The 72,089-nt window shown below is 34.4% G+C and overlaps 1 protein-coding gene across 1 annotated transcript; it reads right to left on the reverse strand.

The window, feature by feature from the left end:
• Positions 1-25,068: 25,068 nt before the first annotated feature.
• LOC132698020 (neurogenic differentiation factor 1-like) lies at positions 25,069-32,288 on the reverse strand. The gene is made up of 2 exons (XM_060663850.1): positions 32,161-32,288; positions 25,069-25,522 (listed from the first exon to the last, which is right to left on the reverse strand). Exons 1-2 carry the CDS (start codon positions 32,235-32,237, stop codon positions 25,069-25,071), a joined length of 531 nt encoding a protein of 176 aa, XP_060519833.1. The 5' UTR covers positions 32,238-32,288.
• Between the last annotated feature and the right edge of the window lie 39,801 nt (positions 32,289-72,089).

The following is a 72,089-nucleotide window of genomic DNA, read 5'->3' on the forward strand; positions in this document are numbered from 1 at the left end:
ATATCGATTTTGCATTTATTTAATTATTGAAGATAAGCCAACTAACAGAAAACTACTTAGTTCGGGGATTGAAGGGTAAATAAAATATCAATAACAACTAAAAGTTTTGGAAATGTAGATCAAAAAGTAGCAAAAAGGGAAAATGACGATCTTAGTTATGGTAAAGTAGCTTTGGTGGGTTGTGGAAATAATGGTAAAATTAGCTAAAAAATATGTAAAATCTGTAACATTCAGATTAAGAACATCTCTAACGGCGAAAAAACTACAAGCTTATTCGTATTAAAGAAAGTAAAATTGACTTGACATATTTTTGACGCGGCACAAAATCGTCTACATAATGAAACGTACAATTATTTGGATAAGGGTAGCTTGTTTAAGTTTGCATATTTAAAAAACTGGCCACGCTAAATTTAATAAAAGCAGCTTTATTAGTTTTTTTTTAGTATGCGCGAATTGTCCAATGATAGCCTATTTAAACACTTACTAGTATATGCTGTACCAAGCAAGCAAAATTTGGGAATATTTCACTACAGTTAAATTAAAAGAAGAAGGCTGAGATCAAAGAACACTGCAATAAAAAGAAAATTCTTGACAAAATGTCTGATCCTGTTGATGAAAATTCTGTAAGTATAGAAGCAACAGTTTTAATAAAAATATGTTTTTCAAATTCCAATTTAAATTTAACTTCAAAATTTTCAAAAACATTCGTCTAAAAGAACAGAAACTGCATGCAAAATATTGTGTGTGCAGTAGGTAACTTAATAGCCACGCTTAAATTCTAAGACACATGATTTTTATTTCTATTAAATGTTTAATTAATATTAAATTACTAATAGTTCTATTAATAACGTTTCAAAGTAACTTCCATAGGCTACTGTTATACTTTTTATAAAACTTCTGTAGTCGAACTAGCTAAGCTTTCGCCAATTATCCTGTTGGCTTCTTCAGAGCTTGACCGAAACTGAAAAAAACATATTTCTACTATCCGGTAAAAATCAAAAGTTTAACTTAACTTACTTACGTTTAAGTTTCTTTTGGAATGCGAGGAAATGCTTCATCCATGAGAATAAAACATACTCACAAATTATGTTATTGACATTTTTGAAAAATCCTATTAATGTTTCTTTTTTTATTTCAAAATAAAAGTCTCAACAGTATTTGTAATGGTTTCTTTATTGTAAAATTTAATTTGAGTAATCAGGCACTCGAGCAGTGATACCGCAAGTACTTGGGTAAGCTACTAAATCTATCAAGGCAAAATAATGTTATTCATTTTTAAGTGAATTTCTATATATTATTTGTAGGAAATTGCGGTGGTCTATGAAATCCAGATATGTTTACCATTAAAAAAAATTGCTCAAATTAAAAATTTTAATCAGCATAATTAGAAAAAATAAGTTATCGTTGAGTGATTTACGTTTCGAAACATGCTGCATCAGACACTCAAGCAGTGATACCGACCGTGGTACCTCAAGTGCTTTGTCAATCTCCAAAATAACCTAAAAAAAGCGAAATAATATTATACCTTTTATAATTTATTGTGAAACCTATAGAGTCGCAAGTTCCAGATTCCAGTCGGAGTTCGACAAACAAACAATTACATATATATATATATATATATATATATATATATATATATATATATATATATATATATATATATATATATATATATATATATATATATATATATATTTATTTATTTATCTTACTATCCTTATGGCGTCTATCTATTATGAAATTACATTCACTAGAGCGTCAGTGTGCAAGGAGCGACAGTATATTGACGCTCTAAGCTTTAGCGATGTTTTAACATTGCCAACGCAACTGCTACACCAGGAGAAGCCGATTGAACGAATAATCCGAAGACGCCATATTTATCACTGAATAAACGTGAAAAGTATAATTTAGTTCCTAGCGTAGACCGTGAGCGGCGCTACCGAAGATTATGTGTATATTTACATTGAGTATATTGTATGGATACTTGTTCGCGTCTAGAGCGTCACACATCTTGCCATCAATGTTAAGGGTAAAATATATACAAATCTGTTTTAATCATATACTTATTCGCGTATGAAGCGTCATTATTAACTTATATTATTATTTCGGTTATTTTCGCCAGTTCTGGTGTGCGTTGAGTGTAGCAAGCGTCAAATATAAAGACGAATAGGTAGGTACGCATAATTTTCTTCCAGTAGGGGGATTTTTCAAATTGTCGTGATTTTTTGGCATTTTTCTGTTCTATTTCTATATTATTTCAGAACGAATAGGAGTAGCAAAATTATAATGCTTGCTCGTAATAAGGTTGATAGTGATTGTTTAGACATTTTACAAATGCGTAAATATCAATCACAAGACACCGATAGAAACGAACAAGAACGATTTCTAAGTAAATGGTCTGGTAAATACACAACTATTTATGTGTGTGTGTGTGTGTGTGTGTGTGTGTCTTCGCCTTGCTATACTTGTGACAACTTGTGTGTGAATATTCCTGTACTCTGACACCTCCTAAAATTGTGACGACTTACACGCGTTGCCACAATTTCAAATGAAGTTTTCTATGCCTCCAATTGGATTGGGTTGTTCTCTGGTTGATCAAACACCTTATCCTTGTTAGTAGCGACCTCTAACCCATCTGTTTTGGACCTTATATTAGAGCTTTTACAGATTCCTGAGAATAAATAAAACTGTGTGAAGGAAGTCACAATTGAGTTATATTCACATTGTACACACATTAATAATTATAACAACCCCGTTTGGGACTAGAGAGTGGCGCCCTCTACGTTCGCGCACAATGTTGCCATTTAATTATACCATTCAGGGTCTAATAAAACGGATTTTATTGTAAATGCTATGCGGGTAACTTATTTGGTGTTCGCCGCGCTATGCTTGTTACAGCTTGTGTGATTTAGTTATTAGTTCCTGGATAGGATAAGTAAGGTATGTATTTTACTCGTTTGTAGATTTTATTATTATAGTTATTATTATTAACGCAATAATGTGAAAACAAATGTGAGGTTATATTATGTTGCGATTTTGAGTTTAGGGTCTAAAATTCTGTATTTTTTATACATTTTCGGGGTTCAAACCGGTGGATATCAATCAGATTTCGACTAAAACGCAATTAAAACAGATTCATGTTTATTTTTTTTTAATTTGATAAACACTTTCTCTAATTGGAATGGACTATTAATATGCTATAAAAACGGTTGTTTTCCATTCCCATTTGTTTTTTTAAAGGTTTAGAGATATTTTCAAATAGAATTTCACACTTAGCTACGTGTATAGTAAGTAAGTATAGTAAGTCTTTATCCACCTATATTTTCGTATAAATATTTTATTTTTAGCTTCATTAAAATGGAGACGCGCTCTAGAAGAATTTTAAACCTATTAAATATACCTACTTAGGACACCACAAAGGGCTTGGAAGATGATTTAAAAGAAAAAGGCATACGACTAATGAACGGTATACAAAATTTTTCTCATTTTCGCATGTTTACAATTTACAATGTCGAGGGTTTCCCGATTTGTTTAGCATAGCAACTTTCCAATACTTTCGCAGTTACTATCAACTATTAATAATGATGTCCAGTTGATAACTTTTTGATAATTTTATATGATATTGACTCGGAGACGAAACATTCGGTCTGAAATTGAATTGCATCATTTTGTAGAGGCAAAAAAGTGGCTGTAATAATGTAAAATTTATTTTAAAATATCCTTTCAAATGGACTGAAAAACAAATGGAAACAAATTTTCAAAATTTCGTTTTTTTTTTTCATATTATCGAAATTATTCGGAATTTGCCGCAATTTAATATTTTCGATATTTTAGAACAAAATTTTTTTGAGGAAAAAACTTTGTCCACCCACATGTCCACCCACAGTGACTTCTCAGAAGATAAAACAAGCGGAAGTGAATATTTACCATCAGAAGATGATTCTGTTAAATCATGTAATCAATCTAACAAAACAGATTTTAAGAATGTCACTATACGCATCAAGTCAAAAACTCGTAAAACTGTTAAGCGTAACAGAGTAAACAAAAAGATGGTCCTCCAGAAAAATAATAATACCGCAGACTTCGATCAAAATGCAATACCAGATTCCATAACATCGCCAGGTGCAAATGATATAGCTTTGTCCCCTCCATCTAGTTTTGATAATTATTCTAACGAGGTTGGTAGTCAGCAAACGTCTTCAACTTCTTATGTAAGAAAACGAGCATCTGCTATTGGTGCTCATGCACCTAAAATTATTGCAGCCACTAAGGAAAATGGAAAACTGGTTCGCAATAAAGCGTACGCTTACTATTTTTGTCAACGAATAGTCCAAAACGCGGCCAGACATTTTGAACTATTACATAACAAAGAAAGAAACCGATGTTGCTAAAATACTAGCGAAACCAAAACATTCAAAAGAGAGAAAAGATGGATTTAGAAACCTTATTAGAGTGGGCAATTTTTACCACAATACCGAAGTACTGGCTACGAACAGGGGCCATCTAATATTAGTTCGACGTCCAACTGAAAATGAATTAAAATTTTTGACCCCAGCAGACTATGGACCTTGCCCGTATTGTTTGGGGTTCATGTTAAAAAAACTTTTATGGCATCACATAAAAAACAGTTGTACTGCTAAATCTCAAAAGGACGATCAGGATAATGGTCGACATATTATTGCTGAGAGTTCTCAACAGACTATGTTACAAACATAGTGTGCAAATTACGAAATGATGACATAGGAACATATTGCAATGAAGATGTATTAATTCAAAGGTTTGGTTCCATGTTGTTTGAAAAATATGGAACTACACAATGTGAACTAATAAGGCAATCGATGAGACAACTGGCACGCTTAACTTTAAAGTTACGTGAAATTGACAATTCAAAAAAGCAATTGACAGATTTTCTTATACCTCAAATGTTTGACCTAATAATTCAAGCAACAAAATCTCTATGTGTAACACATCAAAATGTCGCACTAAGACCTGAATTTGAGTTACCGTCACTAGCATTGAAAATTGGTTATGCATTCAAAAAATGTGCTGAAATAAAATGTGGTAGTTGCTTACGAGGTGGAAATTTATCTGCTTTATCTGTTATGCTTTTTAAGTCTAATGGATTTGGAATGGAGTACCAGAGTCTCATCAAATGCGCTTGCTACTATGTATAATAGAAAAATGAACGCTGCTGAATTGTTGCCATTGACAAGTGATTTGATCAAACTTAGTAGTTATTTAAATGAGGAAATGACCAAAGAACAAATTTCTCTATCAAATTGTGCAACAATTAAGACGTGGAGTCGACTAGCTTCCCTAACTCTTAGTAAGATAATTCTTTTTAATAAAAGAAGATCAGGGGAATCCGCACGAATGACAATTGTTGCCCATTCTTTAAGACCTAATTGGTTCAGTCAGTCTACAGAAGAGCTAAAAAAATATCTTACCAACTTTGAGAGAAAATTAGCCGACAAGCTTACATTAGTAGAAATTATCGATAAGCGGGGGGAAAAGTACCTCTACTTCTGACTGAGGATGTAAAATCTTCAGTGGATAAATTTATACACACCAGAGGTGATGTGAATATTTCAGTAAAAAATCCTTTTATTTTTGCACGAACGGGTGAATCTTTTCTAAGCTTGAGAGGTCATGACTGCCTTAGAAAAGCCTGCATTGATGCTAGTTTGGCAAGTCCAGATAATATAACAAGCACCAAACTGCGCAAATATACAGCTACAGTATGTCAAGTATTCAATTTATCGGAGACTGATTATGATTGGATTGCGCGACATCAGGGTGCACCGTGAATTTTACAGGCTACATGAAAGTGAATTGAGTTAACCAAAGTTAGCCGCATATTGTTCGCAGTTGAAAAAGGTCAAGTAAATAAATTCGCTGGAAAGTCATTGGATGAAATTAATCAGAAAGTCGAACCATCCTATTATGAATTACTCTTCTTATATCAATTTCGAGGCAATAGATACCGCGGGGACAGGCATTATTTTTTCTACTAAAATTACTTTGTTATACGTTTTTATGTTTAGTCAGAAAAATTAAGAGAGGAGATAAAAGGGAAATTGAAAATTATAGAAAATAAAAAAGGTAAATAGTAAATACATTTTTGACTTCTCCCTATCCCTCTCTTAACGGAGAAGCGCGAGGGGGCTAAAAGATGTTGCATTTAATTTTATGAATTCCTGGTTCTGGTACTATTTCTTTGATAACATCTGATGTTGAATAATTATTTTTGAGATGGTGCGGAAGTAGGTATTGATTCCATTAGCAGGGAATTCATACTTACACCTTTTAAGACAATTTTTAATTTTTTTTACCGATATTACAGTTCCCCATCACCGTGAAGGTTATTATATACATATTTGTTTTCATAATATCCAGGTACGATTAAGAAAGCAAAGATCGTTTCAGAGTTTGTTAAATCGTCTGTCGTCCAGGTTGCACAGAGTAAGTGTATGAAAACTAAAGTTGATTAACCAATTTGTAAAGTTATATTATATACGAATAATGTATTACGATTTTTAGAAGAGGCAGTAGCTAAGTCAAAAAGCAGTGCGCGAAGCCCTTGGTCTTCCGACGAAAAGCAGTTCGTTTTAAAATTCTTCATAAGTTCAATCAAACGAGGCACTGTTCCTGGAAAATCGGATTGTACGAAATGTATAAAACAAAGTAATGGCATATTGGCTCTCAGGTCCTGGACTGACGTAAAATTTTGTGTCAAAAATCACTTGGATAAATTGATAAAACAAAAGTCAAAGATATTATGGTTTTTGATTTGTTTCATTTTTCTAACATGTACTTTATATTGGAAAGTTGATCCGTACTTTTTTATTTTAATCTTGTAGGTACAGGGTTATTCATTACATTTTGACTCGTACCTACAGCCTTGATTAGAGTTAATAAAAAAAACTTTAAATACAATAGTTGTAGGGTTTGTTGTGTTTCAGTGGTATCAACACAAAACATTTGTATTTAGAAATTGTAAAAAAATTTGTATGACCTGACTAAAACAGAATTTTTTACAATTTTTAAAAACAAATATTATCTTTTGATATCTCTAAAATATAATACATAGAAAACTCTACAAAGTTTATATTTGTCTTTCTTTCACTTGTAATTAATGCTGTAGGTATGGTTAAAATTATTAATAACCCTGTACAAAAAGCATGTTCTGGTAATTTTCGAAATTAAAATAAAGGTTTCGTTTGTGTTTTCCAAATTCCATTATGCAGTATACCCACGGCCCAAGATTTTTACTCCTTTTAAAAGATTTGGTTTTTCAAAAAATACGGTCTATGTATATATATATATATATATATATATATATATATATATATATATATATATATATATATATATATATATATATATATATATATATATATATATATATATGTTCGAAGTGTTTTCGGAGCGCGAGCATTGAAGATGCCAAGTGAGATTTTGGCGAAACGTCTGCAGGATTCCAGTCGGATGCAGGATTTGCAGGATTCCAGTCGGAGTTCAACGAGCGAACGGATGATATCCCGGAATATAGTGTCATCACATTTTTCCATCCGTGAATCAATACGTGAGAATATATATATATATATATATATATATATATATATATATATATATATATATATATATATATATATATATATATATATATATATATATATATATATATATATATATATATATATATATATATATATATATATATATATATATATACATCTCAATATAATTAGAGCGTCTTGGACAGGTAACATGCTTTGAGCGTCACCTTCGTATGTCCTTCCCAAAGCCCGCCATATAGCGCCAGTACACTTGATAAACATTAGGGCGTCACTGGTATACGTTTTTCCATATACTTATTCGCTTTTAAAGCGTCACCAGCGTTGCCGCATTTGTTCTTGCAATAAGTGCCTAAATTTTTTAGATATTCTCGACGTTCAACTTGTAACGTATTTATATGAGTTCCAGTTGAAAAATTCCTCCGCATAACATTGTGGATCAGAGTTTTTCGAGTCCGTAGGATATTTTCATTTTTTTGTTTGGAAGCATTTCAATTGTTTTTTACGAATTTTTCTAATCTATCTGTCAAAAGGAAAGAGTTGAATTTTAAGATCAAAAATGGTATAAAATTCTTAGAATGTTTGAATGTTTTAGAACCACAGAGTGTTGAAAATGAAATTTAGCAAAAATAAATAATTTTTCAAAGAAAATTCCACAAACTACAACATCCTATTGACTTCTTCCGAGTTTAACTGAAACTGAAAATATATTGTTTGAGGGGTGGGGGAATTGAGGGAAGGGTATGAACAAACGTAATTTGGTCTTTGACTGATAAAAGAGATTTTTGGACATGTGGTAAATCTAGTTTTGACTTTATGTTTCTTAAAAACTTTTGATATGTTATCAGTAATTTTTTAAATGTGAGAGTCCGAAAGCAAGCCTACACTTGCCATTGTTGTCGGGATATCATCCGTTCGTTTGTTGAACTCCGACTGGAATCCTGCAGACGTTTCGCCAAAATTTCATCTGGAATCTTCAAAGCTCGCGCTCCGAAAACACTTCCGAGTGTTCGAATAAATAATTTTTGTCGTATTACAAATCTTTCATACTAATGTTTATGACATTATATATTGGATGCTTGATGAATTGCCCTTGTTACTTTTAATGGCATAATGACGATGTATAGAATTTTGTGTCCTGGTGTTTTTTGAATGTATATTTCTGCTGTGAAATAATTTTACGTTTGTTTTCGAGCTTACATTTTTCTAAGCGCAATACTTTATCCAGCTTCTGGATTCCTAAATTTATGTATAGATCCTCCGAGTTAATCGGTTATAGTTAAATAAAATCTTTCATATTTCGTTCCTCAAAAACTTGCATAGCATTTAAGTTTAAGGAATCAAATATCTGATGTGCGTTAAAGAGAAGGAATATATTAATTTTATCATTATAATAATTCATCGATAAGAGGAATGAGCACCAGTAGTTGAGAGATTTTACCCGATTTGAGCAAAATCCATTCACAGAAAGCAATGGGTGGCGGAAAATTCGCAGAATGAAGTACTACAACAAGTTGGATATAACAACAATTGTCCTAGAGAACTCGCCAATTAGTTTCACTACTTACGTTCAATACCTCAGAAATTTTTGGAGTAGAAAGACCTGAATCTTCTTCAATCATGTTCAGCACATCGTCTTCCAGCTCTACCGTAGACATATTGTTGTTATTGTGCCTATTTTTAAGTAAATTCAACAAGCGAAATCAGACTGCTTTACACATTATTAAAGGAAATCTAACAATAAAGAACCAAAAAGTGTTAAGAGAAAAAATTAAAAATAGGTAATGACTTAAAATTAAATATGCAATATTTTTTTTCTGATAGGAATCTCTCTTTTACTAGCAAAGCGGATACGAAAACTTCTAGCATCGTCCTTTTGTGTCGCGATCGAAGTGTGTAATCCGCTTTCGTTGTATAACCAGTCGCCGACGGGGTGTGCTTAATTGAAAAACGCAAACGGGGGTTTCGTTTAATTTACCCTTCATCCTTCACAAACACGATTAAAACAATAATTAATTACACGCTTTTGATCGATTCGTGAAAGCCAGCAATTTCTAAAACCGCCGCCGCATTATTTGATGCCAGTCCGCCCCCTGTTTGCCGGCTCGTAATGAATCCTTAAATTATTAAGTTTCGCCTGGTAAATATTATTTTCAGCTACGATTTTTTTCTCAAGGGCGACGGGAATTTTGTGGGAGTATCGGGAAAAACTCCCGCAACTTTTGAACGAAAGGGGATATTGATTTCTAGTAAGAAGTCTTCTTAATGAGATCTTTATAAACTCACCATTTTGAATTGGGAAGTAGCATGTAAAGCCCCTGTCGAAAGATATTTTGGGTCTCTGTCTCACTGTTTAAATTTTTAGGATTGGTTTGGTTTTCTAGGAGATATGCGCTAAATCCCTTGATGGGTCTTGACTGACTGCACAACTGTCTTCCAATTTCCGAGCCATTTTAACAACTCTTCCATCGTGGAGCCTTTTTTCACAAAGATTTACATATGTTGATTTTTTATTTAATTGATTTGTTTTATTGATTGATTTTAATTTGTCTCATATGATAAAAAGAATTAAAAGCAGAAATTTTATTTTAAAACAAACCGGTAAGGTGCTACTACCAGTAAAGTTCTTAAACTGTAATAATTACACTTCAGAGAAATGCAGTTTTAATTTTTATTGATTATGGAGACAAAACTAGAAGAAGTTTGTAAGGTGTTCGATGCAAAATTTACAAAAAACCCCAAAAAAGTCATTACAAGATGCACAATGTGTAAAATTCAAGAAAATTCAGATTTTTCAAAGAAACTTCCACAGGCTACTGTAATATTTAGTAACAAAACTTCTGCGTACGGGTTGGGGAGCAATCGGATGTTTTCGGAGATTTCGCTACACGGCTTGAATTTTGTTAATTCTGACGGTTATGTCAGTGAATGTATGCGTGTTGTTTTGCAAAAATGTGCCCAAAAACTAACGGTTGTGGAAAAAGTACAGTATGCAACACACTTGGTAAAATTTTTAAGTCATACGTTCATAAAGCACTCGTTCTTCAAACTCGTGACTCAAATTCACATTTGCTGCATAATATACTATTTTAATAATATACTATTTTCACAATATACTATTTTAAGTAACTACAATAGTTAAAAAAAAGTTTTCCACAAAAGCGCCACATCATGAAATATTAAATAATGCTATTTTTTATACATATTTATTTTATATACAGGTATTTAAATGACAAAATATAATTTGTGAAGAATACTGGTAAACGGAATGTTATTTTATGATAAACAGTGTCCAATTTCAAAATGATACGTCCTTTAAGAATTAATGAAAGACAAAATTGATTAGGAATAGTGACGTTTTTTAAAAAGTGACTTTTATAAAATGGCATATTTGGAAATGATACCCCATAATTAAAATTAATTACTTTTTATTGACACACCCTTATCAACTAAACAGCCCAAACAATAAATACGCAATTTAAGAACCACAGAAATGTTATGCCACATCCTCTGCAATCGATTCTTAACTGAAAATGCCGCCATCTCGCGGAAAATGTTGATATTTAAGTTTTGTCGTTTTTTTCCAGAAAACACATATTTTTTTTGTGTGCCTCTTCTGACCGGAAGGCGAAATGGTGTCCTTTGAGTAAGCTTTCCGTGTTACGTCTGTGGAACGACATTGTGATTCGAAATATTATTTTATTACTTTTCCCATTTCTCCGGCGGAATATTAAACTTTTCGGGTTTTTTGATTCCACGCGGAGTTTAGGCATTAGGGTAGTTTTGTATGCCGAGCTTGTCTGCGCTTGTTGTTTTATGTATGCCAGGTTTTCCGATACATTTCTTGTCGATAGAGAGGGTTTAGCAAGCTTCCATTTTACGATGAAAATTAAAATTTTTTGGAATCCAAAAATAAAAAACAAAATTTTCACGTACTGTAAGGAGTCTGGATCATGATTCGCTCACCGTATTGGTATTAACCAATTTCGAATAAATGTGAGATTTTTTCTGAATTTTGTCCGCTGAGGATCGCGAAAACTTAGAGATAATCTTCTAATTTTTACTTTTGTACGTACTTTCATTACAGACCACTCTATAGTCTATTCTTTACCGTAGCTGTCGCTCATCGCAAAAGTGAATACAGTTTATCGAATTTGACAATTGGAAAGAAGGCGTAATTTGCACAATCATCAGCTATGCAGCACTATCGACACAAAAAGATCTGTTTCTCCTCCATATTTACAACCTGTAGGTATAGAATGGATTAATGGAAATCCTTTATAATGTGCATTGTATATCCGACCTTTACTTTTATTTGTATATTGTCAACTACATACATTCAAACAGGTTTGATCTGATTTGAAATAATAAATGAATGCATTAACAGACAATTATTAAAATTATAAAAACGATTTATGTTATTTTTGTATTCTATAAAACCACTTGAAATTAATCGTATAAAAAGTGATACATTACAGGGTGTGTAACAATACATTTCAATAAAGTAGTTTCACAAGTTATGAGAAAATGGTAAACAAAAAACAAAATAGTAATTTTTCATAAACAGCATGGGGGGCGGGGAGGAACAAATTAGATTCATTAGATGCGTTTTAAGCCTGCCTCGCTCGTATCTTACAATTGAAAGTTATGAGCTTGTTAAACTTAGCAGTGTAGCCTCTGTCCCTTGTTGAATCACCTCAGGAATTCCTCAAGGATCTCACCTTGATTTAATCTTTTCTTCGCTCATGCTACATGATATAAAGCTTTACTGCCAACACTGTGAAGTACAGAGTGAACGATAGAGTAAAGTTCATTATCTCACTGGGCTCAAAAAAGCGTTATGTATACTTTAAAATAATTTCAAATTGTACATGCTAACAATCTTTACAACTTTTGTAAGGGGTGTTTTTTTTCGATGTATAGAACTTTAAGTTGCAATAAAACAACGATGGATTATTCGATTGACATGAATTTTATTTATCCGAAAGATAATCTTGTGGCATTACATTTTAAATATGATTACTGGCATATGACCGCCACGGCTGGCGCGGATGTAGTCCAATCTGGACATCTAATTTTGGATGACTTTTTCCAACATTTGTGGTCGTATATCGGCAATAGCACGGCGAATGTTGTCTTCCAAATGGTCAAGCGTTTGTGGCTTATCCACATAGACCAATGAATTTACATAGCCCCACAGAAAGTAGTTTAGCGGTGTTAAATCACAAGATCTTGGAGGCCAATTTACAGGTCCAAAACGTGAAATTAGGCGGTCACCAAACGTGTATTTCAATAAATCGATTGTGGCACGAGCTGTGTGACCTGTTGCGCCGTCTTGTTGAAACCACATCTCCTGGACATCATGGTTATTCAATTCAGGAATGAAAGAGTTAATAATCATAGCTCTATACCGATCACCATTGACTGTAATGTTCTGGCCATCATCGTTTTTGAAGAAGTACGGGCCAATGATTCCACCAGCCCATAAAGCGCACCAAACAGTCAGTTTTTCTGGATGTAACGGTGTTTCGACATGCACTTGGGGATTAGCTTCGCTCCAAATGCGCCAGTTTTGTTTGTTGACGTAGCCATTCAACCAGAAGTGCGCTTCGTCGCTAAACAGAATTCGCTTATGAAAATCGGGAACAACGGCAATCTCGTTTTGGGCCCATTCGGCGAATCTTACTTGATGATCGTTTGGCTTCAATTCTTGCACGAGTTGGATTTTGTAAGCATGAAAACCAAGATCTTTCCGCAGAATCTTGCATAAAGTGGATGGACACAGATCCAATTCCTGTGCTCGATGGCGGATGGACTCATTCGGGTCTTCCTCAATGCTACGCTCTACAGCAGCAATAGCTTCTTCTGTACGCACCGTACTGCGTCTCTGGGGATACGAGTTATCAATAAGAGTAAAAAAAAAACGTTCCGTGGCTAATCGAATTAACTGCTCTGATGTACGATTTTGTCGACGATAAAATGGACGTAGTGCGCGATACGTATTCCGCACAGAACCATTATTTTCGAAATAAAATTGCACTATTTGCAAGCGTTGTTCAGGCGCGAGTCTATTCATGATGAATTTCCAAACCAAACTGAGAATAAATCATTGGATAGCTGTTAAATCGGTCGCCATCTTGCACAGTAATGCCAACTTAAAGTTCTATACATTGAAAAAAAAACTTCCATTATTTACCATTTTCTCATAACTTTTGAAACCAATGAGATAAAGAACTTTACTCTATCGTTGACTTATCCTGTAGACAAGGTGATTCAATCTAACTCTGATTGCTGGGAACTTCAAACAGATGTAAATAGTTTTACCGAATACTGTGAAAGAAACAAATTAAAGTTGAATACCAATAAGTGCTTTCAAAAAACCCTTTCTATGCTCAAAAATAAAATAATAAATAAATCTGCAGTATTGTCTGACACGCGTGTTTGGAATTAAATAAAATCTATATTGAAATCATAAACAGAATAGAAAATATTCCAAAAAAGTTTATATGCTATTTTGTGTTTAAATTCTAGCCAAACTTAAATTACTTTCAGTACGAAAGAAGACTTCAATTAATTAAATTGAGCTTCAGAAGATCGGTTTCATATATTCACGAGGTATTCTCTAAGTCTTAGTTCTACTAGAAAGATGGCTATTGATGATTTTTTATTATCCTCTATTGCTTTGTTATGAGAGTTTGATCTCCTTTTTTTCTTCTTTTCAGGATTGGTTAATCAGTTTATTAAATTGAGTACCGAAAAAAAACAAATGCGTTAATTAATTGTGATTTTCATAGCACATACTGTTGAGATTTAAAATATCGATTTTCAGAAGAGCGGTTTAACCGAAATACAACATCAATTCATGAAGAATTTTATGCTAAATTTAATTGGTTACAAATAGTTGCTAAAAAAGAGGAACTTTAAGTAATATTTCCGAAACAACATATCTTAGAAAAGAATTCGTTCAAAAAAAAATCTTGCAGTAATATCTACACGTCAGCTACATTTTTTGTTGCTGAATATATTTACTATTTTTCAGGTTAGCAATTATTGAAGAAAAATTTGTAAAGCATTTTTCTTCTCCAAATCAGCAATTAGCCCTAATTCCTCGATGGTGTCAAATTGGAGGAAAGTAACTTATTAAGTGATATTAAGTTTGTTTTTGTTTTCGTACAAAAAACGTTTTTAAAATATTTTTTCATATAGGGTAATATACTTCTCAAATATGGAACAAATTCATTTAAAAATCAGGCATTGGATTTCAACAACCTCTCATTCTGCGCATTTTTTAAATCCATTTTCGAATTCTGCGTCAAACTTCACGCATAGCTCATGTAGCTTACTCTCTGTACCTATTTCTTACTTTTTATGAGGGAAAGAACAGAAATTTAGTTTAGCTATTAGTGCCAGCAGAATTCCTAAATTGTTACAATTACTTCTATGTCAGTAAAAACAGGGAATATGGCGCATCACAATGAAGCGCAGAGAATTGAAATTTTAATTTTTATAAACTGAAACTAAATCTGAGAGAATTATAAAAAATAAGGCATGTAATAGGCAAGGTCGTTCAAAAATTAATGATAACATCATATTAAAAATTTAATTTGAAATTGAGGATAACAAACAACAAACCTTTATAGTTGTTACTAGGTTTTTTCTTACAGGGAGGTCAAGAATCATTCCCCAACCAACCTACAACTGTGCAAGTTCTAAATGATCCATCATAGACAAGTAAATCATACCGTACATACGCGACACCCCGTTATACTGAAAGAAGAGCTGTTCAACTTCAACATAGCCTCAATTTAAAATTTTAAATTAAAGACGCCAAAGATTTCTTGCTGGGAAACTTGCTGCTTCGTGTAGGACAGGAGTCGGACTTATGGAGTCACTAGTCGCTAGTTTCAAACTTTTGTTCGGCTGTAACATTAGTTTCCCTAATACATATATTCACTAAGTTCGCGGGTACACGAATTTAAACGATACACATAGCCATGAGATTTTTAAAATGCTCGTTATAATCTCCCGTCCCGAGTGTGGGGCAACACTTTAGTCACGACTTTGACTCTTGCTAGGGCATCCACGTTTCAGTGTTCATAACAAAACGTACAGCAGGCAGTTTGTGGACCATACTCTATGATCATCGTCCGTCAAGGTAGCAAGCTGTGTTTTCCAGTCGTGGTTTTTCATTTCTACCGGGTTGGCAGGTGGATGAAATGATCCTAAACATTCTGCTACATGGTGCATCACACAGAAATTGGGAACCATTGTCGCTTATCACTCTTGTCAGGCAACGGCGGTTGCAGCTTTGAGTGAGAATAGTTCCGTCCATCTACTGGCTACATCTTCGATGATGAGTTGCTGGCAGGGGACCGAGAAGGTCGATGGCGAGGACTTCGAATCTTTGCGTCTGCATTGGTGCTTGTAGGAATCCAGTAGGCTTTAGATGAGATACTTTATATTTTTGACACTTTAAGGACTTGCTGACGTAATCGGCAATGTTTTTGCGCATACAAAGCCAGTAATATCGGGAGGCGACACGCTGGTGTATGTTTTCTCGATGTCATAGTGACCGGCGGTGTCCGTATCGTGACATTGGGACAGTACGGGTTCTGGTCAATATGATTTGCGGTTTATGCTGTTCTAATTCTGGGTTGTATCTGTACAGAATGCCACTATTCATAATATAACCGCGTTCTGTCCATTTATTGAAGTGGACCCTGATATCATTGTCAAGATCGGATAGTTGTTCGGTTCTAATGTCTGAAGCACTTAAAGTTGGAAAGTCTATTTCGATGAAGTCAATTTCGTACGACTCTTCGACCTCTTCGAATGGAGGTCGGAAATAACATTCTTTTTGCCTAGAATGTAGTCGATTCTAATGTCATAAGGCATTAGTTCTAAGGTCCAACGAGTTAGTCTGCCACTTGGCGATTTTAAGGTCATAAGATACTTCAAAGCTTGATGATGACTTTGTACGTAAGTTGTAGAACCTTCAAGATATCCTCTGAATTTCTGAATCACCCAAATCTCGGCAAGCCGTTCTCGTTCTTTTGTGTTATAATTTTGCTCGGCTGGGGTAAGAAGGCCGGAAACAAACTCAACTGACAGTTCGTTTTTACCCTGGAGTAAACATGCTCCGAGTGCGTAATTACTAGCATAGGTTCTTAATACGTATGGCAGGCAACTGTCAGCCTTCCGGAATTTTGAAGATGAGCAAGGGTATAAATGCTTCGTTTTGCTCGGAACTCCATTTCCATTTAACGTTTTTCTTTGAGAGGTTTGTAAAAGATTTTGCTCAACGTTGTTCAGGTGTGCCATGTTTATGATGGCTGCTATCTGTTTATGATCTGGTTGAATCTCTTCTTTGGAAAGAATGTGGCCTAGGTAACGAACAGATTCGCACGCAAAGGAGCATTTTTTGTTCTGTTTAGTGTTAATTTTTACTGCACCAGGCGGTTAAACACTTTTCTAAGTCTTTGTAGGTGCTCTATAAAAGTATCCAGATATATATATATATATATATATATATATATATATATATATATATATATATATATATATATATATATATATATATATATATATATATATATCCTGTTTGTTTAGCGGTGTGAGGTCTTTTTGCAAGGAAGTACTTTGAATTAAGCGTTTTTCAAATAGTACGGTGTGGTGCGCCCAATACTTTGTCCCAGTTGTGTTTATGGTAAAGTGTATTGTCAGAAGTTAAGAAGAAGAAGACGAGTGAGAACGGCGACATGGATAACTATGGTGGTGGTGAGAAAACGGTAGCGGGATGCGCTACGCGCCAATTTTGAGAGAATTATTTTGTTTTGTTCATTTTTTTTGTAAAATTACCAGATGTGTAAGCGTGTAATTTAGTTTAAAAAGGAAAATAGATAAATAAATAAATTGGCGCATCAACGAGGGCTCGAACTGTAGAAAATACGACCTGAGGAGGAACCGACTGAGTTTTCTGGATTCAGAATCGTTATTTACGAGTTTATGGTGGTATATTGTCCTGTCCAGAAATGAACAAGAAAGATAAAAAGTGTATTAGTGTGGATAAGAATTTGGATGGAATTATTAGTCCCAGTATGAGGTTAAGGGATTTGGTTGAGTCATTGGCTGATAATGTGGCAAAATTAACAACCGAAGTGGCTAAAAATAAGGAAATGCTAGCTGCTGTTCGAGGTGAAGGAAAGGATATGAATCAAGTAGCGACGCAAAACAAGCAGATAGGGCATGAGGAGCATTTTTTTCAGGCAAAGAAACAAATTCTCACCTGTCGTCTTGGAAGGATATAGTCTTTTCACCGGACGGCCCTGTGCACCCCATATATAGTTTGAGAAGAAACTGCGACGTTTGATAAATGAAGCAATGATACCTGAGCATTTACAAGTAAATTTAGCAATAGATTGTTTACGTGGGTCAGCAGCAGATTGGGTGGCAACAAAGGAAGGACATTTTAGTAATTTAGATGAGTTTTTGTTGGTCCTTCGAAAAGGTTATTGAGGGGTTACTGAGGAAATGGAATTGTTCTATGAACTCAAGTGTGATCAGTATAGAAGGGGCAGCAGAGCTGATTATGTATTAAAATTGGCTGGTATTTAGCTGAAAAAATTAGTGAGTCTATTTTAGTCGAATGGTTAGCACAACATTTTCCTTGCGAAATCCAGAGGGGAATTTTTATAACGGGAATCAAAACAGTGGACGAACTAGAGCATTTAAAAAAAATTGATGAAACGGAACCTGGAGACAGAGGTCCCTGGAGACAACATAATTTGGACAGTAATGATAATAGACAGAGGAGAGCTGGTGCTAGTAATAGGGAAAGTAATCAGACACGTAGTTACGGAAATAGAGGTGGGAATAGTAATAATAATCGGTCGACGAGGGTTATTACTAAATTTGACTATCGTGATTTTATCAGATAGCGAAGGAGATGAGCCAGTGGAACATTTCTGTTCATCTGTAATCTCAGGTAAAATTCATGAAAAAAGATATGAAATTTTATTAGATACGGGTAGCCAAGTTTCTGCAGTTTCTGAAGAATTTGCAAATTTATTAAAATGTCGGCGTATAAACTTACCCCAGTTGCTGCAGGTGCAAAGAAACAAAAAGTGTCTGAACAAATATTATTGCCTATTGAAGTGGGGGGTAAAAAGTTTAATATTATTTGTATTATTATTCCAAAACTAAACAAAAATATTATATTGGGTGCTGACTGGCTGATAAATGAGAAAGTTTTAATAGATTTTGCAAATCTATCTTTATTGATAGGAGATGAAGGTAATATTTCAAAAGTTAGGTTAGAACTAGAAAGTGCAAATGAAAAATCTATCACGATAAATTTTATTGATTATACGGTTACTGCTGCTAAACGTCATGAATATACAGAAAGAGTGAATAGGGAAATTGGAAGGCTCTTTAGAGCGTTTTGTTTTAATGAACATACAAAGTGGGCATGTCTTCTTGATACTATTGAAAATTGTAGTAACAATACTATACATTTTAGTACGAGTTTTACTCCAAACCTTCTGCATCTTGGCAAGGAGAATGAAAATAACATTCATAAATTAATCAAGTATCCACGCGCTGGAAATATTGAAGATACGAATTTAGAGCAAATTTGGCTTCATTTAGCCCATTTAAAAATGTTAATGAAGAGTGAAAAACGTAAATTGAACCATGATAACTCTGTTGTCCCGATACAGTTTAATGTTGGTAACGCGGTGTTGGTCAAACAGCATCCATTATCTTCCGCGGAAAATTCGGAAATTCGTAAGTTCTTTTTGCTGTTTGAAGGACCATATTATATTTTGAGATCTGTAGGCTCTAATTCTTATAATATAGGAAACGAAAATGGCGACTTCATTAATAATTAATAATAACAAAATGTTATTAACCTTAAACCATATCGCTCCTTGAGATAGCTATATTTTGTGCTACCATTTGTGTTGTTCTGAAAATGATTTTATTATTTATTATTTAAATTTATTTTCCGGCATTGGGATATTATATGGAAGAGTATTAAATTACCCATTCTGCACTTATGATAATAGTTTTAAGTTACAGTGTTTAAGTTATTACGTTTGAACGTATAATTTAATGGGGGGGTATTTTCGTGCGCCCAATACCTTGTCCCAGTTGTGTATATTTTAAAGTGTATTGTCAGAAGTTAAGAAGAAGAAGAGTGGGAACGGCGAAATCGATAACTATGGTGGTGGTGAGAAGACGGTAGCGGGATGCGCTACGCGCCAATTTTGCGAGTATTATTTTGTTTTGTTCATTTTTTTTGTAAAATTACCAAATGTGTAAACGTGTAATTCAGTTTAAAAAAGAAAATAGAAGGTACGACACCAGTTGTTGTTTATTTCCGATTGGCTAGCCGAGGCAACACAACGGTATGTCCCAAATTAGAGGACCACCATTGGGATCTCGTTGGTAATTGGGGAGAGCGAAAAGGTTGGGGAAAGTTTTAGACAGTATAATTGGTAAACTAATCGATTTTAGATAAATTTGTGAAATTTTTGTTTTATGATATATTAAAAAACTGAAAACAAGCATCTTTTTATTCATAGTTTATTTTTCAATTTCTCTTTTCAGATTTAACTTAGAACGTTTTGGTTTTTTTGGAACAATTACCAACTTGGTTTTTAAGTACTGACCCAGATTTTATATCTCAGATATTGAGAGAGAAAAATGCTTTAATTCGTTTGATGGTATTGAAAAAGACTGGGGAAAAGTTGTATTGCTGACATCCGAAAATTCAAAAAAGTGCAAAGCTCGTTGGGATTTTTTTTTGACAGTATTTTTAAAGACATTAAGTATCAAAAGTAGAAAATAGTAATGACAGTTCAAAATAAATTTTCTCGTTTTTACTTGTAAATTCCTATATGAAAATTTAAGCTTCATGTTAGCGGAAATTGGTCCGCTCAAGGTCATTCGATCCCACCCTCACCCTCAACTTCCAACTTTCACCCCCAACCCTCAACCCCCAACCCCTTTTTTCGCTACCGAGGATCGAACCCGGGAACCGTCCGCTGTCGAGCTCCGACTTTAACGCCGATCTAACGGACATATTAAAAAGGGTAATTGTGTGTTAGATATTGAGAATGATGACTCATCTTTTTACCGAGGGCCGAACCCGGGACTCTAGAATATGGCCGCACTGTAGTCTTTTATCTGCGGTTGCGAGGCAGTGGCACTGCAAATTTTTTTGAGATAATGATGAATATATTAAAAAATTGAATCCAATAGCACATTTAATTTTTAAATAAATCCCTTTTAGATTGATAAACACTTTTTCAAAATAGGCATTTGTAAATCTGTCGTCGGTTCGCTGTTAACGGTAGCCACGTACTATAGGTACCGGTTAGACGACGCTTAATTTTATCGAAAGTGTCTTAATAGGCTCATTACGGACATCGGATGTTTTTGAAACGCAAATCATGAAATTTAAAATAGAAATTCATTTGGTTAGCGTAAATGAATTTTGTGTAAGTGTCTTTTTGGTTGATTTACATTAAAGAATCTGTTTTTAGCTTCGTGCCACTCGACTCTACAACACAATACCGTTCAGTGCCACGTCCGTCCGAAGTTTACCTTATAGGTGACATAAATCGGAATTTTCAGTTGTGCACTGGATTTTAGAGTTAGATATAGGTTATAGTTAAGTGAAAAGAAAATGTCTTTGGTCGAAGCGCTTATTGGAGCCAATAGAGCTTTGTTCACTGTTGTACTGGCTACCCCCAAAGATGATGATGACGCTGAGGGTACGAAAGAATGTACCCGAGCGATAAGAAGAATCCAAAAGGAAATGCGTGCTACAAAAACGGTGGGAAAAAAACGACGTCAGATAGCCCAAGTTAAATCGTTTCGGAGTCAATTTAAAGGAATGTTGAAGAGAGGTTCTGGAAGTCGACCAGTGACTGCGAGAGATCGCGTTCACTGGGATGACGTTAATTCAACATTTGAATAGCGCATATCTAACCTTCAACACAAGGACGTGCAGAGTTTTCTGCAAGATGGTTTCGCACTATTTCGACGACGTGTCAATAACGCGCTGAAAACGGACCAGTCCGTTAAGATAAACGCTGTCTTTGGGGGAGAATTCCAAATCAAAAAGGCTGATCAAATCCAAACGGAAATTAAATATTTTAAAACTTCGAAAACAGCAATCTACAAAGATACTAATTTACAACGATGGTTTGAGAGAAATGTTGTATTGCCAATTAAAACCCAATTAGAGGAGATCCAAGAAAAAAGATTCCGGACGGGTTTTGAAAAAAATCCTAAATTTAATGGTCAATATCAACAAGTTTAATCTACCTCACGCCGGAAGTTACCTGAAGTTACCGGAGTCCATAGCAAGAAAGCACGTCTGTATTAATGTGCAAAATTTTGATGAAATGTGCTTTGCCTGGGCCGTGGTCTCTGCTCTATTTCCTACCGGATCAAACTGTGGAAAGACTTCCTCTTATCCCTCTCCCCAGTCTGTTTTAGTCTTAAAGGTGTCCAGTTTCCAATGACATTGCGGCAAATTCCCAGATTCGAAGGTCAAAATAATGTATCGGTGAATGTCTACACGCTGTGGAAAAAATCGCCAAGTAGGTTTCAAATTGTTCTTGCTTATCTGACTAAAGATAAAAAGGTCAAGCAAGTTAACCTTCTACAGGTACAAAGTCAGTATTTTACCGAAAAGGACCCCATCGATTTTAAGCCCATTATGTACCATTATGTATGGATCTCAAACTTCGAAACATGATAGTAGAATATATTTTTGCGAGCCTTGCTTGCATTATTTTGATTCCGAGGAGAAATTAGCGAAGCACGCCAAGGATTGTGAGAAGAGAAACAACAATTTTGAAATTGCCAGGGTTTCTGAATAAGGCAAGATTTTTGAGCAATTCAAGGACTTTAAGGACAAAGAGAAGATTCCCTTTATTGTTTATTCCGACACGGAATGTTTATCAGCGCCATGTTCCGTACTCTCTGGCCTATTATTTTAAATGTTAATTTGAAAATTGTAATCTCCAACTTACGGACACCCACACCGTTCCTGTAGTGCTGCATAATCTTTCCTCGTATCGATCGACTTGCTACCTGTAAGAAAGGAAAAGTATATTTTCTTTACGTGGCACCAAAAAGACTACCTTGTGAAATTCCGATCCATCGACATTTTCGCTTTATGGCGAGCGGCCTGGATAAGTTGGCGACCAATTTGACGGAATACCGTATACTGGAGTTCGAATTTAGTGAATTGTCGGAGGAGCAAGCAAATATGTTGAAACGAAAAGGTGTCTTCCCTTACGGTCTTGACTTGCCTCTTATATCGGCATTCTATAACATATTGCAGGATAAACCGTTGACTAAAATAGATTACAAAGATGCTCATGAAGTCTGGGAGAAGCTTGGATGTCGAAATTTGCAGGATTATTCTGAACTTTATATGAAGACGGATATCTTGCTCTTGGCAAACGTTTCTGAGAAGTTTCGAGAAACAATACATAAGACTAAGCAAAAACCGACGCAGGAGGAATTCAGAAGTTTTGTACAAAGCATTACATAAGACCTATGGCCTTGATCCTGCACATGCGTATACACTGCCGGGATACTTGGGGAGCTGCATGTTGTATAAATTAAAGCAAAAATTCGATCTACCCTCCGACGTCCACATGATTTTGTTTATCGAAAAAGGAATGCGAGGAGGCCTTATTTAGTGCTCCAAATGATATGCGGAAGCCAGCAACAAATATATGCATTCCTCCAATCCCTCCAAAGATAACAAATACTTAATGCATTTCGACGTCAATAACCAATACGGGTGGGCAATATCTCACTACCTACCGTACGGAGGTTTTAATTGATTGGATGAACAGCAAATCGAAAATCGTGATATTGTAAATATATCCCACGAATCGGAAGTCGGCTCCATCTTGAAGGTCGATTTTGGAAATTGCGGATTTAACTCTATGTCTCGAATATCGCTGTCCTCCAGGATCCGAAAATCAAGAATTAATGACCATCTTTTACGATAAGCAGGAGTATGTCATTCACTATCGTAATCTAAAACAGGCCCTACAACTGGGAGCTAAGTTAAGAATAGTACATCGAGCCATCTCGTTTAACCATCCGCCTTGGTTAAAAGCCTATATCGACCTAAACATTGCACTACGCCGGTCTGCCAAAAACGACTTTGAAAAGTTTAAATTGATGATCGGGAAAACAAAGAAAAACATACGGAATCATTCCAACGTTAAGCTTGTGAAGAACTTGGAAGGCCACTACGGTGCGGAAGCTCTGATTGCCCTACCAGAATTTAAAGGTGCAACTAAGATTAATAAAAATCTAGTTCTTATCGAATTTAAAACAATTGACATATATTTTAATAAGCCTACCTGCTGGGATGTCAATTATGGAGATGTTATCCATAGACCCGTATGAGATTTTAAAAAAGGATTGGTTTGGTTATTTTTTTGCGAGATTTTAAAAAAGGATCCGTACGATATACCCACAGTCAATAAAAAGGATTTGGGGTTGATGAAGAATCAAAATAATGGACGAATCATGTCTCATTTTATCGGACTTAAAACTAAGATGTACCCCACAAAGCTATATATAAGCAAGAATTGATGACTGCAGAAACAGATCGATAAACATTTGAAAGTGAATTCAAAAATTTTGGTGTAACGGAGAGTGTCGAACTAAGATAACGTTTGAAGATTTCGTCGATTGTTTGCAAAATTTCGCTGAAAAAAACATATCTCAGAATTTAATGAGAGCGAGCAAACTGGAGTCGCACACAGTATCCGAAAAGAAGATCAGGTAAAGTCCTTGCGATGATAAACGACGCATATCAAAGTCACCGCTTGATTGTAAATGTTTTTATCGGTTTTGCTTTAAAAAAAAAAATTCCTAAAAATCGAATGAGGTGCGCTGAGTTCATATTTGACAGCCTCGTCATATTTAATTTATTTAATTCTATTTACCTATAGCGTTGTGTACGTGTCTACCGTTAACTGTCAACCGACGACTCATTCACCCTATGTTTATTGCGTAAGTCAGAGGTCGTGCCATAATTTGCGTTTTTTTGATTTAGAAAATTCCGTCTATTGCTCCCCTAAGTAAGTAGGTATTTAACTGCCAACCGCCTAAAAGTAAGGCTAACTATGCTTCAAATGACCTACCAACTTTAATTGAAATAGACTGGATCACTTTTAATTTAGTTTATTTATGTAATTTTCCATTTGGTTTTGTTGACGTTTAAACAAAGTGATGGGTATATGAATTAATAAAAGAATTAGGGGGCATTTTAAGGAATTGTTAGAAATAACGAGGTATTGTACAGGAAATGTAAGCATTATTTATTGTGAAGAGCTAGAACTATGCCTTTTGTCAAAACGACCTTGGCGCTGGATCACAACAAATAGAATTCCGTATGATGTCTTTCAATCATTAACAAAAATTCAAAGCACAAACCACTAATTTAACAGCCGTAAAAGTAGTTGTTTTCCACGCCGAAGTAATTGTCAAATTTGCAATTTTTATGATCCCACGCGGTCATATTTCTATAGCCGTAACCGAATCGGCAACAACCGCCTCCGGCGGCGCAACAGAAATCGTTCAAAGATTCATTAATTTGATAATAGTTCTCGTTCCTGTAATTCTCGTACGAACAGTGCGGCGCGTTCGCGTACGACTTCCTGGTGCAGTACTCGATGCCCGATCCGAGTAGCGCGTTGCTCAGTAACGTGGCCGTTGTTTGACTCAATTCGATGCTGAGGATATCGATAAATCTCGCTATATCCATCGGGCGACCTTCTTGGAGAGTCTGGCTCATCGCCGAGATGTAATTCCTGGCCAGCCGAAGCGTCTCTATTTTGGATAACTTTTGCGGTGCCGAATTCATATCTGAGTGGGTTATCTGTACCGGCATGCATCTGAAACCAAACAAAATATTTGCTATACGGGGTGATTCAAATTTTAAGCCATAAACTGAAACGGGACATGTTACGTTTCTTTTTCTTTTAGCTATACCCTCGTACCTCCGCCTGGGGTCGTTAAGGGATGATAGCCCCAATTTTGCCGCTGCCACTTCCAGCCCCGCATAAAGGGAAAGGGCTGTACACTCTAAGACTTATTGTTGTCTTGAACGTTTAGCTAATACTGTAAAATAGTTTCATAAAACAGAAGCTTGATTTCGCACGATATTTGTTAAATTACATGTTAGTATAAAAGAAAGTTTGTGATAATATTTCTAAATTTTAAAATGAAATTAACAAAAAATTGTAATTTATTTTACGGATTTTATAAAATAATGTGATTTTAAAACATTTATAAATATGTAAATATAAATATGAATAAAAAATTGTAATTTTTTTACCAAACGACAAAATGTCGTTCTGTAACAAAGGTGAGAATGAATTTAAAATCAAATTCCACAATTGGTTATTCTATTTTCAGAAAACCTACGCACACAGACTGATACATTAATGCATTTTCGCATTACTATCCGATTCAAAAATCATTCCTTATCAACTCTCCTGCTTACAGAACCGTAAAAATATTTCAACCTAAGTCTCCGAGCAAAGAATTAAAACACTTTCTATCTACTATTGTCTCTAATAATTTTCACATTAGATATATTAAGCACAAAATACATACTATACCATAACCTTCATAAATTCGAGACATTACTGACGAAATACATATTCTATGTAATTTATGCATATGTGGAGAGACAGCACCAAAAATATCAACACGATATGAAATCGGACATCATCTGAAAATTCTTGCGTGTAATGAATTTTTCTACCAAGAAAAATCCATCCACTGAAATCTATAAACAGCCCATCAATTTGAACCCCAACTCCTATTAAAAAGTATTACAGTGACCTACTGACAGAAAACCGACGGGACTATCTTGACGCACGAATTGAGGTGGAAGAAATAATAGAAAATAAAGTAGAAGAAATTAAGAAAGTAAGAAAAGCTCTTTAAAAAATAAAGAACAGGTCTCAGGACTAGGAGAACTACTTATCGACTTATTGAAATATGCCGCAATAACAGCGTTCGGTAAAATTTGAGTGATATTTAATAAATGCTTAATCGTGATCAATAAGAAGGCAAATAGAAATGAATGAAGAAATTATAGAGGAATCAACAGAACGTCGTGAGCAAGAACACTCTCCGGAAAAGTTCTAAAAGCTAAAATAAAAAGGGGAGTTGGGGATATTGAGGAACAAGGTGATTTTAGACCAGGAAGATCCTGCACAGATAATATATTTCAAGCAAAGGGAAGAGAACTTTATGTCACTATTATTGATTTGACTTTGGTTCTGCCCGCCTTCAAAAATTATGGATTTCCGTCAAGGAAGCAGTCGTTAACATAAATGCAATTAAAACGCTATACAGAGAAAACCAGACGAAAGTAAGAATGGGAGACCGGACCTCTGCACCCTTGCAACAGACAAAGGAGCGACACAAGGTTACTGCCTTCCCGCACCCTTCTTAAAATGTCCCTATGTGCCGCTCTAAAGCAGTGGAATAAAAAGTGAAAATACTCACCCTTCTATTCGCAGATGACCAAGTTGTTATCACCGAAGATGAGCAAGACATGACATATATGCTTAACACGGAGGGTTACAATAAGTGGGTTCTGGGAATAAACACAGAAAACACGCAAATATTGTTATAGGAAGATGGAGTCAAGATGCAAAATTGGAAAAGGGAATAATAAAAAATCTAATTCAGTGTACAATGTACTATTATTGGATCCCAAGCATACCTTTTTTTTGGGAGGAACAGTGGGGATTCCTGCTTGGAATCTACTACATATGCAGTTCGAAAGGTAATGCCAGAGAGCCTTAATGATCTGTAAGGTGGCGACCACGTGTCACTCTTTCTTTGCGATATTTCGAAAGCGTTTTTTACACTCTACCATTCAAAAATTTTCTACAAGAAATTTCCATCTTCTGCGAGTAACTCGTTATCGTTTAAATAAAACTAAAAATAACTTTTTAAAACTAGCATGTCACAATGCTTTTATAAAAAATATACAAGCTTTGAGTGAAAAAACCTTTCATAGGACAATCAAGCCAGTGTTTATTAATAATAGCTTCCATAGCAATAAAGAATATTTTGATTATAAATTCTAATTGGCGCCATTTATCCATTTGTTTGTTTATGCTATATTTTTGTGTTTTTGTACATATATTTATTTGTACAAATTGACATGCTACATACAATCTTGTATTACGTGGTTAAATAAGTAAACTAAACTAAATAACTCATAAAAAAATGTAAAAAACAAACAGTGGCGATGGCCGACGAAATTTAGAATACAGTGTAAAGAGGGGAAAATCTTAGAAAAACAGGAATAAATACTGAAGAACAGAGAATTGAAGCAAATGATTAAACACAGAAATACAAAGATTGACTAGAGCGATAAAAATAAACACTTACAGACCATATGTCTCGATACATAAAAGCCCAGTGATCTATTTAAATACATTAAAGAGATCACAAGAGAATTTAAGCCTAAAACATGGTCGATAGAGGATGAGAACGGAGCAGTGGTCACTGAAATAGAAAAACTCATGCAAGTTTGGCTACAACATTTCATTAATTTATACATAGAAGTAGAACCTATACAACAGCTCGAGGTTCCGTTATCGATCGAGGATATAGAACAATATTAAGAAGTGAAATAAAACATGTGATTCGACATCTGAAAAATAATAATAGTCCGAGCGAGCATGACATGAATATTGAAATCATCCCGCGAAAGGTATCGATCTCTTGTGGAAAATTTATAACCGAATTTGGCGGAGAGGATAGTGATCACGCGATAGGTGTACTTCTATTCTCATACCGTTGCATAAAAATGGACAAAAAGTAATAATTATAGAGTTAGTATTGATTTCTCATCCAAGCAAGATCATATTCAGGATCTTGTTGCAGAGACTTATAAACTTCTTAGAATAGCAAATTCCACAGAAATAGGCTGGTTTTCTGAACAGAAAAGGCACCAGAGATGTGCGACAAATTATAGAGAAAACTATATATGGAGAATATACATAACCTTCGTGGATAAGAGCAATGCACTTGATTGTGTCAATTTGCGGTAGATGGGAACACCTGGATATGTGATTTTCCTATTAAAACAAATATATAAAACTAATGAAAGTGGATTTGGAAGACCTATGAACCTTTTAACTTGAAATGTGGTGTACCTTATATGGAGAATATATCATATGGAAAATCTGGGACGGTTGGGAAGGTGGATTCGTCATAGACGGCAGAAGGATGGTCAATGTGACACCCGCACCACGCACTTATTGTCAAAGGCGAGCAGGAAATGTTGAGTTACTGAACGAGAACAGAGAGTGAGCTTGGAGTTTGGTCTTAAATTGAACCGTCGAAAAACGAACCTTATGCTAATTGACCGCACCTGCAGCATTGAAGAAATAACCAGCATTCAAGCTGTCGGGAACATTGAGAAAATAATCTACCTAGCTCTTGTTAAATAAAATTTGGAATGCTCGGCATATCGCAACTTCAACAAAATGCAAATTAGTCAACACTATCGTTTTTCCAATTTCCCTATATATAGCCGAGTGCTGGACCTTGAAAGTCACAGACATTGCCAAACTGGATGCCTTCGAGATGTGGGTCTGGAGAAGATTACTGAGGATACATTGAACATCCCATGGATCCAGCATATCTATACTAAAAACCAAAATCAAACAACAGATTCCTTAGTATTTTGGACATGTCAGCAGGAGGAAACATGACAATCTCTGAAAACTTGTAGTACAAGGAAAAGCTTTTCAAAACCGTTGCTGGGCTAGGTGAAGCAGTTTACAGAGAAAGAGAGAGAGAGAGAGAGAAACCTTGACTCACTTTTTGCCCAGAATATAATATAATATAATATAGTAAATTCTATCAATGTTTTCATGAAAATAATGTGCTTCACAGTACTAATGGACTGTCTTCTTATTGGCTTAGTGAATATCGTAATCGTAATAAATTATTGCGAGATGCTGTAGCCAAGTTTGTGCAACAACATCTAGCGATAGTCTACAATTACATCGTCGAGTCTATTCTTCATGCTGTACTGGGATCACACCGTCCTAATTGGCCAAACTGTGAATTACAAAAAAGATCGCCAAGTACGGCAGATCTCGCAAGCATGACTGGAGAGACAGTGGCAAATGGACACCGCAGTAATCCTTTTTTCTAATGTTCAAGATTACGTATTACATAAATAATGAGCTATTATCTTGATTCAGGTTTAAAGGCCGTCGTCGGTTGGAATTACTTCCTAACGTTTCGCTAGCACGAGTGGCGAGCTTCTTCAGAGGTCCTTCCATCTCCGATGTTGGACGTAGACGTTGAACGTTGGACGTTGAACATCGGAGATGGAAGGACCTCTGAAGAAGCTCGCCACTCGTGCTAGCGAAACGTTAGGAAGTAATTCCAACCGACGACGGCCTTTAAGCCCGAATCAAGATAATAGCTCATCAACGGGCCGCGAAAGCCTTAACCAATTTACATAAATAATGTCAATTACATAAGTAATGTTAATGAACCAACGCATTTTTTCTTAAATCCTCTGAAAATGCTTGTAGCCTCAAAAAAAATATTTTGAGAGGTGCCTCAATTTGGTTAATTTGCAATTTTTTTTATTACGTATTAATTGTGAACTTTGCTATTTCACGCTTTTTAAATATTAGTTTGTCCAAACTGGGCAAATTATTTTTAGTTATTACAAATGTTGTGCTGCTGGTTTTTAGGTAAGAAATGAAGCGTGTAAGTATATAGATGTAGACAAGGTTTGTACAATTTCACGAAGTCGAAGCTTCAAAGAGATAAATCCATTGACCGGATAGAGGTCGTTACATTCGGAGAACAAGTACATTCATTGTCTCAATGATTCACTTTTTTTTTTCAGAGGAAATTCCATTAATGTAGGACATTGAATGAATTGATGAATTGGAAATTATTAAAACAACTAATCACTTTAATTTTTTAATGAAAAATATTATCAGTAAAAAAAATGTATTTACCCATTGCTGGTCTGATGTTGCCATAGACATAATTCGAAATATTTGGATTCTGCGAGGGCACCGCGAAATTTTACGAATTTTAATATTTAAGTACGAATCTGCCCAATGAAGACTATTTAGACAAATAATTAATATAGGTAGCGTCATGGTTGATATTCTAGAATTTCAGTGAATGGACCAATAGCCCAAGGTTGCCGTGTTTAAATTGTTAAATTAAAAAATTAACCAAGAAGTGTCAATTTTTTTAGTTTGATCGGAGCTAATATATTGTAGGTTTCCTCCGAATGACAAATTGTACTATATAAAAAATACGAAGAAATGACATAAAAAATCACAGTTGAAACAAAATTACTCATCCAAGTTTTTATTTTCTTGATCTTACAATAATTAAGACCTGAATTATTTGTCCATCTCCATAATTATATTTTCAGATTTATTGTTTTAACAAACTACCTTTAGTAACGCCGTTGTCATATCACTTTCGTTCTCCTCTAACTAGTTTTCCTATTGTATGCAAATTAGTGTGAAGCTAATTTAGATTCGAGGTGCGTTGGTCTTAACAAATGTTTAAAAACTTTAAGTTGTTCACCCTGTTTAATGAACCCTGTCATTGCAAATTTATATTTTTTTACTTTTTCGCATCCAGAAAATTGTCTAAGAAAATGAGTTGAACCAGAAGGTAGTCTTGTTGATGATTTCAGGCTTTCAAGGTTTCATTGCAAATAGATTATTTAAGCAGTTTTGTCTATAGGATTAATCATCATAACAATGAAATTCCCTTCATTCTTGAATGCATATAAATTACCCTTCCTCCCTAATTGATTGAGTCGGAAAAAGGTAGTTTTGCCACCTTTTGAATTTGGCTTTATGGAATGTACCGGATTTTCCGCTGAGGGCAACGAGGTATTGAGAAAAGCGGATGTTCCTACACTCAGAAAAATATGCGTTTAAAATGCACAAGAAATCACCTTTAAATAAATCAACCCTTTTCTACAATTTAACTAATCGAATTATAACGTTTTATGTAGTTTGGTTTATAAATTATTAGTTTACTCGTTTGACATTTCCAGTTTTTGCGCCCGAAATCAGTTCGAACTGATTGTCTGTGCCCCACAATGAAACAGCATACGAAAAGCTTTTGAGTGTAGTGGCACTTAATTATACATATTAAAGTGCAGGAGCTTGTTTTTTTTTCATTTAAAATATTAGACTTGATAAAGCTTGGAAAGTTATGGTTTGGTCCGATGCTTTGCTAAAGTGTTTTTTTCATAAATATTGCTATATTCTTAAACGTTCTACCACTATTAGTTTTATACGAACCGGGAATAAGTTTTCTTGAATTTTAAAATCGTGGAGTTAATAAAGTCAACTGAGATCGTAAGTGAATGTGCGACTGCAACTGCACACCCTTAACATCAAAACTCCGTGAGATTCAAATCCCGTTAATCTTCAACCTCGGTCCGGAAAATTCCTATCTTAAAAGCTCGCACACAAACGCAACCACGTACCTCCTTAACGTGTCCAGGGCCGCATTCAAACCGTGCATTCTGTTCCTCTCCCTGGCGTTGGCTTTGTAGCGTCTCATTTTCACTTTATTGTACACCCTCGACCTGCCGTCTTTTTTCCCGAGGCTTTCCATGATGCCGTCGACGAAAAGCTTTCCCGGGGCTAAAAAGCTCTTTATATAAACTCTCTCTTTAACGCTATCTCGCTTGTTTGTTCTTCCACTTAAACATTTTTACGCGATGATTTTGTTCGGGGGCGACAAGTGCCAGCGACCAGGGCCGTCACGCGAATATCTTCGTCGATAATAGCAGGTTACACTATGACTTTAAGCCATAGCGACAATTAATCTACACCTCCAACGTTAAACGCTTTGATGTAAATGAATAATAAAAGTAATAACCAAAAGTATTGCGGAAAACTTTTTTTTTTCGAATTTAAAAACAAAAATATATCGACAATGTTGACTCCAAAAAACCATTCTTGGATTGTAAAGCGGTGTATGTTGGTCAGATTGGTGGATGTCAGAAAACGCCCGTTGCAGATTATAAAAAAACAATTAAACCAAGGCACCGGTTTTAGAGCATTTTCCTACCAAACACATTGACACATGACCGAAATTCGAAAATTATAAGAGCAGTATTAGTGAAATACCTTTAGCAGAAAAAAATTGTTCTCAGGCGCATTCATTATTTCGAAAAGTTTTCAGTTTTAATTGTTAATTGTTATGTATAGTCGTAGTAAGTTTGTTCAAAATATTTGGAGAGAAACGGGACTCTAAAACGATTTCAGTTTCCTGCGTCATTCTTTTTTGACCAACGATTCCCAAATTTTTTAATTGGTTTTGGTTGGTTTCAGTTATATCCCATGCAGTGCTCGCAGGATGACGTAATGAAATTGTAATTAGCTAGGATATTAGAAAGCCATAAATACGCTCTATAAAATATACAGTGTTTTCTAATTGAATGTCAATAAGAGGGGGCGGTTTTTGGGTCCATTTTAAAAAGAAAACTCTGTATGACCATGTGTCCGAAACATCTTAACTTTTGAGATACAGGATGGTTATGTTTTTATAAATTTATTTATTTATTCAATATATATATATATATATATATATATATATATATATATATATATATATATATATATATATGTATATATATATATATATATATATATATATATATATATATATATATATATATATATATATATATATATATATATATATATATATATATATATATATATATATATATATATATATATATATATTAAATAAATAAATAAATTTATAAAAACATAACCATCCTGTATCTCAAAAGTTAAGATGTTTCGGACACATGGTCATACAGAGTTTTCTTTTTAAAATGGACCCAAAAACCGCCCCCTCTTATTGACATTCAATATATATATATATATATATATATATATATATATATATATATATATATATATATATATATATATATATATATATATTTTCACGTATTGATTCACGGATGGAAAAATGTGAAAACACTTCGAACACTGGAGCGCGAGCATTGAAGATGCCAAGTGAGATTTTGGCGAAACGTCTGCAGGATTCCAGTCAGATGCAGGATTTGCAGGATTCCAGTCGAATGCAGGATTCCAGAAGGAGTTCAACGAGCGAACGGATGATATCCCGGAATATAGTGTCATCATATATATATATATATATATATATATATATATATATATATATATATATATATATATATATATATATATATATATATATATATATATATATATATATATATATATATATATATATATATATATATATATATATATATATCAACAATTTTTTCTGGAATCCTATGTTTGGTTGAAATATTACCTTCTTGTCCAATATCACTCCGAGATTTTATTCACATTGTTACTATTGACACAGGGAGTAGGGACCCGATTTCAAGTGATATATCAAGCGTTGAACATCTTCCTGTAACTTTACGCAGTCCATAGGTGGAGTAATTTGTCTGAAAATTTTTACGTCAGCATACAGACAAAATTTGCTATGCTGAAAACATTTCACTACATCATTAATGTAAATTATAAAAAACAAAGGCCCTGAATGGGAACCTTGAGTGACCCCGGAAGTGGAAATTTTTATCACGAATGATTTTCTAGTATCAGAAAGTCAATTAAAAAAAAAGTGTAATAAAACGTCATTAGATGCACAAAAGATATACATAGTGACCCAAGTATTCCTTGGGTCACTCTGTATACATAATCACACTGACCAATCAAACACATAACCACTACTGAATTAGCTAGAAAGTGTTTTATCATTTTACCAAAATAATTTACAAAAATTTCCCATTGTCTTTCTTTTTCTCCCTTTCTTGAGCATTTCTGAAACGTCCAATGAATATTCGGCATCAAATTCATTCGCGGATTTATATAGATTTGGATTGGATTCTTATCATATTCATTCTAGAATTAGAGTCATTACCTCCGATGCTGTTATTCAATATTTTGATTGGTGATTAATTGCAATGACTGAAAACAATTTTCGTTTAATGTATGAACAGGAGTTATTATTATTAAAAATTTTTTTTATTGATTTGCATGCCTCCACCTGTGAATACAGTCACTTTGGAAAATCTCTTTGATTTTATTGTATCTTTAGAGACTTTGTATGGCAAAATTGTATCAATATTCGGTGATTTAAATATTTCTGCGTAGTCCGACTTCCTAGACACTGCTACAAGTCAATGTGTTAGATTGCTTAGCAACTTCATGCACTCCCAAAGTAATTTGGTCAGAAATAGTAAAATTATGGATTTAGTGCATAAATCTCTAAACAATTACATGGCTGAAGTTGCAATTCGTCTGTCACTTCAATTTCATCATTTCTTAAATAGAAAACATGACATTCCTATGTTGTTGGATAATAATTTTAATTTAAAAAAAAACTAACTTTCTGCTCATTTTAAACTTGGACTGGTTATTTCTTTCCCATAATTATTGAGGATGCCTGCTTCTTGCTTTATGATGAACTGTATGAAATTTTTGATATATGTATTTCTCGTTTTGGAAAGTCAGCTAATTATAAGTATCCTCATTAGCTTAATTCAAATATAATATACAATATAAAAAAGAAAGCCGGATGTCATAAAAGGTTCAGAAGTACGGGTAGTTCCTCAAAATTTAAAATCCCTCAGCTTTCAGATAAAATCCGAAATTGAGGACTATTATAAAAGCTATCTACTTGAATATGAGAATAAAAAAGTTTCTAAGTTTCTAAAAAATGTTAGTCGTTTATTAAAAACAAAAGAGAAATGTCTTTGGCACTATGTTTTCGCCATTCATTTCCTAACGAGGGTTCTCTCAACAATTTTAATGGTGTTCGTAATTCACACCACTTTGAAAATACAAACATAAAGATATTTTGTTCTGCATAAACCGCTTCTAATAATTGTAATTTGTGTCTGGGAAACCAAGTCGTTCCTGGTACATGGAAAATATTAAAAATTATTTCCGTACACAAAAAAGACCGTAGGTCACAAATCACAAACTATTGGGCTATTTCCCCTATCTACAATTTCTGTCAAGTCTTAGAATCTCTCCTATAGGACCAAAAATTTCATGTTGTTAAGATTCAAATGGTTCCCAACAACTTGGATTTTTTAAAAAAGAAGATCCACTATTACCAATTTAACGACTAGGTCTCAGTTTATTTCTGAAGCTATTGATAAATGTTCGCAAGTGGACGTCATATATCTTGATTTTTTTAAAACCTTTTGATCAAATAGATAACGAAATTTTAATCCACAAACTCAGTGCTTTTGGTCGACTGTTAATTTGTTTTCTTCATATTTGTCTAACCGCACTCAGTACGTGTATATCTATGGTCACACTTCCGATGGTGTCAGTTCTTTGATAAATGCGGATTTTTTTTTTTTTTAAATCCGCTATTCAGAGGATTGTCTTACTTTCCAGCGCAGTTTGAAGCAAATCAACAACAAAATCTCTGGCGTTCTAAAATTCTTTGTGACTTGGGAATAATATTCTACTCGAAATTATCCTTTGTTAATAGGGTACTGGCAAGAGTCTCAAAAATCTATGGATTAATTGCACCAGAGACTTTAAAATTACAAAAGTGATAAAAATAACGTCAGGTCTAAGTTGGAGTATGCATCCTGGGTACAATTGTCATGTTAATAGCCAAAAAAAAATCCAGCCTAAGGTTTTGAAGTATGTATGATATAAGTTGCACAAGGCGCTTCCCATGCAAAATAATTAAATAGATTTGGTTATGTGCCTCTTATTGATGGCCACGATTACCATTATTCAATGATTTTATTTAAATTTTTAAATACTTTGTTTGATTACTCTGACCTGTTACATAGACTAAATTTTCTGGTTCCCCGTATTAACTCTAGAAATAGTAACACAATCTTTCTGCCCACACCAATTTTCACTTATTTTCTTAATGTAAAAATGTAATGTAAAAACGTTATTGTTCCATTAACTACATTTATTAATTGCAGTCTTGTCCTATTCTCTTGTTTGTTTAATAGAGTTAATACTTATGTTAGGTTACACTTTAGATTAAGTTTCGTGATGTCATTATTACTTGCAATGCCTTTGTCACTATTTAATCATTTGTACCAACAACCCACCTGTTAGTTGACCTTCATATCTGGTTAGGTTAAATAAATAAATAAATAAATAAATAAATCATTCTGCTGTAGTTAATTTAATTAATCTTATCAAGACCTTTGCACTACATAAGAAAATCGCAATAGGTGACATTTAAGCAGAAATTACCAAACTATCCATTGAAAAATTCACCTGAAAAATATCAGTGCGATGCGTTATAAATCGCACACGACCTGAAAATGTCGCCTGATACACATAATGAACCTACAAAATTGGACAAAAATATTTAAAATCTTTTTTTCTTAGAGAATTTAAACAAAATTCTAATACGTAAATATGAAATTTTTTTCTTAAAATGTGCTCAACGTTCACGAATCATTAAAGAAAGTTCTGTACATTGTTCTCTCCAGTGGATTACAAATTATGCAAAAATGTTCCCGGGAATTTCGCTCGGCGAATCGCGAAACCCGTACCTGTCACGGTATTATCCCTTCATAAGGCAATAAGTTGATATATTTTATCCGATCGGACCATATGTCGCATCAATATGGCACGCTTCGATCGTGAGAAAAATATAGATTAGTTAAGCCGCCTGTTTGCTTTGGAATTGTGAACGGTGGTGGCTCATTACGCGCATTAATCCGACCGGAGTATATATTGTTTTTTCGAAAAATCCTGGGCATTAATTCCTTTTTTTGTATTCAAGCTACTCTTTTTATTGTAACGATTTTAATTTAAATTAACATATCGATAATATGATCGCATGCATTGGAGTATTATCATTTATTACTCATTACTTAAATAATTGTCCACTTGTTTCAGTAAAATCGAATGAAAAAATCGAATTGCGATTACTTAAACTTAAATACATAAAGTAAATTTAAATAAGATTCATTTATTATCTTGTTTTTAGGATGTAAAAGTAAAAAGAACAGTTTTCTAGAATTTTTTTCTGTAGAACACTAGCTGGTAACTAAAAACTGGATATTTTCCTTTAGATAAAGATTTTATTGTTCACAAACAAGTGCTCGATTTAACCGGTGCAGTGGTGACGTAATTAACCAAAATATTATTATAACCTTAATTATCGGAAAACACCCTGTAATATACACACATTTATACCGCAATATTCAATCAGCAATACAATAAATACCATAAGCAATTATAAAAATTGCTGAAACCACAACCCCTCTATAAAAATGTAGATAACGACTATTTCACAACGGTAATACATTAACTGTAGCAAAAGCAAAAAGAAAAATACATATACGTATATATAAAAAATTATAATTACTCTTACTGAAATTATTTTTAATTTAAGTTAATAGTGATAAGATTCCCTAAAAAAAGTTGGTATTATAAAGTTTAGAAATTTTATTAGGAAAGCTTCTTTGAAATAGAGACGTCTGGTGTGGTGGTGGAGAGACCCGTAAATCTAAGATTCAAGTTGTGACCATCTGCCTTTAATTACATTTTATTTGTTAAAAATAACTTTGGGAAAAAAAAAAAAAAGTGCAACCTGGACCTATTCTTTTCTTTCTTATTCTATAAAGCGACCGTAAACAGTTTTTCTTTGTTCTCTGTCAATTCTAGTTCTTCCAATTCTACCTAAGCATAGACCATAAACAACATCGCAATAGTTAAAATAACCAGAGAATTATTTTTTTGAGCCTCAGACAATAAACGGGGATGTGGATAAACGAACTTTATTGAAACGCCTATCCTAATTCTTTTCCAAGAGAGGATTTAATTGGATTAATTATCAATCCTTGGCGTACTGAGAATTCCGTTAGTTCTGTTAAATGTCTATTTATCATTGTTTTTTCCTATACCAAGTTCTCGGGAGACATGAATATAAAACCTGGGTGCACATCAGCTTACAAATATACCGTAACAATTTTCGTAAACGAGAGTCAATTGCTGGTGTAAATTGTAAATAAAAGTGGTCCCGGAATGGAGCCTTGCGGTCAACCGCAAGTAATGATTTCTATAGCGGATTGACCTAAACTTGTTTCGACATATTTCATCCAAAAACCCAATATAATTTAAAATAGTTATATATATATAGTGTCAAATGTTTTGAAATAGCCTAGAAGTATCGAAAAACATAACTGATCCGAACCAAATGATTTTATGTCATCTGTTGCACTCAATAGCGCCGTTACATAATTTGTTCTAGGGAGCAGTATACTGTTAGTGAGAAATGGTAGAATTCGGGGTCAACACGTTAACTTCAAAATTTGTCAATTACATTCCTTTTAAAATTATTTTGGTAATACTACGGTAACAAAGGATCCGTTTGTTGTTTATTTTTGGAAAACTGCAGGAAATACTTGTTAATATCTGACTAATGCATTTGGAAGGAAATGTGTTTATAGTTTTGAGGTTTAGATTTATTAACTTTTTCCAAATAACTATTTTATTATTTTTATTAGAGACATATTCTAAATATTTGTAGTTTTCATTTTTAATTGCTAGTTGGGTTACGCTGTTGTTTTCTACTTTTAAAAATCTTGATCTCTCAGTTTAATCACAGTATATGTTAACCATGCTGGTCTTTGCCTATTTACTTTTATAGTCCTAAAGGTGCTAAAACTTCAAAATGCGACACTTTTTGATTGACACTAGATATGGAAACATCATAATTTTAAATAGAATGCATTTATTACATTTTCTGATTGCACGTGCTTAATGCTTTCATATATTTATATAGTGCGAAAGCAAAACTGCAACCAATTCATTCATGCCGTTGTTTTTTGAAGATTTACCACTTTTCTGTAAAACAGAACAAAAGAAAATACACTCAAATGTTCAAATAATTAATCATTACCTTCCTGACAGTAGTTAGTTAAATCGCAGTACTTCGGTTAATTGTAGTAGACTCGTGATAACGCCATAAATGAAAATTTCCAGAGTTTTCGCCGTTAAAATAGATCTCTCAATTGATATACCCATCAGTCCGGTCTATTCGGGATTCGGGATAGATTATCTGGTGTCCCATATAAACATGGGACATTCCCTTAACAATTACAAATTTCGGAATTGCATTTCACTATATTCAATATATTTCTGAGGTGTAAATTTTAGCGTGACATCAATACCTGTTATGATATCTATAGCCTAAAAATGGAGGAAAACAGCCCCCATGGTGGCTTTCATTTAAAACTGTTGTATAAAGTTGCCTCCGAATTTAACCTAAAAAGATAAGGATCCTGTAGTTTTTTTTTCAAATAATATTGTACTAGTTGACTAGTATGTGGCTATTTGTCGTTTTGCTTTAAAAATATTTGTTAAGGTGTTATGCAACATTTATTAGCTTCCATCCTAAGTCAATAATCAAAAATATCGAACCGAAACTATAATAAAATAAAGACATATTGGATACAACAGAAACCTCAGAAAAATCAAGGACCTGTCCTTATAGAAAAAAACAGTCAAGTTTTATGAGAACAAAATAGATATTGTTGTGAAACTTGGTCCAAACGCACAATTTCAAAATATTTTCGAATACCTAGCGGTTTGTTGCATTGAAGATTTGAAAAACTACCACTAATTGTTAAAAATTGTTAAAATAGTTTTTTTTGGCAAACTCCGCTTCGATAAAGTGTAATATTTTGGCATAGAAACGAATTACTCAATCAACACTTTCACAGGTGATTAAGCTTTGCTTAAAAGGTATGCATCCAATATCCACAATATTTTATACAGAATTCGCCTAATACGTTCACATTTGAAAGAAATAGTAATAATAAAATGTCATTGTTTTTTAAATGAAGACTTAAATGTTTTTCAATTATCTTCAGTGTGATTATAATGTTCCTATACTTATCTCGTTAAGTTATTCTCCATTGTCCATTTAAGTATTATGGCGCTTATTCGCGATGAGTTCGTTATTTTTTGGCTTCGGTTAAACATATCTCCGGCCACTGTTTTCCTCGTTTTTTATCCAAGTAGTAATCATAAATCGCGCGAGCTGCGTATTGTATTAGATCATCAAGAAACGTATTAGAAAGTAATACAATAATTCATTGATAAGAAATTAGTTCGCAGCTATTTACAATGGTATTCACTGAGAGGCAAAAAACGGAATTGTTTTCCATTGTCAAAGAGGCGTCGCAAAAAAATATAAGTGAAATTTTAAACGACAACAGTTTTTTGGATTCGCTGGCTAAGAAGGTAGTCGATATTGTAACCCAGAGAATCGAAGAATGGATAGTGACTTTAGAAGCTAAAGTTGATATTATGTAAGGGCAGTTAAAAAATGTTCTGATAGAAAAAGAGGAACTTTATCAACTAGAACAAAATGCGAAACTTAGTCAACTTCGTTTATATGGGCTTCCTGAGGATAATGCTGATATAAACACTAAGGTCTCTACACTCATGGAAGAGAAGCTCAATATTTCCAATATTAATATCGAGCGTTGCTATCATATTGGTAAAAGGCAGAATGCAATATCTTTAAAGTCAAGGCCAATTATCATAAAATTTTCATCTCTCAGTCAAAGGAATCATGTATTTTATCACAAAAAGAACAAACAAATAAATTATTATTACTTTTTAATTTAAAACGTTAAATTCATTCCGAATATTTATTACTTTTGTATAGTAATAAAAACTAAGAAAAGTCACTTTTTGTTATTTTCAGAATTGGTTTCCTCATATGAGATTTTTTGGGCTTCTAATTAAATACTGTCTCATAATAAGGAAACCTAGAAAAATAAGGAGACGACCTAAAATAAAATTATTGCTTTCTTCTAAAAGTAAAAAAAATAAAGATGTAACATCTAGGGCAAACAAATTGTGTGCCTTCAATCTTGCCACATTTCTAGTAACCCGACCTACATCTAGCCCACTTTTCACCTCGAGCGTCATCGGAAAATCTTCCATGTCAAAACAAACACAAAACATCATTGGCATGTACCGAAGCTTCTGAATCTAAGGTGCTTAATTCAATTTCAACATTTTTGATACTTTTAGCTTGGAATTGTTTATCTATTGTTCCTGAAAGCCTTGGTTTTTGTTTTTCGTTTTTTCTTTAAATTTTTTTGTGATTCTTTTGTACGGACTAGATATTATTAAACTTGCTTTACCTTTCCTTTTACTAGAATATGCGTCATAATTTGGAGAGGTTCATGGCATTGGACAAACATCTTTTGAAGAGACCAGCAAATCATATTTATCAGATTTGATTGCGGTTGATTAAATTGCTACAGGTTTCTTAGACTTAGGAAGGTCTAGAGCCAAATCTAAAATACATTCAGTTTCATTATTAGTTGTATCTTGTAATGGCGGATTTTGCTTTTCTTATAAGAAGTCAGTGTCCACGAAGACATTTTTGTTACAAGGAAAGGGATCTGTTTTTTTTTGTTGCAGCCAGATTATAAGCTTTTCCAAATAATGAGCAAATGTTGTCATTTGTCACAATTTTCGTAATAAGTGTTTACTGTTGCCTTGAAACCCAGTGGATCTTATGGGTCGCATGTGCTGTTATTACACACAATTGGAACACGATATTTTCTGCCGATGTTCATGATTTATCTGTTTCTTGTGTGATCGATGACAGGCCCATAGCGATAACTGGGGGTGCCTAATAATAAATAAAATAATGTGTAGATGATTTGAAATTAAAAAATCTCGATTTTCTTAAACACACGATTTTACAAAAACTTACAACTTCGATTAGGTGTGTCACATGCATATTTTTAATACTGTGCGATTGATTTTAACTTTTCCAATATTTACCCTTCTTTCTGCCTAAGACTATTACTATAACATTAGTTGTCCATGACAAAATGTCATTGTCAAATTTTGACCTGTCAACTGAGTAAATAAATTCATAACATTTATTGCGGTCTCTGTAAATTAAAAAAATAATACCACAGCTGAATTAATTAATATGACTTATATACTGCGTGAGGCGCAAAGAAATAATTTGTTGGCAGTAAGACTTTACAAGGCGGAGTAACCTAATAAACATATACCAACTAGACAATCTCTTCAGTTTTTAATGAATCGGTTTGATGCTAGTGGTATCATTGAATATGAAAAATGGAAAGTGGTAAACCGAAACAATATCAATGAGGAAAAAAAAATTAAATGTTACTTCAAGTTCAAAGTAATCCCCACTCCAATAGCCGTCTGTTTGGATTTATGTTTTTCTCATTTTACCAATTATTTGTGTATTAGCGATATTGGTTCACTTAGTCCAAGCTTTGTCCACTATCACTACCGAGTTTTCAGTTAACTTCTCTTTATTTCAGCAACATTTGTTTTGTGTATGTGGTTATTTTGTTTCAGTTTCGCTATGACATTTTCCATCAAAGGCCTGTGACGAAAGTTCTTGTTTTTACAAACTTAAAATTGTTGCTGTATGTTTTGTCTATTATCACTACCGAATTTTCAAGAGTTCGAGTGAACACGGTACTAGTATAAATTCAAGAGTTCTTTTGCATCGAGTATATGTGTATTTTGTTGTATTTTTACCCCAACATTTTTGAATACTGGACCTGTGACGAAAGCTTTTGTTTCTAGGTACTGAAAACTGCTGCTGCATGTTTTTCTCTATTTTTTTTGTCTGTTTGGTTTTTTGTTTTTATGAGTTTACCAATTTCATTTGTGTATTAGGGATATTGTTGGTTTACTTAGTTCAATATTTATCTATTGTCACTACTGACTTTTCAATTAGCCTCTGTTTATTTCACCAACATTTGTTTCGAGGAGTTAGAATGAACTTGATACTAGTGTAAATTTAAGAATCCTTTCGCAGCGAAGATGTGTTTATTTTGTTTCATTTTCAAATTCATTTCAAATTGTTGTTTTTACAAACTTAAAACTCTTGCTGTATGTTTTTCTCACTTTTCTTTCGGTCTATTTGATTTTTTATTTTTATCATTTTACCAATTTTATTTGCGTATTACCGGTGTTGCTGGTTTACGTAGTACAACCTTTGTCTATGTTAGTGTATTTCCTCTATTTTTTGTCCTTCGTTTACTTTTGCTTACATTAACTTTTTCCTCGAACCAACATATTCGACTACAATAATTTTATTACACTTGCAAATCGCCGAAGACTACCATCGTTGACAACAAACCATTGATCTGAGGAAAGGCCGCCGCAGTTCTACAGGAAATGAAAACGAATATCAGTATTAAGGGCGGGAGGCGGCGGGGCGGAGTAAATCAGAAAAGGAAACATCGATCGTACGAGAAATAATGCAAAATGGATTGATGTTCGCCGTTACGGTCGTCAATGTCTTCGTCGGGCCATTACTCATTCAATACTACCAACAACTGACTTTGGCGTGTAAGCCCGAGACTGGGAATATCTCCGATTTCTTGTGAATAAAAGGGAAAGGCGGTGGCAAAGGGATTACCTATGTCACGCTGATTTATGCCTTCCTGATGGATTTTGAATAAAATACGTTTTTTAAGGAAATCGTGTGTGAAAAAGTGAAAAAGAAACGGTTGCGGGGCTTGGGGCCAATCTACACCAAACAAATGAACTATTTTAAATTGATTTATTAGTAATATATATTTATTCTCACATAATACATATTTATAATAATTATTATTATTTATGAATTATTTACGGAAAGCATTACAATTGCCTAAAGTAGATTATCAAATGACGCAAAATAAGATGTTTGATAAGACGAGGCATATCGACAAAGTTATCAAGATGGGCGAGTTAATCTCACATTTAGCTAAGCTTGAAAAAATATGAAGGTTCATTTAAATAAGTAATAGAATTGCTGCCAAACAATAAGCTTGAACTGCAAAATTTAACTACAAACAGAAAATACGATACAATTAGAATTTGTTTTACTGCAAACCTGAGAGCGACTGTAAATGATGAATCAAAATTGTTTTTTTTATTTATTTATATTTTTATAAAAATAACTTCAGTAAGATAATATCTGTTGTTGATTGTTTCTTTTCGTTCTGATGTTGTGCGTACTTTTCCGTCTTCTGGGTTATTTCATTATTTTTCCTTCTTTCAGTCCTTGATTCTCGACAATCCCTTCTCAGATGCTAGCTGTATCTATTTTTGCGTTCTATTGTAGGATATACCGAATGGAACACAGAAAATTCCGTGTAAATTTTTAGGTGCTCGAATATTGACTCCCCTGTACATTTTATTGCAAAGTTGTAATATAACTTTTTGAACAAACACAAAGCGAATATTTTCTATGCCGCTATTTGCAAAAGGACGTCAAGTTGGACAATGACGTATCAAATAAAGATTAATTTACAATAAAGACATGTACATTTCATTTCACACATATAAAATAAGCTAAGTATTTTATGTTTTTGTTTAGGACCAAACTCATTCTTGGTTCTTCGGACCTCCTTGTCCCTTAAGGCGGTCTTAGATAATAATATTCCCGTTAAACGTATATCCCAAATTCTCCTTAGCCATATGGGAACTATAGGCAGGATAACCCTTCATCTGGTACCAGATCTACTGATCTTCAAGCACAATTTCTTCTAGTCCGGGTTCAATTTGATTTTGTAATAAGTTTAAAAAGGTTTCTCTCGTGAGGTTTTAGTCCATGAAAAATGACCCAAAGATATGATTTCCGCAAATTCCTTTCATAACATTTAACAAAACGATATTTATTTTTTTGCCTTCAATACTGACAGTTTTGAATATTTGGTTCGTTGTTGAGTGTGAATGTACATTTATCAGCGACACAAATATTTTTTAAAAATCCCTATCATTATAACAATCAGAAATAAGAATATTGTTACTGTCACGAATTTTACTGGTGTTTGATTTATTATCTAAACTATAAAATTTTCTAATTTTGCATTCGTAATTAGTTTAATACTTGGCACATGATATATTCAAACTGGCCCCGTCAAAAACCTATATTACAGCATTTCTATAAAATGTACAGGAGAACCACCCTGTATAGAGATTTTTGTTTTTAAAGAAAGTTGGTTAGACCAAAGTAGGGAACTGAGAATCTGAAATGACTTTATTTATTTATTTATTTTGTGTTTTATTCTGTAGATCCTTTGTTAGAGATTACACTTCCCAAATATTTGTACTCTTCACATTTTTATAGTCGTCTGATTTCCAGATCCATTTATTCGTCTTCATCACCTGGTCGCATATACTTTGTTTTTGTCCTGTTCATCTCCATACCCCCCATCCTTTTTTCCTATTAAATTTATAATGCATTTTTTTTTACCATATGGTCTTCTTCGCAGCATGCATTGTGGATTTGTGTAGATGTTATATAGCGCTTTTATATATTCGTTGCTAATATCAGTTTATTAAGTCAAATAGGAGCATCAGGACTTTTCGATATACCAATAAAAGCAAGATGCGTTGGCATATTTCGAGTTGTTCGTTTTTTAGGCTCTCCTGTTCCTCAATATCAGTATACTCCGCTTCTACCCTCCTTGTAATGATACGACCATACAATATTTCCAAAGAGTTGGTTAGTTAGTACCTCTATAATTGTCTCACGATTTTCTATCAATATAAGGAGATAATGTGGGCTAAGTATCAATCGGATGAGATATTGTGACTTATTAAAAATTCATACTATTGCTTCCAATAGAGTCTCTGGCCATGTTTCACCAGCTGGCTGGTCTTCCGTCTGTCTTTCGATCTTGCAGCTTTTCTGTTCTTAATTTCTTTCCGTTCTTTCCTTACTTCTCTACTTCTTGCTTGTACCTTTACATCGTATATCATAATATCGTTCACTCCTCCCAAAAATTCTATCATATTTTAATTTTCATTCATTCTTAAAGAGTATAGATGCTTACCAAAATTCAACTTTTTTTGAGTTTTAAATTCTTTTTTTCATATTTTAGGTTAGGCTAAAGGTGCGGTTTTTAGTGGGTTGTCCCCCTCGTATTGGACTATTTAAATACAGACATTCGTAGCGTTGTATTTAATTTTTACTTCAGAAAATTATTTTTTTTGACATTATGCAGAAAACACCTATGAGCAATAAAATGCAATTCAAAATAGAATTTCGCTTTCAAAATAGTCGCAACTTACTGCTAGAAAAATACATACACAAGTGATGCCAAAAAGAATATCAAATAAATTGATAGATTTTTTAAAGATCATATAACAAATGTGGTAGATGCATCGCTGATTACAGAGACGTATTCTTTGGTATCATTTTTGCATGTTAATTTACCGAACAGAATAACATGATGTTTTGCAGACGTTTAAAAACGAACAGCCATAAACAATTTGATTAAAACTCTCTTCTCAAAATAAATAGTTCTGAATCCAACATCAGTCAAAATTTTCATATCGCATCTTGAGCATGAGAAGTGTTCAGATATTTGCCATCATATTATCATGCAATATTTTCTTTTAGAAGAAAATAAAATGAATCCGGGCTAAATAAAGAAAAAAGATCTCACCAAATTTAACTTTTAAGAGACCACGACTCTTTCTGTTCTTCGCTTTACGCCCCAAGATGGACAACGCAACATGGAATAACTTGCCAAATTTTAAATTGCTTACCAAACTACCTTATGCCAGCAACTTAGGCGTGTATGAAATTTGGCAGGAAGTTTATTGAAATTATCGGTACTAAAGGGCAATGACCTAATATGACAACCGGAGGGAAATAGGAAAATTGTTTGAATAGTCACCCTTACGATATAGTGCACAATTGCACTTCATCCATCATTTATTTAGCACTGCACTAATTGCGGTCATGATAAACACTCTCATTGTTCGAATGTTACGTTTTGCAAAAAACAGTCTTGACAAACGTCAACATTTTTTCTGTAGGTAACCTCTACCTTTGTATGAATTAATAGAAGGCACAAGTAAATAATTTATATTTCAAAATAACTATTTGATCTTCCTTGGCACTTTTTGAAGTATTAAATAAATACATTTGACGTTCAGTAAAAAAAATACTGGTAACCACTAGTAAGGTGTATATAATGTTATTCTTATGGGCTTTTACTTGGCCAATAAAATGTGAATTGAAGAAAATTGGGGCTGAAGTACTATGTGTTAGGAATATTTCAACCATTGGAACAGTTTTCTATTAGAAAAGATGAACAATCAATATAAATATTTTCTGTTATACCAATGCATCAAAAGGACATCAGGGGCGGGACATTTCATATCTTTGTATCACAAATTGTACAATTTTATGTGATTCTCATGTGGCTATGAGAAATGTCTCACCTTATTTGTAAAATAGGGTAGTGGCCCATAAATGTTACCCCAAGGTTCACTCGCAACTGGCTGGGACAAATTGCACTGTGAATCTAGTCAGCTCATAATCGGTTTCATTGTCATTATCCATTTTGCTAAAAAATGAACAAAATGAAAAATGAAAAAAAAAATGAAAGCCAAAATACTTTAGTAAGGTGCTGAATGAAGTTGTTAACGTTATTCCTCATAGAATTTAGATAAATTTGATTTGGTAGTAATAAATAAGGTGCCATAACGACGAAGAAATAGTCAAAAAGATACTCACGGGTTAGTGAAAAGCATTTTTTTAAATGTGGGTTCCCCTGCCTTTAATAATATTAATCTGTATTTTTTTTTGAAACAATTCTGCATCTATAAAACAAGTAACATTTTGTTAATTCGTATTTGGATTATACTTATCTAGTATCGACTGTCAAATTACAAATTACCTGTATTTAGAATAAAAATCACGTCATTCAAACGAAACGGCTATTTGTCCTTTTCTATTTGACATTTGACTGTTTGACTTTACGAAACGGAACCGAACGCCCTTCGGCATTTTAGACACCTGTTCCCAAAACGTGCGGTAATATCCCGGCACTGTCCGAAGGAGCTCGGGTCTCCGAGACAAGAAATTCTTGAGAATTAAACTTGTCTCACTGTTCCTCTAAAAACAAGAACAACTAGCGGCGCTATCGTAAATCCGACGACCGAATCGCCCGTTTTTTATATTATCGAACAACATACAAACACGTTCGTAGACCACAGGTGTGATTACGCAGAAATCCGAGTACGTATGGTACCTGGAATGAACCTGATCCGGTCATGGCTCCAAGCTTTAAGCCGCCACAAAGACGCATTGTTAAACCGGATCGTAAGCGTCCGTGGATAATTTATTTGTGCATATGAAATCGTAATAAATTGTCGTATCGCGCGGGGAGATCTAAAAAAATTTTTGCCTATTCCGGCGCTGCGAGTCTAGTTATACATCTGCCACCAGGGAATTTATTGTGATTGTCCCTCCAATCATAATAAAGTAAATAAACGACGAATCGACCGGAACACGTTGCTTTTGGGATATAAATTGATACGGCGTTGATACGAGCGCGTTTTGAATACTCGACATCTTAAAATGAATGAAACGTTGAGGGTATATTTTGTGAGATAATACAATAAAACTCGTAGGATTTGTACGAATACGTATACAGAGTGATTTCTAATTGAATCTCAATAATTAAGAGTGCGATTTTTGGGTCCATTTTAAAAAGGAAACTTCATATGAACATATGTTCTCAACGTCTTAACTTTTGAGATACAGGATGGAAAATAAAAAATATATTTTTAATATCTGTAATACCACTTTCGATATTTTAATGAAATTTGTCACTATGTATCAAGAGGCATTAAATAGTGTACCGTAATTGCTTCAAAATACACCAGTGGCGGGCCTATGGAATTTCACGTGTTTATTTTGGCAGGCATTGATATTAGGTCACTGATTTCCCTTATGATAAAAATTATTCTTTCAATCTCCTAAAGAAATCTAATTTCTTAATTTTTTTCAACCCGTTGTATGGTTTTCGCTTAAAAAAATTGAAACCTCTTCCCGCATGGTTATAATAACATCGTTAATATGAAAGCGTGCGGCTTTTATTTTTCAGTGAAAACAGTGCGACGGACTAAAAAAAACCAGATCAAATCTGCTCTTAAATGCATGCAAATTTTAAAGATATAAGTGGCGTGCCACTGACTGTCTATGAACAAATAACTAACAATAGTAAAAATAAAATATCTATCTAAAACATAATATCTAGTCTTTAGTTAGCAAATAGTGTCCTTCAGAAAAAACTATTAAAAGACTTTTACTTTTTACTATAATAAACGATCCTAATTTAAAAAAAAACACTACCTACCAATAATAATCTTTAACAAAATTGTCTGTTAATAAATTAATAGCAAACTTGTTGAAAAAAAGAAGAACATAGAAAACAGATAAGTTGTTACACACGGTTTACAAGGATTTCAAAATTACACCTTCTATTGGTACTTCAATTTTTTGAAGTATTTTAATCAAACCGAGAGACAATTAATGAAATATAATTATGCATGCTGTCATAATAACGATATTGTTATCACCATGCAAGGAAGAGGTTTTGATTTTTTTAAGTGAAAATCGGATTTAAGCAAATCAAGAAATTAGATTTCTTTTGGAGATGTCTGCCATTAGATACAGGTGAAATTGCGTACGCCCGCCACTAGTGCGTTAAAAAAATTGTTTCACATTAAATAATACTTCTTGATCGTACATGTGTGCCAAATTTCATTAAAATATCTAAAATGGTATTACAGGTATAAAAAAAACTTTTTATGTTTGGAAGTAATTTCAAGTTAAACATCAACCTCAGACTTGCTATGCTAGTCCGATAGTGTCAATAAAGTGGTAACTATGGCTGGCGGATCAAAGACCTGCAACGCATCTGCTAGTGAGGCCGGATCTGGAGATGATATGGAGAAATTGATTTCTAAAGTCTGTACTAACTTCTACAAGCAGAAACTTGCATAACTTAAAGGCTGCAGTCGACCAAAATAGTCAGAACTCGCTTCGTTTCCACGGCATTGATGAAAGTGAGAATGAGGACTCAGTTGAAGTCCTTTGGTCGTTTCGGAATGATAAACTAGTAGTTTCCTGTAGCAAGAAAGATTTGGACTGCTCCTTTAGAATAGGCCAAGGCAGTGGGGATAAACCTCGTATTTTGCTGGGTACTTTTGTCCATGGGTGGAAAAGAAATGCTATTTTCAGCGCCAAAAGATCACTTACAATTACTGGTTATTCCGTATTTGAGGATCTCACCAATATCAGGTATGACTTGCTAATGTTGGAAAAAAGAAGTTTGGTAAAGCTAAGGTCTGGACATCTGGAGGAAAAATATACCACTTGAATGGCCAGACACGTGAAATCTGTAATTTCAACGGAGGACGATCTAAAATAAGACTGGTAAAGTTTTTTAGAATGCGCCTTCTTATTGCTTTTTTTGGGCTCACTGCTGTATCGATGCTGTATTGTATATAGATCAGGAGATGCCTTTTTTAGTGTTATGAATTACATTATGGTTTTTGGTTTCGGAACTTGCTCATGTTTTGTTTTGTTTTTAATATTTTTTGGAGCAGAAAAACGCAGAAAACCAATAATTATATGGGACAAGCGACGCTTGAGTATTGTCATTTTAATGTTCGGTGTTTACGTACTTCTTTTGATCTTTTTTCCTCAACAATTAATGATCTGTTTTTAGACATTATTGATTTATCCGAAACTTGGCTTAGCCCAAATATACCATTTAATATTGAAAATTATAAATTGTTAAGGTGTGATCGTGATGGTAGAGGGGGTGTTGTGGCTTTTTACATTACAAACAATCTAAAACACAAAGTTCTTGATAATATCGTCTACAACAATGTAGCGCTTGAACAAATGTGGAAACCTATTAATATTACTGGTAGGAGGGTTTGTTTGGGAACATTTTGCAGACTTCCCCACTTGAATCTGCAGTCACTTGAAATAATCTTAAAGCGATTAATTCCTGAATATAATTACGTTATATTTGAAAGTGACATTAACGTTGACTTTCTTGGAGTGAATTGTAATAATGGTTCTGCTATTTTTGTGAGCAAGTACGGTCTTTTTCAACATATTCGGGAACCTACCGGGTTTAGTCACAGTACCTCAACTCTCATTGACTTAATTGTCAGTACCTTTCCGAATATCGTGATAGAGCCCGGAGTATTTAAGATGGAGGGCATCTCTGATCATCATATGGTACACTGCAAATTGAAGATTCCTAAATCTAAACCCAAAGCATTTTTAAGAACCTACTGGGATTTTTCTAATTTTTGTTACGAACATTTTCTATTTGATTTAAACAATATCATTTGGGATAAAATATTCGAACTAACTGATGTCGATAAAATGGTGGAGCTTTTTAATACTAACTTACTGAAAGTGTTCAGCTTGCACGCTCCTTTAAAAACTGCGAAGATAACAAAACCAGCAGCTCCTTGGCTCACGGAAAACTTTAAAATAATGATAAAGTTGAAACATAAAGCACTGCCTAAATATAAGAAACAGAGTTGAGAAATCATATAAATATTGCTGTTCAGTCGGAGAAAAAGGCTTTTTTACAACACAAGTTTCTTACGGATCCAAAAAACTTAGATATCTTAAATAATGATTTCATTAACCAGTTCTACAACAATAACAATAACTCTTTAAATCCAGAAAAACTTTCATTTTCAAGTGTTAACCCTAACGAAGTAGGAATAATAATACATCAAATTTGAACTCATACCGTGGGGTCTGATGGGATTGATAGGAGAATGATATTATTCGTTATCCCCCAACTTTTGCCGCATATTACATAGATTATTAATAAGTGCTTGTCAACTAAAAAATTCCCTAAACCCTGGAAATACGCTAACGTCATTCCGGTCCCTAAAACCACTCAACCGCATGATGTAGAATGTTTCTCAATTCCAACCTATCAGCATTCTCGGCACAATATTCTACCCCCAACGCAGTCGGGCTTCAGGGTACATTATGGTACAAATACGGCTCTTTTAAATGTTTGTGATGATATATTTCGGGCAAATGATGTAGGCCTGAATACCTGCTTAATATTACTTGATTATAGCAAGGCATTTGACATCCTGCACCACCGCTTGCTCTTTGCTAAACTGAAATACTTTGGTGTGGGGGCTGGTGTGTTGCAGTTTTTCAAAAGTTAATTTTCTGATCGGTGTCAAAGAATACTCTTCAATAACAGCTATTCCAATTATGTAAATATTCGCAAAGGTGTAGCACAGGGTAGTATTTTAGGTCCGATGCTGTTTTCCGTTTATATCTCCGACTTCTGTAAATTTATTAAGCATTGTTCCTCCCATCAGTAAACAGACGACACTCAAGTAATTCTTGTAAGTTTTCACAAATTAACACCGCCGTTAATAATGCAAAGAGTGATCTACGGGCTCTCGGTGATATTTCTAGTAAGCATGGTCTGTTAATTAACGAAAATAAGAGGCTACTTATAAAGATAAAGGAAAAATTATTAGTCTAGACGCTGCCAAAATTTGCTTAAATGATCTTCTCTTGCGGCCGGTTGCCGAATGCAAAAATCTGGGTCTGCATTTGGATAATAACCTGCGCTTTGAAGGTCACGTAGCTTCATTGATCCAGATATCGTTTTACAAGCTTTGGATTCTCTACTGTAATAAAGATATTCTGGACACAGCAGTTAAGTTAAACCTTACCGATTCCTTAATTCTCTCCTCAATTTCATACTGTATGGTAGTTTACTGGCCTACCCTACTTCAAAAGGACAAGGTTAGTTCATTCGTAAATTTGATTACATATCTACTAGCCTAGAGGATTCTCGCTGGCTAACATTAGACGAACGTTTTAAATTGCAGCTTTGTCCGTCCGACGTATCTTTTTGACCAACTTACTCGCGGATCAAATATTCATTCGGTTAATACTCGCCATGGGGGGCTGTTTACCGTTCCCAAATATACCTCAACACAGTTTCAGCGCAGTTTCACGTACAATGCTATCAAGGCTTACAACAAACACCCTCTCCAATTCAGATCAATCACCTCACTTCAAACTTCATTCAAACAAAAACTTAAACAATACATTTATCATAATAGAGACCGATCATAAAACTGGTAACTATCAAATTGTATATATGTATTTCTTTTTTGAATTCACTCTAGCAGTGTCTACCATTTTGAATGAATGTCTATGTAATTTATATGCTATATTTTATTTTATAAATAGTATCATATGCTCGTTTTAGGGGGTTGCATGAGGGCAACTATGTTGGATGCCGCCCCCACAGTTACAGTTATATATTTTTGTACTATATCTCCTTCGAAACCGAATAAAGGCCCTTTATTATTATTATTTTAATTTGTATACTTTTTTTATACGCAGAAACAATTTAATGTTTTTTTAAATTAACTATCAAAAATTTATTCACCCAGTCATACAAGATCGTCAACATATAAAATTACCGAAATATTTTTTAATATATCACCCCTATCTAGAATATACATACTCCGATAAACCGGATAATTTCTAAAACATTTTTCTGTTAGAGCTTTTTCAAACTCTGGCTGCTTATTTTCAGCCATACAGAGCCTTATTTAAATTGCAGGCCTTATTGAGCTCACTCTTCATTCCTCCAGGAGATTTCATATAAATTTCTTTATTTAATTAGCCATTTCAAAAACGCAGTTTTAACATCCGTGTGGTGTACTAATAAACAATTTTGATTTTCAAAAGCTATTATGAATATAAAAGTTGAAATGCCAGGTACTGGTACAAAAGTTTTGTTGTAGGCAACAAGATATTTTTGACTGAAACCTCTTGCTACAAGACGAGGCTTATATTTAACAGGATTTCCATGCGCGCCATTTTTCAGAGAAAATACATTACAACATTACAATCTTTATTCTTAGGGTTTTCAATTTAGTAACAGAGAATTAATTTAATCCCTTATAATGTGCTCCCATTTTAGCCTATCAACGCTGTTTTTAATTTCTTGGTAAGAATTTCGAATGCTATTTAGCACCGAAGACAAAAGATAATAACTAAAATAATAATAAAGTAATAATAAAGTGACATATATATATATATATATATATATATATATATATATATATATATATATATATATATATATATATATATATATAAAAACATATGGAAAATAAGAAATTTGACAACAACAAAAAATCATACAAGTTATTAAACAGCCCTATTTTCATTGTTCTAAATATAGTTTCTGGGACACTTTTTTCTTAAATGTTTGTTTTGAAACTGATTCTTTAACTTCAAGATGCAATTTGTTAAGTACTTTTGAAATCTGGTAGGAGAAAGACCGTTTATATAATTCTGTTTTGTGGAGATGGGGTGTTATTGTTCCCTTAAATGGAATACTTGACTTGTGAATATCAGTCCTGATGTTTTACTAGTCAAAATACAAAGGTAGAAAGTTGCTCTACGTAGGTATCTTCTATTTTGCATATTTAACCAACCATTCAATTTTAACGTACGACTGACCGGATTGCGCTTTTTTATTACATAAATTAAGCGCAAACATGAAATTTGAAGTTTCTGTATTTGTCCTATATCTGTGCTTTTTAGACACGGAGCATAAACAATATCACAATAGTTAACCTGTGAAAGGACCAGCGAGTCACACAGCATTGATTTTACGTCTCTGGTTAGGACATTTCTATGTTGATATATCCGTTTTAAGTTCACATAACCTATCTGGAGGCAACAACTTACATGCTTTGTGAATCGCATATCCTGATCTAAGGTCAGCCCTCGATTTTTAAAAGTTTCATAGAATTTAACTGGCTCGCCCTGTATTAAAATATCGGGTTTATGCGTATTTTCAAAATCTTTTATCTCAATCTTCCTGCCAAATATCATAACAGCCGATTTATTTGGATTGAATTGCAAGCAGTGTTTTTTGGAGAATTCTTTTAAATTTTCAAGATCATAATTAAGGGCAGCAAGAGCTTGAATGCTTTCATCGGGACTATAAGACAGGTAAAGCTGCGTGTCATCATTAATAATGTTGGGTGCATGACAGAAAAGTAGATGGGAAGACCGACACATAGATTGAAAAAAGCATAAGTCACAACCTGTGATCTATCTTCGAGATAATTTGCTATCAAAATGCGTGCATTCTGCGTTAGTCCTACATAGTTCTATATTGAGTTCAAAATACTATGATTGAGAGTGCCAAATGCCTTACTGCAATCTAACATAATAAGAGTTGTTGCCAGAGCTGTGGAGCAGCTACGACATTCCCTAAATCCGGATTGCGTAGAAGGGAGAATGTGATTTTGCTTTACATGGTTTGGTAATTGTAATTATATCGCTTTTTCAAAAATTAAGAAGAAGAATACTAATTGGGCGTAGGTTATTATATGACAGCGACTGAGGTATTTTTGCTAGTAATAATACCCAAGCCTTTTTCCACTCTGCTGGGAAAACAGAGTTTTTTAAAGAAAAATTTGTGACGAGTAAAATAAGGCAGGAGAAAAGGTACACACAATTTGATTGTTAAAATGTTAATATTATCTAATCCAGTGGAAGTAGTTTTGACACTTGAAATTATGTTAAGAACGTGAATTTCTAAGATTTCCGAGAAAGAAAGAGTAGAACGTACCGTATCCTTTAAACAATGATTATAGAAGCGTACTAAGTTATCGTCAACTGGAAGTTTTTGAACACAATTAAGAAAATATTGATTTATTTGATCTACGTCATATTCAATGTTTTTATGGCGGACGAATGACAGTGGTTATCATATATCTTAGCTGCTTGTACTGGCTTAAATCGGTCTGTTTTTGTATTTTTTATATCTAGCCATGAATTTATCCCTGTCGTACATCATCTGTCATAGGGTTTAGTGATTCGATAGGTTTCAAGAAGAACGTGAATATTGAGTAAGGTGGTAATGTTTTCATTAATAAATGAAACTTTACTATCTACATCTAACAAGTGGTAAATATTGTTCCAAGGAATAGACCGAAGATCTTGGCTAAACTGCTCGTAGTTTCTTGTGTTTTAAATACTGGTAAATTAGCTGTAATTTCAATATTAACTTCAGAATATATTAATTCATGGACACTTACCCCATCTATATTCACTGTACCAGTTACTGAAATTGTATTTTCTTCCGTAGTTAAAATATAGTCTATAAGTGTACTTGAAGATGATGAAATACGTCCAATCGGAATTGTTTTCTTTTATTTTTCCTCGTTAGTTTTTATAATTCGGGAATTTTTATATGGAGCAAATTGAAATTGGTTTTCATTTAATTAATTGCTACGGTTATATTCTCCGCGTATTTTAGTGACAATCTCACTGGGTATATGGCCAGAAAAAACTCGTATGTGGCTCCGGTGTCGTACTCCGCTGTGATCGGGAGTAGTACAACTCAAGTAGAGACCAACATGAGAGCATTTTAAGCGTGCCAGAATTAAAATGTCGAGTGCCGTCAAGTATTGCGAAATTTTATAAAAATTTACAGTCCATTGATCTTTCTCGTCCATTTTTTGGTCCAATCGATCACGGATATTTAATTAATCGCGAAAATAACGTGGTCAAATTTCAGTTTGCTCGTTTGAAAAGGAACGGAATTTAAAATTTTTAGATTTTTTGTGGTTCCGCTGGGATAGGTACCGAACACGCACCGATTCACACGCCACTCTACTCTCGCTCCCTCTCCCGTCACTCCTATTTCTCTCTCTATATCTCCGGTGTTTACAACCATTTATATAGGATTGCCTATTGTTCACTACTATTTAAAATATTTGAAAATTTTAGTTTGATTGGTTGATTAAATATTTATTTATTATTATTGTGATCATTATAGGAACTTGTCCAGCTTGTTTTATTTTGGCTCAATTAGCTGACAGTAATTAATATAATCGAATCTTCCCTCACATTTATTTCTTTACTTAAAAAAAAGAGCGATAAAAAACTTATAGGTTTGATAGCTCAAAGAGATAGTGCTTCTAGTCGTTTGAAAGAATTGTTCGCAGTGGCTACTAGAGCTTAAACAGATAATGCAATTCACATAGAGTTCGAGGTTCCTTATATGCATTTACCAGCTATTCTTACGGACTTTGAAACCCAACAGAGACATGTTAATAAAGTTTTCGACGACACATATTACAAGATTGCTGCTACTTATTCCCAATTGTTTGATGGTATTAAAATTAACCCCAGTACTCCAAGTCAGATGAAGCTGTCTAAATTAGAATTGAAAAATTTTGATGGTGCAATCCTATAACTGAAGGTAACTATATCATTGCTTATAAGGCATTAACTGAGCGCTATGAGAATTCTCGCTTGATTTCTGTCAGTCATTGGCGTCAAATAGAAAAAATAAAACTCCTCCAGAGTGGCACGGACGTGAAAGACCTGCAGTCATTGTTAGATAAGTTTTCCGAACATTTATCAGCCCTCGACTACTTAGGTCATCCTAATAAAGAGTGGGACTTTGTTCTCTGCAACTCGATTTGAGCTGGAATGCGGCAACTCTTTAGATGATGTTAACCACAAAAACACACATTTTGAAGTTTTGTTAAACTTTCTCAAAAAACAATGCATTGCTCTAGATACTGTCTCCCACTATTGTGATTCCAAGATAACGGAAAAGGAAAAACCCTACAAATCGCAGAAAAGAACCTTTCTTCTAAATACTGATTCTTCCAACTGTCCAGTTTGTCATAAACGAGGCCATTTAATTTATAGTTGCCCAGAGTTTTAAGAAAAGGATTCTGCTAACAGATATAAGTTGCTAAAGATTGAAAACTGGTGCACTAATTGCCTGGGTTTAAAACATACAGCATTGAAATGTTCATCTCGTGTACGTTGTGGAAAATTCTCAAAGGCACATCATACTTTATTACATCATGATAAACTGCTCAGCCTTGATCATAATCCTCTCAACAGTTCAAATAATTTTCCTAACAAATATGATGCAGAAACACATCTCAGTACTTTAACGAACATTGGTTCTAGCCCTAAGGGTAGAGATTCTTCAGTTCTTCTAGCTACCACCCAAATTAAAGTTTTATACTGGCTTGGTTACTACAGACCGGTGAACTTTATAACATATAAATGTTCTAATAGGCTTGGACTTACTCGAAAACCTCTCTCACTTTTTGTAAAAGGTTTGGGAAATACCACCTCTAACGTTTCTCAAGAAGTTACTTGCACGTTTATTCTTCGAATGTCCATTGAACCCCGAATAAGCCTTGCAGTTATACCCCAAATTTATGATAACATGCGAAGTTCTGGATGTTAGCTTTAGTAAATTTTCCAACTTACACCTTGCCGATGATAAATTTACTATTTTAAGTCCCATTGACATGCTCCTTGGTTGCGATGCACTGTATTTCTCTTTAAGGAAGGCTTTTTTTCTCACTCTATCAATGAACCTGTGGCTATTAATACACATCTGGGTTGGATCATTACAGGTCGAGTACCAACTCTCTTAAACAATACCCCTTGTTGCACCCCTACACTTTCATTCGAGGAGGTTGTTAATAAATTCTGGTATCTCGAACAGATTCCTCAAATAAACGCCCACTCCCTTAAAGATCTGGCTGCCGAAAAAATCTTCGTTGAAACTTACTCTCGAGATAATACTGGTCGTTACATTCTTCATCTCCCGTTTAAATTCTCTTCTCTACCGGTATTCGAACATTCAAGAGACATTGCCTTACGTAGGTTATATTCACTTGAACGACGACTGTTGCATAATCCAGAACTCCGCAAAGAATATAACCTATTCATGCAAGATTATTTCGGAAGATTCCGGTCATATGGAACTTGTTAATCCTTTGCCAATACTATATACCTCATCACAGCATACTTAGACCTGAAAGTGTAACTACTAAACTTCGTGTTGTCTTTGACGTTTCGGCAAAGGCGGCTAATAACTTATCTCTTAACGACTGTTTGCTAGTAGGATCCAAACTTCAACAAGATATATTCTCTCTAGTCCTTCGATTTCGAACTCACTTTGTCGTTATTACGGCCTGTATAAAACAGATATTTAGGCAGATACGGGTGTCGGAAACCCACAGAGATCATCAGCGGATTGTCTTCAGATTCTCGAAAGACGATCCTATTCCAGAATATAGACTTAATACTGTCACTTACGGAATCTCTTCCTCCCCTTTTCATGCCATTAGAACCCTAATCCCATTGGCTCAGGACCACGAAGATCAATTTTTTCGAGCTTCAAAGGTTATAAAAACTAACGTTTATGTTGATTACATATTGTCAAGTTCTGATGCCGTCGAAGCAGCTTTGAGCCTTCAAAAGGAATTGATCGATATCATTACCTTGGGGGGTTTTCAACTCAGGAAATAATAATCCCCTTCTTATTTTCAATTTAGATAAATTGCTCTCCCAAGTTCCGTTTACGCTGGACAAAGGAACTGACCAAACTATTAAAATTTTGGGTCTGCAATGGTGTCCCACATATAAAATTGGCCCCAGACATCATCCATGTTATATTCGTGACCGGGGTATTTTGTTTTTAAAAACTAAACTGAATAATTATAGAATAATAATCAACTAGATTTTAACAAACAAATTTCTAACAAAATCCAAATCCGAAAATCCGTTGTTCCTGCGGTGTGCCGGGTATTTATACGGTAACTGGACTGTGAGCGTCGAAGAGTTCAAGAACGTTCAGGAATCCCGCGCTTCTTAGTCAGCATCATCAGCAGATAATGTAATTCAATACTAATGACATTGAGGTTGAGTAATCAAGTTCGATTGTTGTAAACAAACAGATTGAATTACTCCATATAACAACTCCCCCTGTCAAAAAAAAGTTGTTGCTTTAACAATGCAATAACTTTTAAAGCAAAATAATTATACTAAATTTATGATTGGATTCAGAGCGATGTCTTCTTCATCTTCTTCTATTGCTTCTACAACTCTAATACTTTCTCTTCATTCTTTGGAGTTTGTGGTGGCGGTGGTTAGTTTGAACTTCCAATAGCTAACCGTCTTTTACGATTTTTACATTTAAAATAACAAAATAAAATAATTAAGCAAATGATTAATACAATAGCCATATAAGCCGTGGTGTATATTTTTGAATATAATGTTCATTTATTAAATAATCTAGATTTTTTTAATATTGATCAAGTTTATGTTTTGCAATTTCTAATTCGTCAAAATTAATATTACTGAACTGAACTGAAGGGTCGTAAGTAATTTTATTTTTTCTGGTAAATCTTTACAACAATCATATGGAATGATTACCCAATGTGTTTCATAGGATATGTTTGACATTTTGATTAAATCTGCTTTTACTTTTGTATTTCCAATAAAAGAACTACAGTAAGGATACAAAGTTAGAATTGTATTTTATATAATTACTTCAGAATATGGTTCATGATGTGGGCATTTAATAGTAACTGGTAATTGTTCTGATGCACTTATTAACCAATTTGTTGGTTTTTAATTTTTGAATATTATATTCTTTAGCATATAACAAAACAATAACAAAACAATTTGACAAGTATTTGGAAGAGACAATTGACTTTTAAATAATTGAGCTTCACATTGGGCATTTGTATCAATTGGATAATGAAATAGATTTTGACATAATAATGCGTAATATGCGTTTTTACAATTTTCTATATTTTCATATAGGAATGTGCATTTCTGAATCATCATCAATCGCGATGAATTTTGGGAAACAGACAAAATATGATGTAATCCTGTTCGATTATCAAGAATCGGAATTTGAAATATCTATACAACATATAATGTTCAGGTTCGATAAGAGGGATTTCCAAAAAAAAAAAAAACGAAAGAAAAACAAATCTTAGTTTGAAAAGTTTTAAGTTCAATATTGCTTAAATAGGACGATGTTTTTGAAAAAGTTATGTCAAAATGCAAACTATTTCTTCTCAAGTTTTGCGAAATTGTTTTTAAAGACATGATTAAATCTTTTGTAGTAATATTTGAACATTTTAGTTTTTTATTTAATAATTGTTCATTTGAAAATTCTATTTTCGATTAATGATTTTGTTTTATATAATTCAATAAATTTGTCAAATCCATTTTGAATTGAGGATTGAGGACTCATTGGACAAGTTGTCTCTTTTTGGATTTCAGTTTTATTTGATAAGGTTCGTTCTTTATCTTTTGATGTACTAGGTTCATTTAATAATTTTGAGTTAAAATTAGTAATTTTTTGTATTTGATTTATTTTAATTCTTGATAAGGCATCCGCGTTTTGATTTATTTTTCCAGGTTTATAAACAATTTCATAGTCATATTCTTCGAGTTTTAATCTTCATCTTGCTAATCTACTACCAGGATCTTCCATAAAGATAAGGTTTCTGTTTGTTGAAAATTGTTTGTTTGATTGTTATTATTATTAATTGCTGAAATTAACTTGGCATTGTGTGTTTTTAAATGAGCTGCAAAAGTTATCGCATTTTCGTTTGGCAGTTGATATAATCTTTGCAAATCATAAATTAATGAAGTTAAATCCCTTTGATCGACAAAACGAGTGTTTAACAAACCTAAAATTTCTTGCCATGAATTTAAATCTCGGGAATGAATTAATTGTGCTGCACGACCGCATAATTGATTTTTTTATTTTAATTACTAACGAAGGACGTTGGTCAATTGTATACATTTGATTAGCACTGTTACAGGCACTTATGAAAGTATTTAGATTTATTGGATCACCATCATATTCTGGTAAAATTGAAAAAAATTCTGAAAGTTTGTAAGGTTCAAATTCTTGTTCAATTAATGGGATTTGTTGTTGGGATGTTGTTGGTTGAGTATTCGTTTCTGACATTTTGTTTGTTTTTCTGTTTTTGGCTCACGAATTTTAATGATAAATAACATTTTAAAAACGAGATGATTAAAATTGTACTTACAGTAACAATTGTTGATTAATTGAGTTAACCGCGACTAGACGTTGGTTAGCGTTGTTGATGCCAGGGATTCCACCAAGTGCTCCTAATCGGTATCTGCTTGTTCCGTACGTCGTAGTTGTTGGATTCTCAGTTTTCTTCTTTCTTCAAAAGTTAGTCAGCTACTTTGGTACCAGGGGTTCCAAAAAGTGCTCTTAATTCTTACCTGCCTTCTGATCTTTGAGATGATATTTTTTCTTTTCTTTTCTTCTTTCTTCTTTTTCTTCACGACTTTTGGGCTCTTTGGTTCCTTCTTTCCTTCTGGACTGTTGATTCTTCTTTCATGAACTTCACATTCACGTGAGTTGACATTTCCTTCCAATTCTCACTTTTTTCAAAATCGCACGACTGCGCCAGTGTTATTTTGTTTCTAAAAACTACTTCTTTAGAAGACACCCACACAAATTTAAACATTACTTTATTTAAACTGAATAATTACAGACTATTAACCAACTAGATTTTACCAAAACAAATTTCTAACAAAATCAAAATCCCAAAATTCGTTGTTCCTGCGGCGTGCAGGGTATTTATACGGTTGCTGGACCGTGGGCGTCGAAGAGTTCTAGAACGTTAAGGAATCACGTGCTTCTTAGTCAGCATTACTCAGCAGACAATGTAATACAATACTAATAACTTGAGGTTCAATAAAAAGGTTAGATTGTTGTAAACAAACAGATTGAATTACTCCATATAACAAGCATGTATTAAACGCAACCTAGTGTCCGATTTGGCACGAATATTCGACCCTCTCGTAGCTCCTGTTACTGTCTTTATCAAAATACTCATTTAAAAACTATGGTTTTCTGAAATATAATGGGACTAACTTGCTCCAGAATCGGGCTTGGGCCTTAAACAAGGAGAATCTGCCACTATTGTCCTCTTTATCTATTCCTTGAAGGGTTACCTTCGATGACATGAAATTCTGCGAATTACATGGATTCTGTGATTGTTCTGAAAGTGATTAAGCCGCTGTAATTTATGTACGAGCGGTGCTAGGTATCCAAGCAAAGACTTTCTTCCTGTGTGCCAAATCAAGAATAGCCCCACTCAAGAAAATTTCAGTTCCTCGATTAGAGCTATGCTCGGCTTTACTCTTAGCAGATTTGATCGAAATATCTTACCCATCAACTCAGTCTTCGCGTGGCCTGATTCGACTGTTGCGCTTTCGTGGATTCAATCTTCACCCTATAAGTGTGCAACATTTGTTAGCAACAGGGTTACCCATATTCAGGAAAAGGTATCTCCTAGTCAATGGTCTCATGTGTTTACACAAGAAAATCCTGCTGACTGTGCTACCCGCGGCATTGTACCCTGCGAATTACTCCATTTCGAAAAATGGTGGGCGGGGCCGTCATTCCTAATTTCCCATTGTGACACTTGGTCAAACGAATCTCTAAAGATGAACGAAGTGACATTAGAAAGAAGATAGACGACTCTTACTATTTCGACTACAGAGAGATGTTGCTGGGATAACCTAATAGATCGATTCTCATCTTTATCAAAATTGAATCGCATTTTCGCTTACATAAGGCTCTTCATCTTTAAAGCTAAAAATCCAACGCTGCTGCTAAATAAATGTTTGTCTCTATCTGAACTCTATTTGAGCTCGACCAAGCCCTCTAATTAAGAAATTTTAATCAAGCGAATTCAAAGATTCTATAAACAAAACACTTCGAACACTCACACACTTTTCGGAGCGCGAGCATTGAAGATGCCAAGTGAGATTTTGGTGAAACGTCTGCAAGATTCCAGTCGGAGTTCAACGAGCGAACGGATGATATCCCGGAATATAGTGTCATCACATTTTTCCATCCGTGAATCAATACGTGAAAATATATATCGTGATGTATGGCAGGACAGCGATCGATCTTTGTTGGGTCTCGTCCTGCACTCTCTGCTGCGGCTGTTGTTGTGTACTGATTGCTTTGCTGGTCATGCGCCTTTGGTATCCATTTTGTCGAAGACAGGTACTAATTTTTTTCAGTTCTTCATCTCTGTTCCTCTCGTTTGTGAGCCTGAAGGACCGAGCAATTAATATATTTGAAACTGCCTGTATCTGTGATGGGTGGTGATGAGATTTAGCGTTCAGATATCTATTACTGTGTGTTGGTTTTCTGTAGCCAGTGTGTTCCAAGTGTCCATCTTCGGTCCTTGTGATGTGCACATCTAAAAAGGGCAGACTGTTATCCTCTTCAAGTTCTATTGTAAATTGAATCCTTGGGTGAATGGAATTCGGATGATCTAGGAATTTCAAAAGCTCCTCCTTGCCAAAAGGCCATAGAACAAGTACGTCATCAACGTATCTTGTCCATAGTTTTGGCTTCAGATTTGCCTTCTCTATTGCTTTCTTTTTGAAGTAAATCATGAAAAGGTTGGCAATCACAGGTGAGAGAGATGATCCCATTGCTGCTCCATCTATTTGTCGGTAAATTTTCCCGTTGTACATAAAGTAAGCGTTTTTCAGGCAATGTCTTGACAGATCTATTATGTACGGCGGAAGATCTTCGTTTTCTTCTATAAGCAAGAGTCCCTCTTCTACTGGAATGCTCGGGTAGAGGGATTTGACATCGAAACTTGCCATAATGTCGTCCTTGTCCATCCTGAGAGCACCTAAAATCTGAGTGAAATGTTCTGAGTTTTTAACATAGGAATCTGCCTTTTCCACTATGGGCTGAAGTGCACTGGCCAGATGTTTTTCCAGCTTGCATAATGGTGAGTTAAAGGCGCTTACGATTGGACGCAGGGGAACCCCGTCTTTATAGATCTTTGGGAGCCCGTAGAATTTTGGGCAACGACTCGATTTTTCCCTCGGAATAAGTTTCTTCTTTGTATCCTCGTTTATTGATGAATCGAGAATTTTGGACTTAGTTGTTTTTTCCAAATATGTCGTAGGATCTCTGGTGACTAGTTTGTATATTGGGACGTTCAAAATATCCTCAAATTTTGCATTATAATCCGATATATTCATGACGACAGTGGCATTTCCTTTGTCTGTTGGCATTATTAGAATATCTTCGTTTTTGTTTAGATTCCTTAAAGCTTGCATTTCTTCTCTGCTTAAGTTTGGTTGCGGTGGTTTTGACTGTCTTAAAACTCTGGCGACATCTTGCCTAATTAACTCCGCATCTTGTTCGTCTATGGTGGAAAGACTTGCTTCGACGTTGGAAACGATCTCTTCGACGGGTACTCTTTTTGGAGCTATTGCATAGTTAAATCCTTTATTCAGTACGCTGACTTCTATATCGGAAAGAAGGTATGCTGAAATATTATGAACTGTACTGCTTCGGTTTGTATTTGGCACTTGTCCTGATTTTTTGGAATTTGACTGAAGGATTTCTAATTCCTTCCACAGTTTTTTTGACGTGATGTCCTTGTCTTTCTCAGTGCACCATGATGTTAATAATTCTATGCAGTCCCACAGCAACTGATGGATCTTGTTGCTTAGTTTCAGGTGGAGTCTAAAAAGTTGTAGCTCAGTCTCACTAATTTCGTACCGGGCCGCCTGAACACAGTGTTCGAAGTGTTTTCGGAGCGCGAGCATTGAAGATGCCAAGTGAGATTTTGGCGAAACGTCTGCAGGATTCCAGTCGGATGCAGGATTTGCAGGATTCCAGTCGGATGCAGGATTCCAGTCGGAGTTCAACGAGCGAACGGATGATATCCCGGAATATAGTGTCATCACAATTTTCCATCCGTGAATCAATCAATATATATATATATATATATATATATATATATATATATATATATATATATATATATATATATATATATATATATATATATATATATATATATATATTCTATTATACAAGAGGTTGAAGATTTAGAAAATGACTCGGGCACAATGGCCTAGAATTTGGAATCGCTTCAATTGCGGTCAGAACTGTAATGAACTCTTCGTCGGTTAAAATATGAGTTCCTACTACCCGAACAATATGGGTTTTCACTGACTTGATGTTACTTTCCCAAATTCCACCAAAAGTTGGCGCAGAAGGTGGGTTAAAGTGCACCTTATGCCTTCTTGTGTGGAAGCATTGCACATCTTTGAGCGAATTGTTTGGCGGCTCCAATAAAATTAGTGCTACAATCACTGTAGATGTCCGTAACAAGACCAGGCAGAGAAGTAAACCGTCTTAAGGCGGTATGGAATGCATCGGTAGACAATTCAGTAGCGACCTCTAAATGGAAAGCCTTGGTGGCAAGTCAACCCCACATTTGGTGAAGCATTTTATTTCATTCCCTCGCACTGCGGGTAGGTTACCTATTACCGGAGGAGAAGGCCAGGGGTTACTTTTAAAACAACGAACTCAAGAAGAGATGACCTTTCATTCAGAGAATCTTTGAATTTGCTTGATTAAAATTTCTTAATTAGAGGGCTTGGTCGAGCTCAAATAGATTTCAGATAGAGACAAACATTTATTTAGCAGCAGCGTTGGATTTTTAGCTTTAAAGATGAAGAGCCTTATGTAAGCGAAAATGCGATTCAATTTTGATAAAGATGAGAATCGATCTATTAGGTTATCCCAGCAACATCTCTCTGTAGTCGAAATAGTAAGAGTCGTCTATCTTCTTTCTAATGTCACTTCGTTCATCTTTAGAGATTCGTTTGACCAAGTGTCACAATGGGAAATTAGGAATGACGGCCCCGCCCACCATTTTTCGAAATGGAGTAATTCGCAGGGTACAATGCCGCGGGTAGCACAGTCAGCAGGATTTTCTTGTGTAAACACATGAGACCATTGACTAGGAGATACCTTTTCCTGAATATGGGTAACCCTGTTGCTAACAAATGTTGCACACTTATAGGGTGAAGATTGAATCCACGAAAGCGCAACAGTCGAATCAGGCCAAGCGAAGACTGAGCTGATGGATAAGATATTTCGATCAAATCTGCTAAGAGTACAGCCGAGCATAGCTCTAAACGAGGAACTGAAATTTTCTTGAGTGGGGCTATTCTTGATTTGGCACACAGGAAAAGAGTCTTTGCTTGGATACCTAGCACCGCTCGTACATAAATTACAGCGGCTTAATCACTTTCAGAACAATCACAGAATCCATGTAATTCGCAGAATTTCATGTCATCGTAGGTAACCCTTCAAGGAATAGATAAAGAGGACAATAGTGGCAGATCCTCCTTGTGTAAGGCCCAAGCCCGATTCTGGAGCAAGTTAGTCCCATTATATTTCAGAAAACCATAGTTTTTAAATGAGTATTTTGATAAAGATAGTAACAGGAGCTACGAGAGGGTCGAATATTCGTGCCAAATCGGACATTAAGTTACGTTTAATACATGCATGTTATATGGAGTAATTCAATCTGTTTGTTTACAACAATCTAACCTTTTTATTGAACCTCAAGTTATTAGTATTGTATTACATTGTCTGCTGAGTAATGCTGACTAAGAAGCACGTGATTCCTTAACGTTCTAGAACTTTTCGACGCCCACGGTCCAGCAACCGTATAAATACCCTGCACGCTGCAGGAACAACGGATTTTGGGATTTTGATTTTGTTAGAAATTTGTTTGATAAAATCTAGTTGGTTAATATTCTGTAATTATTCCGTTTAAATAAAGTAATGTTTGAATTTGTGTGGGTGTGTTCTAAAGAAGTAGTTTTTAGAAACAAAATAACACTGGTGCAGTAGTGCGGATATATATATACGAGTATATATATATATACATATATATATATATATATATATATATATATATATATATATATATATATATATATATATATATATATATATATATATATATATATATATATATATATATATATATATATATATATATATATAGTTTAGTCAGAAAATCAAGTGATAAACAGAATAAAAGTTTTGAACACGAGAATGTCGACAGTCAAGATGTTGTCCATATTGGGTGCGGAAAGACGACCTGCATCAGAGAGCAGAAATATTATGTGATTCCTTGAAAAATGAGGTAAAACTATTGCGTAAATCAATTTTTCACCTGGGAAAGAGTCTGTGTGATCAGGAAACGATAGTCTCTTTATTAGGGGAACAGAAAACAAATAGTAATCTTACTAAGTCGGGAGCATCAGTCGCGACATTTATTGTTACAACGACAAGAGGGGACAATTTACGCATAGATAACTTTGGATCGAATGGCCGAGATTCTAATCATTCTAAGCATCTTAACAACGACGTTGCTAATCGACCACTAGAGTGCGTCAATAGTAGGCCTCAAATAACACTCAGTCAAGTCAACAATGCCATTGAACAAGCTACTTCAGATTCAGTACGTAAACCTGTTATAGGTTCCAACCAAAATACTGCAGTGGTTGCAGCACGTAAACTGGGTTACCTGCACGTGTACAGATCGGATTCAAAAACGACAACTAACGAACTGAGGCGTTTCTTAAACATTACCGCACCGGAAATTGAATTTAGATGTACCGAATTAAAGAGAACGGAACGAGGATCGTCATTTATTGTATCCTTTCCTATACTTTATGTCAAAAAAGTGTACAACCCGTCCCTCTGGCCAAACGGTACATGTATTAATAGGTACCGATTTCCAAAAACCCAAGACACGTCCAACGGAAATTTCAGACCACCTGCCTCAAATCAGCTGAAAGGCTAATGACACCGCCGTTCCCAAGTAAGGAAACTAAAACGAACGTTGTAAGGAGAAGAGACGAACATATAAAAATATGCCACATTAATGTAAGGAGCTTGAAAAAGAAAACTGACGACTTGTACATTTTACTGCATTCAATTGCATTTCCTCAAGTCCTCTGTGTCACTGAAACATGGGGTAACAGTCTTGAATTTCAGCTGATAATTATTCAGAATTATACACTTGCTGACTATTTTTTTGGATCACATTATAAAGGAGGAGGCGTAGCAATTTTTGCACGCAATGATGCAAGTTTTACGCAGATATCAATCCCTTGTTCCAGAATAAATAAGGTTTTCGAGTACGCAATTTGCGAGATTAAATTTTCCCAAGAAGTATATTGCGTTGCCGTAATTTACCGATCACCTGACAGTGAGACTAAAAATATTCAATTTTATCTATTACTCAAACTTTTTTTCATGTAATATCTTGAGGAATTATAAAGCATTCTTTTGTGGAGACTTTAACATGAAATTTAGTGACAATAACGATAGAAATGAGTTTACAGTTGACAATCTCTTGATGTCCTACGGATTGAATAAAACCATTTTTGATCCAACAAGGATACAAAATAAAAATAAAACAACAATCGACAATATTTTCACCAATTTTAACTTATTCTTGTTGGATGCAAGGGTCGTTTATACTGACATTTCTGACCATCTTATGCAACTAGTTTCCCTCCCACAAGTTATTATGGATGGAGTGGAACAAACTTATGTACGACTATTTAGAAAAAAAAGTAACATTGAATCGTTTAAAATGCAAATATCCGAAATAGATTTGTTACCAGTTTATAATCAAGGGGAATGCCTTGACAATAAATTTAATACATTTCATGAATTCTTTGTAGGGGCATTTAATTGTTTATTTCCTTTAGTGAAATATAGAGTGAATACCTTTAAGGATAAGCCGTGGCTAACAAGGGATATTATTCAACAGGGTGTGAGACTAAGAGAGTTATATAAATTCGCCACCTTGAACCCACATAAGGAAGGTCTCGTGTTGTATTATAAACGATTAAAAGAAGTACACAAAAAGCTAAAAAAGTGTTTAATGATCAATGTCTTTTGAATTCCGAAAACAAATCGCGTTCCGCGTGGCAAATAATAAATGACGAAACAAAATGTGCGACAAAAACACCGGATTTTTTTATTGATACAGACGGGGAAAAAGTTACTAATATGACTTCGGCTGCAAATTGTTTTAACAATTTTTTCGTCCATTCAGCCAATAGTCTGAAAAATATGTTTTCACCACATAAAAATACGATCTCGCTAAATGTAGCTCTATTTAAGTCCATATTTATAAACTGAAGTTAGCAACGGATCCTTGTGGTACTCCATAAGCGGTCTCTATTATATTGCTGTTGCCCACCAGCAACTCCCTGTTTTCGAGGTACCTTGTCAACATGCGCATAAGATACGGAGCTATGCTCCTTCTACAAGTGTTTTCAATATTCCTAGCCACGGTGCCGAGTTAAACGCGTTTTTCACGTCAAGGGTAACGAGAAGGCATAGCTTTTTGTTGTGGTAAGCTAAGCCTTTAGCATTTTTTGCTGCCTTTAGGACCATATTAACGGCGTCTACTGCCCATTTTCCTTTAGGAAAAGTAAATTGGCCCTTAGCCAGTCCCTCTTTTTCCTCAATTTCTGTGTATAACCTTTCTTTAATTAAATGCTCTAACAGCTTCCCCAAACAGTCCGGCAAACATATCGGTCGATATGAAGGTTTATTTCTTACTTGCTTCTGTGGCTTTTCCAAAAGCACAAGCTTTGCCCTTTTTCATATCTTTCGAAATTCTGCTATGCAAAGTTGCCGGTTCATTAGCCTTAGAATCTCCATCGGGAAATTTTCGGCGACCTTCTTTATAATCTCGGCTGGAATTCGATCTGGTCCAGGGGCTCTTTTTGTTTTTAATTTGCTGGATGCTTCTTTGATTTCCTCTATCGCAAAGAGAGGAATTTCATTTTCGTTTACATATATTGGGGACCACTTAATTTGTTCTTCCTTGGGAAAAAGTTTTCTGGCCTCTTCCAGCATAGCCTCGTCGTTCATAAGTAGGGGTCGTCCCAAGTTTTTATCAATATCTTATATTCCAAACTCCATATGTCATCTTCGACTTCTTCCACCACTTTTTTCGATACTTTTTTCTTCGCTTCCTGGATTGCCTTTTTAAGGGTTGTTCGTTTTTCTTTATACCGATTTAAAGCCTTGTCTTTTTTTTCTCTTGACTGTTGCGTGATTTATTTTTCCTGGTCATGATACGTTTTTTGTTCAGACACTCTTTTCTTAGTGCAGATATCTTTGGTGTCCACCAGTAGGCAGAGTTTTTAAAAAAATTCCCATTCTCGTTTCCTCTATGTTTCAGCCTGCGTGCTTTTGTATTCGGAGATCTACGCTTTTCGTTTCTTTATTGATGTCACCAATATCGAAGAAGATGTAATTGTGGTCGGACAGGTTTTCCTCGTCAGATACTACCCATTGTGCATTCCTTTTTGCAACCCCACTAGTTGCAAATGTGAGTCGATAAAGGACTCGCTATATCCTCTTTTAAATGTTGGGATCGTGCCTCGGTTAAGCACAACGAAATCTACTTCCGAGGACCATTCAGACAGTGCTTCTCCTCTACGATCGTTTACGTGAGAACCCCATGTCATCGACTTCGCATTAAAATCGCCGCATATAATACACTCTTTTGTTTATTGACGAGTACTTAGTCTGAGGTGGTACAGGAAACGGATCAAAATTTCTTCGCTTTCGTTCGGCGATATGTAACAGCTTTATACTACAATATCTAAGCACTCTATCCTATCAGCCCCTTCATGCTATTTTGGGTGACAATAAGGCGATGTGATGTTGCTATTGCAACGTCCAAGTTGTCGTCTTTGTATCAGGGGTTATTTTTTTTGAATTTTTTTTGTTTG

This window comes from Cylas formicarius, unplaced genomic scaffold (genome assembly GCF_029955315.1).
Source record: "Cylas formicarius isolate icCylForm1 unplaced genomic scaffold, icCylForm1.1 PGA_scaffold_2__14_contigs__length_35257938, whole genome shotgun sequence".
In the NCBI taxonomy this organism is placed as follows: Eukaryota; Metazoa; Arthropoda; class Insecta; order Coleoptera; family Brentidae; genus Cylas; species Cylas formicarius.

Excerpts from the sequence above, each read along its gene's own strand:
- LOC132698020 (XM_060663850.1), bottom strand. The coding sequence starts at position 32,237 with ATGAGACGCTACAAAGCCAACGCCAGGGAGAGGAACAGAATGCACGGT. Across the intron at positions 25,523-32,160 it reads GCCCTGGACACGTTAAGGAG|ATGCATGCCGGTACAGATAA; the intron begins GTACGTGGTTGC and ends GTTTGGTTTCAG.